General features: G+C 46.1%; 2 protein-coding genes across 3 annotated transcripts in view; both read left to right on the top strand.

The window, feature by feature from the left end:
- Positions 1-3,409: 3,409 nt before the first annotated feature.
- On the top strand, positions 3,410-45,100 carry LOC138371390 (tripartite motif-containing protein 5-like). 2 transcript variants are annotated; one of them, XM_069336174.1, is made up of 4 exons: positions 3,410-3,669; positions 17,236-17,305; positions 41,709-42,410; positions 43,064-45,100. In XM_069336174.1, exons 2-4 carry the CDS (start codon positions 17,300-17,302, stop codon positions 43,220-43,222), a joined length of 867 nt encoding a protein of 288 aa, XP_069192275.1. In that variant the 5' UTR covers positions 3,410-3,669; positions 17,236-17,299; the 3' UTR covers positions 43,223-45,100. The 2 variants fall into 2 exon arrangements, with proteins under 2 accessions (XP_069192275.1, XP_069192276.1); XM_069336175.1 differs by lacking the exon at positions 43,064-45,100 and adding an exon at positions 42,826-42,993.
- Positions 45,101-60,065: 14,965 nt separating this feature from the next.
- LOC138371389 (uncharacterized) overlaps positions 60,066-62,599 on the top strand; it is a 7,379-nt gene continuing 4,845 nt past the window's right edge. The window contains exons 1-2 of the mRNA XM_069336172.1: positions 60,066-60,239; positions 60,356-62,599. The exon at positions 60,356-62,599 is cut by the window's right edge and continues 4,845 nt beyond it. Of these exons, the coding sequence (XP_069192273.1) occupies positions 60,078-60,239; positions 60,356-60,607 (414 nt within the window). The 5' untranslated portion in view covers positions 60,066-60,077 and the 3' untranslated portion in view covers positions 60,608-62,599. The remainder of the gene's footprint in view (positions 60,240-60,355) is intronic.

The raw sequence follows: 62,599 nt of genomic DNA, 5'->3' as shown, positions 1-62,599 counted from the left end.
TTCTGGGTCCCTTGATTTGTAGAGCATTTCTAGTTTGATTAAGTCGTACTCTAGGAATATCAAAACTGTATTTATTTCTGGTGTGGTGCTCATGGGTTCTGTTACAACCTTCAATGAAGCTTTTGAGGTCAGGATTGGCATTACAGTTCAGCGTTTTATATATGTATAATACACAAGAGAGAATGTGCAGTGACTTAATATCTAACATATTCAGAGATTTGAGTAAGGGTACCGAGTGATGTCTGGGGCCAGAGTTGGTTATTGTCCTAATAGCAGCTTTGTGTTGGGTAATGAGAGGACGTAAATGATTTTGGGTAGTAGAACCCCAAGCACAAATACCATAGTTGAGGTATGGATAGATGAGGGAGTAATAGAGAGTAACCAGGGCAGGGCGGGGTACATAATATCTGATCTTAGAAAGAATGCCAACAGTTTTTGAAACTTTTTTTGATATATTTAGAATGTGACCCTGGAAATTCAGCTTGTGGTCGATGAGAACGCCAAGGAATTTGCCATCTAATTTGTTACAAATTTGGGTATTGTTTATTTTGAGATTTATCTGATTAGAGGATTTATTGCCAAACAGAATATAAAACGTTTTGTCAATGTTAAGGGTGAGTTTGTTGGCAGTTAGCCAAAGATGGACTTTCTCTAGCTCAGTATTTACTGTGGCATTTAGAGCAAGGGGGTCGGGACTGGAGTAAATGAAGGTTGTGTCGTCAGCAAATAGAATTGGTTTGAGGTGTTGGGAGGCATTTGGAAGGTCATTAATGTAGATGAGAAAGAGGAGAGGGCCAAGTATGCTGCCCTGAGGAACACCAATGTTGATGGGTAGGGTGGGAGAAATTGTATTATTCACAGAAACATACTGGAGCCTGTCAGTAAGATAAGATTTGAGGTATTGCAGGGAGTGTCCTCTGACTCCATAATGATGTAATTTAAGAAGAAGGTTTTGATGGTTGACAGTGTCAAAAGCCTTACGCAGGTCCACAAATAACCCAACAGGAAACTCCTTTTTTTCAAGAGCTGCGTGAATTACGTTAATCATACTAATAAGTGCATCGTTAGTGCTTTTTTTGGGTCTGAAGCCATATTGACAAGAGCTAAGTATATTGTGTTTAGCTAGAAAAGAGTAAAGCTGCTTGTAGATTAGCTTTTCGAATATTTTTGACAAGTTAGGCAGGATTGATATAGGTCTATAGTTGTTAACATCAGTGAGATCACCACATTTGTAGACAGGGGTTACTCTTGCTTTTTTTAGAATGTCAGGAAAGGTTTGGAGTTCAAGTGACTTGTTGAAGAGCAATGCAATAGCAGGGGCTAGAGATCTGGAGGCTTTTTTGTAAATTAAAGTTGGTATCTCCTCGAGGGCACTAGCCTTGGTTTTAAGGGAAAGGATTATTTCATTGACATCAGTGGAACTAGTAGGCTTTAGGTACAGAGACTGTGGATAGTTACCTGTAAGATAGTCCTTAACATCAGTACAGGAAGATGGAATATCATTTGCAAGGGATGACCCAATGGAAGAGAAGAACCTATTGAACTCAATAGCAGAATCAGAGGCTGAAAGCTGACCAACGTTATTGGAAAGGAGTGTTGGTTTGTTATTTAAAATCTTCTTTGATCCCAATATTTGTGAAATTGTGCTCCAAGTTTTTTTAATGTTGCTCTTTATTTGGGTAAATTTATCTTCATAGTATTTAGTTTTGGCTCGTCTAATTATTTTAGATAGCAATAACGAGTAATTCTTTGAGAATTCTTTGGAGACTGTTCCAAGCCTATACTTCTTCTCAAGGTCGTGTTTTTTGTTAATGGATTTAAGTATTCCCTTTGTAAGCCAAGGATTGTTAAGTCTTTTGCTTGTGACTTGTTTTGTAAGCATAGGACAGTGGGTGTTATAAAGGCTAAGAGTTGTTTGTAGAAAAGATTTCACTGCTAGGTTGATGTCCCCTATGTTACCTAACTCGGACTCCCAGTTGACATTATCAGCAGCAGTTATAAAATTGTTTATAGCAGTTTCATTGTGCAGCCTAAAGCTTAACTCCCTTGTCTCTAGAGGTGGTTTGCTAATGTTAGTTAAGAGAAATGTGGGGTAATGGTCTGTAGTGCTATCGGTGATTATACCTGAAGTAAGCGGAGAGGTTATGTTGGTCCAGATGTGATCTAGAGTCGTAGCAGTACTATCAGTGATTCTAGTTGGTCTAGTGATTAAGGGTATGAGGAAGCAGGAATTCATACAGTTGAGGAAGCTAACAGCAGTAGGGTGTTCAGGCTCGCAGAGGTCAATATTAAAGTCCCCTGCGATAATTAGATGGTTTTTGTTCAATCTGTTATCTAGTATTAGATTTCTAAGGTTTGAGTTGAATTCAGACACATCAGTGTTAGGAATTCTATAGACTGCACCCACAGATAGGACAGACTCGGCACCCTTGACTCTGAAACTGGCGAAGATATACTCCCCACAGCAGTCTCTAGTTCTAATTATTTTTAAGCATGTTAGTTCTTGGTGGTAGTAAAGAGCAGTACCACCACCTCTCTGCATTTGACGACAGTTGTGAATTGCCGAGTAGTTAGGCATGTTAAAGAGTTGAGTATTATCCTCTTTCAACCACGTTTCAGTAAGTATAATAAAAGAGAATTTGTTGTCAATAGTTTCAATCAAGGCACTAACATCATCGAAGTGTTTACCTAGGGATCTAACGTTCAAGTTGATTACAGAGATATTGAGATTATCTGTTAATACATTGTTTACATCATGTGCTGTAAAATATCTGCAATTTTGATCATTGAAGTGATGATTGTCATAGATAGTGGATAAGAGGTTTAGTTCTGGGTCTATACTTGTACTATACTCTGGTTCCTGTATATAGTTTTACTTAGTAACGACCAGCATTTAACCAGGAAAGTGAGGGTTAAAGGCTAGCCCCCCTTACACCAGTAGAACAGTCCAGGGTCCCGGTAGTACAGTCCAGGGTCCCGGTAGTACAGTCCAGGGTCCTGATAGTACAGTCCAGGGTCCCGGTAGTAGAGTCCATCACAAGTCAACAATTTGGACGATGTCAATCCGGACACTTTCTTCAAAAGGTCAGATGTAACATGAACGAGGAGCAAAGGGTTCAAGCTCAACAAGCCACAATGTAGGACAGAAAACAGGAGAGGCTTCTTCACCCGTATGGTTGTAAACCCGTGGAACAGCCTACCCGCCAAGGAGTAGGTAAGGTAAACACCAAAACTCTACTGGGTTTTAAAATACAGATAGAAAAGATCATCCAGGCAAATGGGTAGGACCTTTGACAAGCCGCCAACTTCCTGTCCTCGTTGAGGCCACCAGTATTAGTGGCTCTCAGGTTAAACGTCAGCAAAGATCAGTAACCAAAGAAAATGGGAAGAGCACCGTGGCGGGTAAGCGAGCGAGCAAGTGACGTCATCACAACAAAGGTTGCTATAGACGTCTCCACGACTCGTGAAGTTCGCCTGTCTTAAAGACCTGTGTCCACAATACCCGCCAAATTGTCCCTCTCACAGTACTCTCAGGACACTTGTGACAGTGTAAGTGTGTGGTGAGGCCACACCATTGAGGATATACCACGAGGGAGAGACAAAACTGTTGAAGGAAGGAGTCACTGGCTCCACCTGACCACCTTGTTCCTCGCACTCTCATCATCCTCCGTAAGTTCTTGAGTACTTTCTGCTCCACCATTGTCTTACACCTCAACATGCAATTGTTGGGGTGTGGAAATAGGCCTATGGCAGTGTTGGGGTGTGGACATTGGCCTATCGAATATGATAATTTTTATAATAATAATAATAATAGAGAAAATCTACTGGGACTGTGTGGTGTTGCAAACCCATGACCAAGGCATTGCCAACTGCATACTCTACCACTGTACCACCACTGACTTCCTAAAAGTCTTACAATCAGATTTCTACTGATATCACAGGAAGTCCTGAAGCCAGGCCAAGTTTTACGTAAGGCCCCTAAGCACTCAGGTGAAGGGGTTAAGTATTGTAGTTGAACACCGTATGCCCATCTTCAGATACACAGAAAATCGCACTAAGGAGATATACATCAATGAACGATCCACTGGGGCTGTGAGGTGACACAAACATTGCAGGTTCACATCGCCTCACAGCCCGAGTGAATTTTCTCATTGATGTATATCACGTTAGTGTGATTTTATGTGTAAATAATAATATTAAAAATATTATTATTATTCAAAAGATTGTGTACAAAGAACATAAGAGTAATAAATGAATAATGGCTTTACCATTGTGATCATTGCTGTCTTCTTATATGTGCTATCAATCTGCTGTATGGTGTCTGTTAATCTTGTTTAAATTAACAATCAAGTTGACAATGTAATCAACCAGAGCTTTAATAAACCAATGTGCTTTAATATACTTACTATTCTCTCTCATCTCATTTTTTTTTCTTGCAATGTATGTTATCATTTTATTAATTCTGCTAGAATTTACCTACTTAAAATTAGCTGTTAGGTAATAGTTAGATAATGACCTGCCCGAAACACTGCGCGTACTAGTGGCTTTACAAGATTGTAAATACTATGCTATGTATTCTCTAACACAATGTACCTTCTTGTATATAAATTAAATAAATAAATCAATCCATAAGGGCCGTGAAGAGGGTTCGAACCTACATCAGAGAAGATCCCAGACGCTCCTTAACCACTTAACTGCGCCAACCGAGAATACGCGGTTTGCCAACCGAGAAAGCTCATTTTGATTTTTTCGTACCCATTCTAAATGTGTGCGAGGTTGGTTGTATACGAAATGGACTCTTAGGACCTCCAGTGAGAGGTAGCCATCTAGGAAAAAATTCCCCTTATGCCCTAGGGCTGCTGGCTGGGTTAGTACCGAGTGACACACGCGCCTCTGGCTCCCAAACACCTGTCCGACGCAAGTTGAAAGATCGTGCTTTGTCGGTGAAATTCAAACCTTAATGTTTAAAGAATATAAGGGTCATAATATTGGTGAAGCTAGACGCAATAGGACCTAACACAAAGATCAGATGCAAGTGATACAGCACCTATGAGGACGATACAGCGAGCGTATCCAGTTGTAGCTCTGAGCGCCACCCTTGCCCATCTATGCTATCTCCAATTTATTTAGATGATACATAGATGAATCGTTTTCTGCATTCATTGATGATGCATCTGATACAAGTAGCATAGATGAGCAGTGTTAGCGGCTTCCATGGTGGTGTTTTCCATAGATATTTTCAAGAATAGCTGAATCTCTTCTTTACTGACGGACACTCTTTGAGGCTGGCTGAATCTCTTCTTGTGTGGGACCTTACAAGGGGATCTTTTCATGACTACCTTACAAATTGATCTTTCCCTGTAATCTTTTCAAGACTACCTTACATTTTACAAGCTTGGCTACATACTACCTACAGGTACTAATGCCAAGGGTGTACATGAGTGCGTTATTTGCAAGCACACAGAACAAAGAAACAGGAAGCGAAAATCTATCTGTACCTGGTGCAACGAGAGCGAAGTCGCACTGTGTACCCTGGACTACTTTGTTGATTATTACTCACTTCCGAAGTACTGAGTGTGTAATACAGTGTGTTACTGTGTAGTGTGTGAAACTGTACATATTGTAATTTTAGTGAATTTTTAACAAGTAATATTGCGACAATAAACATTTATTTTGGACACATTGCTGACACATGTATCACAGTTCCACGGAACATTATGAACTTTCTACTGTATACATATGGTAAAGAATACAAATATGCATCATATATGATAAAAAAAGCAAATAAATCCGCATTGGAAATACATAAAACAGATAATTGAAAATATATTTGTGCCAACATCTGGTGCTTGAATGGCCCGCGCGACCGTGTCTGGGCGTGTCACGCACGGGCGACCAGCCCCTGATGACATCACAACGCACCTTGTCCACGTCCCCAGAGGCAAAGTAAGAGGAATTTGGTACTTATTTTTACATAGACATGTTCAGGGAAGGGAATTTATCATTTTACGAAGAAAAAAGAATTTTTGGGGAACACTTTATTTCATGCGCACAGGGGGGGAATTTCACAATAAACTTGGCGCAGTATGGTGGTTAATCGACTGAGCTACGACATGGATAAGAATTACAACCAAGAAATCAACTTGACCTACCACGGATCCTGCAGTCTCTCCGAGACACAAACTAGGTTTTTACACAATTCCCCCATGCACCTGAGCTCTATCAATAAGCTTGTTCTACCTCTTCACCCTTATTTCATTATACACTCTCGGACGTAGATTTGAACCCTTGTCATGGCTCTTGTGGATTTGTTTTGTTCATTTCAAACTTGAAATGAAACAAACAAACAAACAAACAAACTCATTTCAAATTTGTTCATATCAAACCTACCCGTAGTATCAAAAATATTTGAAAAAATTATCTACAAACAGCTGTACTCCTACCTCGTAAAACTCGACATACTCGGCCCCTGTCAGTTTGGCTTCCGCTCCCAAGAGAGTACTAACGACGCAATTATTAGTCTCCTTGATATAATTTACTCAGCCCCTGACAAAAATGAGTTTCCGATTGGACTCTTCATTGACCTGAGAAAGGCCTTTGATACTGTTAATCACAACTACCTCTTATGTAAACTGCATCATTATGGAATCCGAGGCCATGCCCTGGATTATATACAATCCTATCCTAGTGATAGACACCAATGTGTAGCCATCAATAATATAACCTCTCCCACTCTACCAATAACCATTGGGGTGCCACTGGGCAGCATCTTGGGATCTCTCCTATTTCTTATATACATCAATGGTCTGCCTGATGTCACCAACATTCTGAATCCTATATTGTTTGCTGATGATACTACCCTCATCTATTCTAACCCCAAAACACATACACTAAATAATGCTGTTAATAATGAACTAAAAAAAAAGTCCACTTATGGATGTCAACCAACAAACTAACACTTAACATAGAAAAGACCTACTACATCTTATTTGGAAGCAAATCAACAAATGCAATTCAGCTTCAGATAGACAATGTTAACATTAATAATAAAAATGATGGAAAGTAACTAAAAGTCTAAAGTCTAAAGTCACATAACTAAGAAAGTCTCTAAACAGTTGGTATACTCTCCAAAATCAAATACTATGTATCTAACTCTGCTCTCATCTCACTATATTATACACCAATCTATCCCTATCTTAATTATGGTATCTGTGCATGGGGTTCAACCACTACAAACCACCTCAGGTCCATCATCCCCCAGCAAAATCTGCTTTCAGAATAATAACAAATTCTGTTTTCAGACAACACTCAGCCCCCTTGTTTAACTCCCTAAACATGCTAAACATAATCTCACTCCACACATTCTCTTGTGTCAACTACATTTACAAACCCTGTTCTTAAATGCAAATCATGTTCTGAAACTCTCCCTGGACAGATGTAATAGGATCCATTATCACCACACCAGAAATAAATATATCTTTGATATTCCCAGAGTCAAACTTAATCTGTGCAAACAATCTTTGCAAATAAACTGACTTAGTCTATGGAACTCACTCCCTAATGAATTGGAAAGCTGTCCAACTTTTGTGTCATTCAAAAACAAAACTAAAATTACCTAATTTCATCTTCATAGTTTTTTACCTTGTTGCTTTAAAATTGCACTGTATCTAGTGCTACCCAATCTCCCAATCTTCATGTACCCAATCCAAACAACTTTACCATTGTGATCATTGCTGTCTTCTTATATGTGCTTTCAATTTGCTGTATGGTGCCTATTAATCTTCGTTTTAATTACCAATCAAGCTGTCAATGCAATCAAACTGAACTTTAATATACCAATGTGCTTTAATATTCCTACTAATCTCTCTCATCTCATTTTTTTTTCTTTCTTGCAATGTATCTGTTATCATTTTATTAATTCCGCTAGAATTTTCCTACTTAAAATTATCTGTTAGATTAAGGACCTGCCCGAAATGTTGCGCGTACTAGTGGCTTTACAAGATTGTAAATACCATGCTATGTATTCTCACAAACCCAATGTACCTTCTTGTATATAAATAACTAAATAACTAAATAAATAAATAAATTTGATGCATCACACTATTGTGATTTCTATGTGTAATAAGAGTATTGTTCAATTGAAGGGACAGCAGTTACACATACTGTACTAATGAAGCCACTATTACGAAAAGTGTTTCGGGCAAAATTAATAGTAATATAGAAATTTTTTAATTAATGTTGTGACGGGGTAAAACACTTAATATTATAAGAGAAGTAAGTTAACAAAATGAGAATGTTCAAGGAAAATAAAAAATTAATACAAAGGTGATACATAAGGATGGCAAGCATTTATTTATTTATTTATATACAAGAAGGTACATTGGGGGTTAAGAGAGAACATAGAAATGAAGTTGATTTTACATTCTTGTAAAGCCATTAGCACGCATAGAGTTTCGGGGAAGTCCTTAAACTAACTGATAATTTTAAGTAGATAATTTACAGTAAAATTGACAAAAAATGTGTACAGGCACTTTACAGCCTTACTTTACAGGTACAGAGTATAGTCAGAGTACTGGCATAGATTATTACATTACGGAGTCAGTAGTTCTAGCAACAGTACAGTAGTTTATTTACATTAATTACTGAATGGAAATACAAGGTGTATTTTAGAACTGCTCCTCATGACATTTTCTCGGAACATATCAGAACATAGAGTAACATAAACATACTATAATTTAAGGTTAATGAGGCCAGCACTTACAAATAACCAAGATCATAAAGGACACGAGTAAACATTTTATCAAAGAAATGCATGAAATTAAATGACATTAAATGTAGACAGTAAATGTAGAAATTATATGAGTAATACAGTGTGCCCTCGCTTGAACGAACTATATGGGGGCGTAGCCGATTCATTTCAGCGTGGAATTCATTCCATCAATCCGGCCCCAGCATCCCCCTCCCCCCCCCCCAAAAAAAAACAAAAAAAATTAATAATACATATGCCAGTACACATTTGCCTTTTGAAAAATTTAAATAACCAAGAATTTGAATTGCAATGAAATAAATTGATATTGCACGTTACAGTACTGTACTTACCCTACCAGTTGAGTTTTGTAGTGCAAACTTTGTTAGCCTTAATATCCTGAGAGTGCCACACGTATGAATATAAATTGTTTAAAGAACAGTAACTTTTCTAACAAATGTACATTATACACTACAGTCTGTACATAAAGTACAGACCACTAGAATCACACTACTGCAGTACACTTATATCATAAACTACACTTTGTACATTTAATGTCATTAGAACTGTGCTGTACAGCTCAATTGGTACTCCCAGGTAAGTTATGGCTAGTGCTGGGTGCTGGTCTAGTGGCCTGGGTATCCTCAGCAGGTAATTACCTAAGTGTAGTTACAGGATGAGAGCTACGCTCGTGGTGTCCCGTCTTCCCAGCACTCTTTGTCATATAACGCTTTGAAACTACTGACGGTCTTGGCCTCCACCACCTTCTCCCCTAACTTGTTCCAACCGTCTACCACTCTGTTTGCGAAAGTGAATTTTCTTATATTTCTTCGGCATCTGTGTTTAGCTAGTTTATATCTATGACCTCTTGTTCTTAACGTTCCAGGTCTCAAGAAATCTTCCCTATCGATTTTATCAATTCCTGTTACTATTTTGTATGTAGTGATCATATCACCTCTTTTTCTTCTGTCTTCTAGTTTTGGCATATTTAATGCCTCTATCCTCTCCTCGTAGCTCTTGCCCTTCAGTTCTGGCAGCCACTTAGTAGCATGTCTTTGCACCTTTTCCAGTTTGTTGATGTGCTTCTTAAGATATGGGCACCACACAACTGCTGCATATTCTAGCTTTGGCCTAACAAAAGTCGTGAACAATTTCTTTAGTATATCGCCATCCATGTATTTAACAGCAATTCTGAAGTTAGAAAGCGTAGCATAGACTCCTCGCACAATATTCTTTGTGGTCCTCAGGTGATAGTTTTCTATCTAGAACCACTCCTAGATCTCTTTCTTTATCAGAATTCTTTAAAGATTTCTCACATAATATATAGGTTGTGTGGGATCTATGTTCTCCTATTCCACATTCCATAACATGGCATTTATTAACATTAAATTCCATTTGCCAAGTGGCACTCCATGTACTTTTGTCCAGGTCTTCTTGAAGGGCATGACAATCATCTAAGTTTCTTATCCTTCCTATTATCTTAGCATCATCAGCAAACATGTTCATATAATTCTGTATACCAACTGGTAGATCATTTATGTAGACAATAAACATCACTGGTGCAAGAACTGAACCCTGTGGTACTCCACTTGTGACATTTCTCCAGTCCGATACATTGCCTCTGATCACAGCCCTCATTTTTCTATGTCAGAAAATTTTTCATCCATGTTAGAAGCATACCTGTCACTCCTCCAATATTTTCCAGTTTCCAGAACAACCTCTTATGTGGAACTCTGTCGAAAGCCTTTTTTAGGTCCAGATAGATGCAGTCAACCCAACCATCTCTTTCCTGTAATATCTCTGTTGCTCGATCATAGAAACTGAGTAAATTCGATACACAGGATCTTCCAGATCGAAAACCATACTGTCTGTCTGATATTATATCATTTCTCTCCAGGTGTTCTACCCATTTAGTTTTAGTTATTTTTTTCCAATATTTTGACTATTACACTTGTCAATGATACCGGTCTATAATTAAGGGGGTCTTCTCTGCTTCCACTTTTGTCGATTGGAACTATGTTAGCCTTTTTCCACACATCAGCTACAACTCCTGTATACAGGGATGCCTGAAAAATCAGTTGAAGAGGAATGCTGAGCTCAGGTGCACATTCTCTCAGAACCCATTGTGAAACTCCATCTGGACCAACTGCTTTGTTCTTATTTAGCTCCTTGAGCATTTTTTCCACTTCTTCTCTGGACATCTCTATGTGCTCTATGTTGTTCTCTGGAATTCTTATTGTATCTGGTTCCCTGAAGATTTCATTTTGTACAAACACACTTTGGAACTTTTTGTTTAATGTTTCACACATTTCCTTTTCATTTTCCGTGAATCTATTTCCCATTTTCAACCTCTGAATATTATCCTTTACCTGCAATTTGTTGTTTATGAATTTATAGAACAGACCTGGTTCTGTTTTGCATTTGTCTGCAATCCCTTTTTCAAAATTTCTTTCTGCCTCTCTCCTCACTGCCGTGTAGTTGTTTCTCGCATCTTTGTATTGCTGGTATGTTTGGGGGTTCGGCCTCTTCCTGTATTGATTCCATTTTTGTGTCTTTTGGTCTCTGGCCCTCACGCACGCAAGGTGAGTCCTTGCTAGTGCTGGGTGCTGGTCCAGTTGCCTGGGCATCCTCGGAAGGTGAGTCCTTGCTTGTGCTGGGTGATGGTCCAGTTGCCTGGGCATCCTCGGAAGGTGAGTCCTTGCTAGTGCTGGGTGCTGGTCTAGTTGCCTGGGCATCCTCGGAAGGTGAGTCCTTGCTTGTGATGGGTGCTGGTCCAGTTGCCTGTGAGTCCTTGCTAGTGCTGGGTGCTGGTCCAGTTGCCTGGGTATCCTCGGAAGGTGAGTCCTTGCTAGTGCTGGGTGCTGGTCCAGTGGCCTGGACATCCTTAGAAGGTGTGTCCTTGCTAGTGCTGGTCCAGTGGCCTGTACATCCTTAGAAGGTGTGTTCTTGCTAGTGCTGGGTGCTGGTCCAGTTGCCTGGGCATCCTCAGCAGGTGAGTCCTTGCTAGTGCTGGGTGCTGGTCCAGTTGCCTGGACATTCTCAGGAGGCGAGTCCTTGCTAGTGCTGGTCCAATTGCCTGGGCATCCTCGGATCGTGAGTCCTTGCTAGTGCAGGGTGCTGGTCCTGTAGGCCTACTGTGAAACCGTACCAAAAACTTTTGAATCTTAGTTTGTTTCTTTGTTGTGAGTTTCATTATAATATCTTTCATGTCCTTTAGGTGCTGGTAATAATCTGTCAGTTCTTCATTATCAGTTACAACAACCAAATCAAGCAGATCATTAACCTTTTGCAATGATGCAGCATATGGAATAGGTAACACACTATCATCTTCCTCTTCCACATCCTCATCATTATTACCAGTAACACACTGGATAATCTCAGTATCAGTTAATTCAATATAACCTGGATCATCAGCATCATTATCTAACCACTCAGTCACATCAGAAAGTTGCAAATCTTCCTCACCTTCATCTCTGAATGTCTCAAAAATCGCATTATCAAAGCACTCAAAATCATAGTCATCTTCGTCTTTATTCTAACCAGATACCGGACTCAGAATTTTATTCCATGCATTCTTTTATGTGGTGACCTTCAACTCGCTCCATTCCTTGGCCTAGTTGTAAATTGCATCTTTAATTGAATATTTCTTGAAATTTTCTAGTGTTCTACTAACCTTCGTATCCTTATTAGGCATCTCAGTCTTCCTCAGAGAGCAGAACTTCCAAAATATCTGAATTCATAGCTCTTTTATAAAGCCTTTGAGAGCATAGATAACCCCTAATCCATGGGCTGTATTACAGATGTAGTGTTTGGTGGTAAAGCCATACATGTTATTTTGCCATCAGGCGATGTTAATTTAGCAATGGGGTGAGCTGGGGCATTGTCAGTCAACAACATTGCCTTTACCTCAGCAGGATGAATTCTACACATATTGATCTGCTGCTTTTTTACTTCTTTACAAAAATGATTCTGGAACCAATCCTCAAAAATAATCTGTGTGAACCAGGCATTTTTTGTGTTGTAGTAGATGACAGGTAATCTGTTCATGCAGTTTTTCAATGCTCTGAGGTTGGCAGATTTCCCAACAATTGCGCACTTTGTTCGGTGACTGCCATTTGCGTTACAGCACAATAATGCTGAAATTCTTTCCTTCTTTACCTTGCAACTAGGAATACTCTTCTCAAGCCTGAAGGTCAAAGTGTTTCTTTGAAGGCATTTCCAGTTAAAGCCTGTTACATCTGCATTGTACACTTAAAACCAGCTTAGATTATTAGATATAATGTGCTGAGAAAGTTTATGCTTATATGCATTAGCACTTCCAACATCTGCACTTAATGCCTCGCCACAAATTTTCTTGTTAATGATGCCATACCTTTCTTTAAATTGACATACCCATTCAGTGCTAGCCTTGAAATTGTTAATGTTTAACTTTACAGCAAGTCTTTCAGCTGCATTTCTAATAGAATCAACTGAAACAGCAATTCCTTTCACACCATGCTGTGTAAACCATTTAAATACAGACGAGTCCAAATCCGTATACTTAGCAGGCCTCAATTTTTCCTGTTGCCTATTGCATCAGTTTGAGCAAAGAATTTCTTAATATTATCCTTCTGCTTTTTTATATCACAAATTGTAGCTTTACCAATGTTGAATTCTTGGGCGAGTCGAGTGACAGAGTATCCACGCTCTGCTTTCTCTGTTAAGTCAACTGTCTGATCAATTGACAAATGTTTTCTCTTTTATTTTATACCTTCAATACCATGAATGCTGCTCTGAGACATCTTGATAGATTAAATGAGTTCAAACAGTAAAAATTGTTCAAATTTATCACAAAATCCTTCACGCGCGAGCCCGACATTTTTACCCCAGGAAGAGGAGAAGCACATGGTGCCAGCCATCTCATCCAGGCCCAATGCGTTGACATGACCTGTGCTTATTTTATAGGCATACTCAAAATTTAATGTACATATTGACTGTTACAAGTTGTTTTATTTAAAATATTATTATTGTTATAATTAGAGAAATATTGTTAGTTTGAAGTTTTATGCATTTTATACAGTACAGTTCTGTATTAACCCTTAAGCTGTGCATGGCATACATATACAACAGGACCTGATGGCAAAGTTCAATTTCTCAAATTTGCTCTAATGCTTTCCAAGTTTTTGTGCATACTAGCAAATCCTGCAACTTTGTCTAAATGATCATAAACGTAACTTGTAAAGTAAGAAAATAAAAAATAATTATAAAATTGAATATTGAAAACTTCAGATATTGAGATAAGCTGCAAAAATATAAACTATCACTAATTGTTCATTTGGTGTTATTATGCTCTCAGAATAGTATATGATCTTCATTTTCATAGATTTAGAATATATGTTTTCAGTTTAGTTTACTGTAAAAAATATCATCAATGTGGCATTTGAATTATGCGCCAAATTTAGAAAAAAAATTGATAACTACAAATGTTCAGGGTTTGTGAAAAATCCATTCTAATAGGATTGTAGAACAGACAACTGTGCACAATATTTGTAAAAATCGTGAGAATCGGTCAGAAACTGAATTTTTTGAAGCTGACTCAAAGTTTTAGAGATAATTGAAGTTAAATTTATCGATAATGAATAAGGTAGTTCTAATTCATTAATTTACTTATATGTTTTAATAAACGTTGTTTGGCATTCGTACTCAAATATGTGAAAGTTGTAGGTCAATATGTGTTGGAATGATGTCAAGAAAAAATACCCCCCCCCCCAAAAAAAAAAAAAAAAACTAAATACTGTATAGGAAAAATTATAATGATTTAGGGGATAAAAATATATATAGTGGCACCTCGATTAACGAGTTTAATCCTTTCTGGCACCGAGCTCGTTATGTGGAAAACTCGTCTTTAGAAACAAATTTCCCCATATAAAATAAAGGAAATAAATTTAATCCGTTCCACTCACAAAAATATCCATACTTGTATGACATTTTATAATGTAAATATAATACTGCACATGTATTTATGAATGTTTTGTTGTACTATTTTCATGTTTACCTTATGAAGAGTCGTTGCTTGCTTGAATGAGACGATGGGGAGGTGGGAAGGAGGAGAGGGGTTATGGTGTGGCAGGAGAATCCACCTCTGAATCAGGGGGGCTCTCTCGGAAATTTCTCCCCACTGGGACCGGATTGTGGTTCACTATCACTGGCTCTTCTTTTCTCTACTTTTCCAAAGAACGTATCTATTGACAATTGCTTTTGTCTTTGTTTTAGGATGTTCCTAAAACGAGTCGGCAAATTGTCATTAAACATGTTCACACACAAGGTTGTCACTGCTTTATCAGGGCAGCTTTTCCAAGAATGCGGTCACCTTTTCAAACATTCCCAACACTTCCCTGATCTCACTGAAAGAGGCAGCATCCTCCCTTACCTCCTACCCCCTTACTAATGGTGCAAATTGTTGATGAGGATCTGCCATACTCCATTGTGAGATCAGTCACACAGACACCACGCTCATGCTTTGCTATAATTTCCTTCTTCAAATCCATAGTAATTGTGTGTTTCTTCCTCTTGACAAGACTATCTTTAACAAGCAGCTTCTTTGGCGACATCTTGCGTTACAAATTGTTTTCACAAAACCACAAAATACTGAAAGAAAAGCACAAATAAATGCAGAGGGATGCTTGTCATGCGCGATACAACAACAACACTGGCGTCGGAGGCGTCCGAGAATTTGTGAGAACCCGCGAGACGCTAGGAAGCACCATGTGGTTTTGCTCGTTAATAGAGGTGAAGCTCGTCAATAGAGACAAATTTGCTGTGAGTGGCTCACTCGTTACTCGAAATGATCTTAGATACAGCCGCTCGTTAATCGAGGTGCCACTGTACTTTATAAAAGTGATAAAGCCCTGATCATCAAAAACCGCCTAAAGAGACAAAGAAAATAGAATTTGAAATCTGTGAAAAACTCAGTCAAAAGAAATTCAAAGTCCCAAGTTCTGCCAGTTGTGACTGATTTATTGGGTGACCAATTTCATTCTATCTTGACATAGTTAGGGATGGGTATGCACTCTCCAGGATGTAGAGGTTACATCAAAATGAGATAATAAACAAGGGAGATAAAAAATATATATATTTTTTGGATATTGGTGACAGTAACAGATATTAACATTAGGCAATACATTTTTATGATATTTAACAAAATAGAGCATGATAACATACTCATTATTATTGGTATTATGATGCATCACTCAGCAATGCTATACAGGCACCAGCTGCATATCCACTTTGTGGACACTTCTTGCTACTATTCTTCTTCTTTGTACATTGTACAAGTGCTTGCATCTCTTTATTACTGCATTATCCCTCAGTTCCAGTTAATAGGAGCTGTTCTCCTTATCAACAAAATGTTCTCCTTTTAAAAAAAAATTGTCTAAAATACATTTTTGAAAATATTAGGATGAAACTTGCATGACGCTTATGCCAATAAGTTGGAGATTTGTCTAACATTTAATATTAATTTTCACATAATTCAAATATTTTTTGCCCAGCCCCAGCTTTTACAGCCCAGGCTGTAGCAGCTTTAGGGTTAATGCATGTGGTTTGTATTACGTAGGCTGTTAGAGAGGGAGGGGAGGCAACCGAGAACCCGCCCATACCCCCTTCCCCTTTCCTGCCCCACCCTCCTTACTCCTGCCCACCCTCCATACTCCTGTCCACCCTCCTTACTCCTGCCCACCCTCCTTACTCCTGCCCTCCCTCCATACTCCTGCCCATCCTCCTTACTCCTGCCCACCCTCCTTACTCCTGCCCACCCTCCTTACTCCTGCCCATCCTCCATACTCCTGCCCACCCTCCTTACTCCTGCCCACCCTCCTTACTCCTGCCCACCCTCCTTACTCCTGCCCACCCTCCTTACTCCTGCCCACCCTCCATACTCCTGTCCACCCTTCTTACTCCTACCCACCCTCCATACTCCTGCCCACCCTCCTTACTCCTGCCCACCCGCCTTATTCCTGCCCACCTTTCTTACTTCTGCCCACCCTCCATACTCCTGTCCACCCTCCATACTCCTGCCCACCCTCCATACTCCTGCCCACCCTCCTTACTCCTGCCCACCCTCCTTACTCCTGCCCACCCTCCATACTCCTGCCCACCCTCCTTACTCCTGCCCACCCTCCTTACTCCTGCCCACCCTCCATACTCCTGCCCACCCTCCTTACTCCTGCCCACCCTCCTTACTCCTGCCCACCCTCCATACTCCTGCCCACCCTCCTTACTCCTGCCCACCCTCCATACTCCTGCCCACCCTCCTTACTCCTGCCCACCCTCCTTACTCCTGCCCACCCTCCATACTCCTGCCCACCCTCCTTACTCCTGCCCACCCTCCTTACTTTTGCTCAAAGTACAATACCTAAAAAATATTATTAAATTTTTCTAAAAATGTACTATGTTTTGGTGGGAAAAATTTAGTCATAGAAACCTTAAATTTGTTTTATTTTGCCTAATAGGTAATACTGCTTCCATCTCTGCTCGGCTACCCAGGACGATAGCAGACACAACTTCTGCCCATTAATGATGGTAAGTACAGTTTTATTCTTACTGTACTACCAGTGTGTGTATCATATTGTTATTAACTAGTGATGGTAAGTATATTTATTATGTTGCCATTAACTAGTGATGCTGAGCGTATTAACCCTTTAAGTGCGCAACACATCATATGATGGGTTAAGTGACTTGCAGTAACTTGTGCTCCACATCATATGATGCATTGGAGTACCGCGCAAGATTTGAAAGGCCCGCGGGTAGAGGGGACTCCCATACGCTGCTTAGGGGTTATAGTAAACAGACACCATTTTGTAAAAAAAAATCCAGCTCACGCTACCATCGCGTGGGAGGCATCAGTTACCCAGCAGCCACCATGTCGAGCGCACGGCCGAACGCTTATCGGGCGCGCACCACGCAATCACTCGTCCAAGAGCAAATAACCAGTGAATTATTTTCTGATGGTGAGGAAAGTAATTTTGATAACTGATATTGATAAAGACTACACACAATTGACCGATGATAGTAGCACTGACAGTGAAAATGAGATACAGCCGCCTCCCATGGCGAGGCCTATACTGTATGCTCACCCATACCACTTAGCCCAGTGTCTACTCCAATTCACCCTCGACCACACAGTTCATGTGATTATTTAGAGTCTGAGGATATTTTCGGTAACAAGTCAGAGGAAGGTGACTCTTTTTCTGGTTTTAGTGAAGTGGAATCAGAACATAGTGTTACCGAGCCTGGTGCCAGTACCAGTGGTGTTACTGGGCAAGAATTTGTTACGTCAGCAGTGTCTCGCCCAGCCAAGCGCCGCCGCATGGAACACGCCGCCGAGGCACCAAGAGTAGTGTAGTGATGGTGATGTTCTCGGGTAGTGTACTCACCTAGTTGTGCTTGCGGGGGATGAGCTCTGGCTCTTTGGTCCCGCCTCTCAACTGTCAATCAACAGGTGTACAGGTTCCTGAGCCTATTGGGCTCTATCATATCTACACTTGAAACTGTGTATGGAGTCAGCCTCCACCATATCACTTCCTAATGCATTCCATTTGTCAACCACTCTGACACTAAAAAAGTTCTTTCTAATATATCTGTGGCTCATTTGGGCACTCAGTTTCCACCTGTGTCCCCTAGTGCGTGTGCCCCTTGTGTTAAACAGCCTGTCTTTATCAACCCTGTCGATTCCCTTGAGAATCTTGAATGTGGTGACCATGTCCCCCCTAACTCTTCTGTCTTCCAACGAAGTGAGGTTTAATTCCCGTAGTCTCTCCTCGTAGCTAATACCTCTCAGCTCGGGTACTAGTCTGGTGGCAAACCTTTGAACCTTTTCCATTTTAGTCTTATGCTTGACTAGATATGGACTCCATGCTGGAGCCGCATACTCCAGGATTGGTCTGACATATGCGGTATATAATGTTCTGAAAGATTCCTTACACAAGTTTCTAAAGGCCGTTCTTATGTTAGCCAACCTGGCATATGCTGCTGATGTTATCCTCTTGATATGAGCTTCAGGGGACAGGTCTGGCGTGATATCAACCCCAGGTCTTTCTCTCTGACTCTTGAAGTATTTCATCTCCCAAATGGTACCTTGTATCTGGTTTCCTGCTTCCTACCCCTATCTTCATTACATTACATTTGCTTGGGTTAAACTCTAACAGCCATTTGTTCGACCATTCCTGCAGCTTGTCCAGGTCTTCTTGAAGCCTCAAACTGTCCTCCTCTGTCTTAATCCTTCTCATAATTTTGGCGTCGTCAGCAAACATTGAGAGGAATGAGTCTATACCCTCTGGGAGATCATTTACGTATATCAGAAACAGGATAGGTCCAAGTACAGAGCCCTGTGGGACTCCACTGGTGACTTCACGCCAGTCTGAGGTCTCACCCCTCACTGTAACTCTCTGCTTTCTATTGTTTAGGTACTCCCTTATCCACTGGAGCGCGCTACCAGTTACTCCTGCCTGTTTCTCCAGCTTATGCATCAACCTTTTATGGGGTACTGTGTAGTGTGGTGGATGTTCACGTGCTTCCACCTTATGTGCACGTAGCGGCCGTACTGTGCGTAAACGGGCTTCAGCTCCTGGTCCGCTGTGTACATCACTTCCTCGCCGTCGTGCCCCTGTTGCGTCTCGCAGGACACCAGGTGTACTAGTGTGGAGTGATGGTGCTGGTTTTATTCCTCGAATTCCTGCCTTTGACAATAAAGATGGGATTACCGAGCTTTTTCCTGATAATGGAGAGGATATGAGTGAATTTTACACTCATATCCTATTTTATTTTACAGCATTCTATGATGAGCCGCTCATGGAATATATTGTACACCAAACGAACCTTCATGCGGCTCATCTCATTAGAAGAGAGATAACAGAATTTTCATGATTGCAACATTGGAAAACCACCAATGTAGGTGAAATGTATGTGTTTTTAGCAATATGTATGTTGATGAAGCACTGTGTCAAACACGCTATCACAGATTACTGGAGCAAAGATCTGACTATTTCAACACCTTTCTTAGGGAAATATATATCCCGAGATAGGTTTCAGATACTCCTCAGGTGTCTGCATTTTGCAATGTAATGAGGACCGGACAGAGGATGATAGACTTTGGCGAGTGATGACACTATATGAATGAAGTGATTGATAAGTTCAGAGATTTTTACGTACCAGCACAGAAGCTGGTGATTGACGAATCCTTTGTGCTTTTCAAAGGATATGTTTCATTCAAGCAGTATATTCCCTCCAAACAAAACAGATTTGGATTGAAATTCTTTGTACTGTGTGACTGTGAAACAGGATATGTGTTACACATGATTCTGTATTCAGCTAGTGATGTAGACATTCCCGGTAACGACGAACATGGTTTCTCGGGTAGTGTGGTGAAGTCACTGATGGCACCATGGATGAACAAGGGCCACATCTTATACACAGATAATTACTATACAAGTCCATTGCTAACTAAGTTTTTGGTTGAAAATAGAACTGGATTGGTTGGCACAGTAAAGGCACGAAGGAGGGAAATGCCAGTGTTTGACGGTAGACTCTCAGTTGGTGAGTGCCAGTTACGGAAATGTGATCAAATACTCTCGGTTCGGTGGAAAGACAAGAGAGAAGTGAACATGCTGACAACCATTCATGAGGGTACAATGTTGAACAGTGGCAAGGTGAACTGTGTAACGAAAGAACCAGTATATAAGCCAGATTGTGTTCTTGACTATACTGTAATATCAACATGCGTTTGATTAATAAGGCTAACATGATGGTTGGCACTATCGAGTGTGTGCGGAAAACATTGAAATGGACGAAAAAAGATTTTTTCCATCATGTTGACATGAGCATGTTGAACTGCTATAATATGTATCTGGTGAAAACTGGACGTAAACCTAGTTTCCGTGCGTTTGCTTTTACACTTGCAACACAGTTATTAGCAAAGCTTGGTAAAGATGTCCCTGGCATGCAAAGACCAATCATGAACCCAGTGTTGCAGCATGCTGTAACACCCACGCTTGCTCACATGGAGGCCTTTCAGCAACACAGACTAAAACATTTGCCACCAGCTGGAAAGCGTGCAATAGGCCAACATGAATGCCTAGTATGTAAAACAACAAAAAGGAGAGTACAGAAACGTAAAGTGGTGCAAACATGGTGTGAAGCGTGTGCAGTTCCATTGTGTGCTGTCGACTGCTTCAACGACTACCACTCTCTCTAAGAATTCTAAATGTGCAATAATAGTGCAAAAGCCTGTACATAGTGCATGCTTGTGTGTACATATAATAATGAACATTGTGATACATAATATAATGGCATAATGGAAAACATTTGTGTGCACATGTGTATACTCGATGTATGTAACATTTATTGACAATGACTGTGATGTAACATTATGTGCAACACAATTGTGACTAATATTGCTAATAAAATAGGCCTAAACACTGTAAATAATGCCGCGAAAATAAATTCGTGGCAACTCTGGCTGCTTGAAGACCGCGCGCGACGCCTCTGGGACACACCGTGCATGAGCGATCATGCATGGTGTGACGTCATCTCCCATCTTGTCGGCTCAATTACGTCGTCGGTAAGTTCAATTGAATTTTTTGTTCTCATGGTCAGGGAACACGACTTAACAGGTTGGGAAGAAAAATTTTTTTTTTTTTTTTTTGGTATGCGCCTGTGGGTGACAAATGCTAAATAGCCCGGAGCCACACAAGGGTTATTCTTGGTGTTTTCATTACCCAGTGATGGTGAGTGTATTCATCATATTGGCATTACCCAGTGATGTTGATTGTATTAGTCATGGTATTATTCACCAGTTTTGTTGAGTGTATTAACCCTCTGAAATGCATTAGCGCCTAATTTCGCTCGATCAAGGGGTGCGCATAACACCTTAACCACTGCTCTGTGCCAAACGACAAATGCTTTTCGCCAATAACTGTCCCCACCGACAAAAGTTTTTTTTTTGTACACGGTCAAAACACGCTCGCGGTAGGTTGGATACAAAATGAACTCTTGGGAGGGGAGGACCAGTGAGAGGCAGCTTTCTTTGAAAAAAATTCCCAGAATGTCCTAGGGCTGCTCGCTGGGTTAGTATTGAGTGAGTAACCATGGGGTGGTGCACACGCCTCTGGCTCCCAAACACCTGTCCGACGCAGTGTTGAAAGATCGCTCTCTGTCGGTGAAATTCAGACCTTATAGCTTAAAGAACATAAAGGTCATGATATTGATGAAGCTAGGCGCAATAAGGACCTAACACAAAGGTCGGATGCAAGTTATACCACACCTATTAGGATGATACAGCGAGCGTATCCAGTTGTAGCTGTGAACGCCACCCATGCCCACCTATGCCATCTCCAATTTATATAAGGGATACATAGATGAATCGTTTTCTGGGTTCAGTGATGATGCATCTGATACAAGTAGCATAGATGAACAGTGTTAGCGGTTTCCATGGTGGTGTTTTCCATAGATATTTTCAAGATTAGCTGAATCTCTTCCAGAATGGCTGAATCTCTTCTAGATTGACTGACACTTGCTGTAAATGACTGAATCTTCCAGTCAGGGACCTTACAAAGCAATATTTTCAAGACTACCTTATGCATTACGAGCTCGGCTACATACCACTTTGTAACACGGATTTGGGTTTCTCTCTCTCTACTTCTCTTCCTTCTTTGCCCTCTACCCGTATTTTTACTTTTTATTCTCTACCAAGGGACTCCAAAACTTTTACCAAAGCCAACTCCACGCCACGTGGTCCTAAGACGATTGACCGACTTAGGATTCTACACCCAGTATGACGTGACCTAGGCTCTGAGCAAAACCCTAGAGTCGCCTCTACGCTGCCACCACCAGACCAGTAACACAAGAGCAATGATCGAGGTCTGGATCGATCACGCTAATTAATCAACCTAGGGGCTTGATCCCCACTATATACGATGACCTTGAGTGTGGAATAAATTACACGGTAATGATAATTCCGATTCGATGTTAGAATCGGCGCCCAATCCAACTTTACCTCGTGTGGACCACGTGACCAGGACAAGTTTACACATAAAACACATGGAAATAATGAAATGCAAAATATTAACAAATTTAATTTATTAAAAGAAAACTAAAACAAAATCTAAATATGTTCACTCCCTGTCACTTTAACACTCCCTACTTGACCTGAGTGGCAAATGAGAAGACTATCCCTATAATTAACAATAGCAACTATACCTTGGGCGACCACAGCTCTAGATGTTTGGCTGGTCTTGGGGAGAGGTAAGATGGTTGGCCTCTTATCCCAGCTGCTCCCGTTTCCACACTGATCTCTCCCTTGTCTGGTCTACCCCAGACAGACCATTGTAACCTTCCGCCTAGTCAAAGTTTCACAAAGTTACTAGCAAGGTTTAAGTTATAACAATTAACCTCTGTTGTACTTAATTGATCCAGACTGGTTGAATTATTTTACTGAAATTAAATTACACAAGCCTCTAACGGCAGAGCTGTTCCCGATCACAAAGATGGTTATTAAAACTTTGAGAAATAGTAGACCTGTCAACCCCTGATGACCTATGACCGCCGGTCACTCCGCCTTACAAGTTAGATCTGATTCGTGACGTCACTGATGGTGACTTAAACTCAATAATTAGAATACTCTTGATATTGTACCCAGTACTATTATACAATACAATTTTAATGCAAAATGAATAAAGGCTAATTTCTCTAAATTACTGAATACTATAGGATGGTTCATTATACAAAATTATGAACAAAGATGCCCGCCATTTGTGACTCAGACCTGCTAATTCCCAGGGGACTGGGCGTTGTTGAGAGGTCAGGTCCCTACTCGAACTTCTGGAACCTTCTGGAATAATTCTTACAACAGCCTAGTTTGTTACAACTTACAAGTACTAAAGCCAAGGGTGTACGTGAGTGCGTTATTTGCAAGCACACAGAAGAAAGAAACAGCGAAAATCTATCAGTACCTGGTGCAACGAGAGCGAAGTCGCGCTTTGTACCATGGACTACTTCATTGATTATTACTCACTTCCAAAGTACTGATTGTGTAATACAGTGTGTTAGTGTGTAAATAGTGTGTGAAACTATACATATTGTAATCTTAGTGAATTTTTAGCAAGTAATATTGCAACAATAAACATTGTGGATACATTACTGACACACAGTATCACAGTTCCATGGAACATTATGAACGTTCTGTTGTATACATATTGTAAATAACAAAAATATGCATCATATACAATAAAAAAACTAATAAAACAGCATTGGAAATACATAGAACAAATAATTGAAAATATATTTGTGGCAACTCACAATGCTTGAATGGCCTGCACGCTTGTTTCTGGGAGTTTCTGGTACGGGCGACCAGCCATGATGACGTCACAGCGCACCTTGTCCACGTCCCCACTGCCAAAGTAAGTGGAATTTTGTATTTATTTTTACATAGACATGTTCAGGGTTAAAAAAGCATTTTTTGGGGAACACTTGATTTCATGCGCATGGGGAATGTCACAATAAACTCGGCGCATCACAGTGGTTAAGGCACTCGTAGATATATTGTAGGGTTCAAAACTTGGGTACAAGATGGATTCCTGAGGTGTTTGCCAGCTTGAAAAAAATTCCCAGCATTCCCCATGGTTGTGGGCAAGCTCATATTCAAGGTAGCAACCATTTTGTATGTATCTGTTTGTATATTGAGCTCCCAGTCTCTAGTTGGTCATGTTTTTGAGAAAACACTCTCTGATGTTGAAATACAGGGCATATTGCTTGAAGATGAGCATGCCAATGATTTTGATAACTCAAATCTGGAAAAAGACCTAAGACAGGTGTCTGATACTAGTGATACAGATATTGAAGTGAACGCTGTGGAGAGTATGTACAGTACACAGCTCTCACAGCCCTGCCATGCCGGCCTAGGTCATCACCATCAGTGGAACAACACAAATGAATTTTTGTATGTTCTCCTGAACATTTAGCGCCAAATGCAATTTGTTCGGATTATCCGGGAATGCTTTAGAGTAGGGTTCGTTAGAGTGAGGATGCACTGTAATTGAATCACTAATATGCTCACAATACTTTTTGAGTATAGCGATGGATCACATTTTATTATATAAATATATCACACTACACACTATTGAATAATATTACTCGAAAAAAAAACAGAAAAAAAAATCAAAGACATTGAAATAATTAAGTAATAATATTTTTGTGGCAACTCCCGCCTGACAGCTCGGGTGGAGCTGACTGCCTCCGATGATTACTCTGTCAACGCCTCACTTTTGCCAGACTTCCTCGCCCTATTGTGGTCAAAATATGTCACAAATTATTTTCTATTTTTCCCATGATCAGGAAACACACATGAACACTTTTATAACTTTTTCTTCAACACGTGTTGCAGGCTAAAATCGCAAGAGAGCAGCTCAAGGGTTAACAAAAACCAACTAATAATATCAGGGGTTTCGCGGCCTGATGAGGGTATCGACATCATAAAACCAAAACACGCCGAGTCCCTGATGAAGGTAATGCCATCATCAATTAACCCCTTAACTGCGTTGCCTCCAAATGTGACACCCCCGCAGTGCGCAGGAAATAAATTCTCTGGAAAAAATTCTTTTTTCTTTTTAAAGTGTCAAAAACCCTTCCCTCAGTAGGGGTATGTAAAAAAAAAGTCGAAATTGTACTTACTTTGGCTGCTATGGGGTCCGGAAGTTGGGGCGTGACGTCATCATTCCCCGTGCGCTCGTGCCGTAAGCTCTCGGGGGCGGTGGGGCGCTCGGGGCGGGGCGCGTGAGTTGCCGCGAATATATTTTCGTTCATTTTTTGCGCACCTTTCCAAATACATTTTCATTGTTTTTATGTGCCAATCCAATGTATAATGAACACGTATACTATAATATCGCAGTACAACATCCGTACTGTCCGTAGACACTGTGTTACGTGCATGAAACTTGTGTACACATATGCAGCACATATTTACTATGTATCATGCTAATTTGTGTATATATACAATCTATTTACACACTATACACTGTCACACACTATATACATTCACTATCAACACATTCAGAACACCATGTAGCAGCTGCTTCGTATGGGCCAATAGCAGCTGCCTCATATGGGCCAATAGCAGCTGCCTCGTATGGGCTAATAGCAGCTACCTCGTATGGGCCAATAGCAGCTGCCTCGTATGGGCCAATAGCAGCTGTCTCGTATGGGCCAATAGCAGCTGCCTCGTATGGGCCAACAGCAGCTGCCTCGTATGGGCCAACAGCAGCTGCCTCGTATGGGCCAACAGCAGCTGCCTCGTATGGGCCAACAGCAGCTGCCTCGTATGGGCCAACAGCAGCTGCCTCGTATGGGCCAACAGCAGCTGCCTCGTATGGGCCAACAGCAGCTGCCTCGTATGGGCCAACAGCAGCTGCCTCGTATGGGCCAACAGCAGCTGCCTCGTATGGGCCAACAGCAGCTGCCTCGTATGGGCAACAGCAGCTGCCTCGTATGGGCCAATAGCAGCTGCCTCGTATGGGCCAATAGCAGCTGCCTCGTATGGGCCAATAGCAGCTGCCTCGTATGGGCCAATAGCAGCTGCCTCGTATGGGCCAATAGGAGCATTTGGCCATGAACACATTCAGAACACCTCGAGTGAGAGCAGCCACACCCAGCCTGTCTCCCTCACTCCAACATCTTACTCGCCAACATTGCTCCTCCCACCATATTGTTATAGTTCTTATTACACATGTTCTATATACCTATCTACATGTTTTATTTACCAGAACTATGCAAGTAAGCCGGTATTGTGTCCAAACAGTACAGTGGCCACCATACACTGCATGAAAAATCACACAGCAGACGACGCTACGATTACGTCACCTCCCTCACCAAAATAGCTCCTCTCAACATTCTTCTGTTGCTGTTCTTACACTATATACACACACTATATATACCCATGTACATATGTGTTGCCCATAGCGAACCACTAAGCTAGTATGGTGAGCAAAACATTGTGTGTGTGGCAGCCACACACACAATGAGGCTACCTCAATTCTCGCCCTCCCTCCCTCATCAAAATTCCTCCTTCCACAATACTACGCACAACGCTAATTATAAACACATTCCTGCTATTATCACAATCCTGGTCACTAATTCCTGTAAATGAATAATTGACCACACGTTTATTTTGAAAAGGAACCTAAGAAATCATTTGAAGATTCCTAGATGAACGAAATAATGCTGTGGTGCTGTGGCTAGCGCTGTGAACATCGTGAACAGCATTGAATTACTGATATTTGAACATTGTACCCAGTCATTATCACACTCAGGCTCTAATATAACACTATCATAGCTAAATAATACAAGTTATATATATATTTTGACATTATTAGGCGATGCTGTGGTCACATGCTGAACAGCAGTGCTGTGCGCTCATGCTGCGAGCGCCAGCCTTGGTTGCTCACACACTACTGAGGCCCCCACACCCGGGAATGTGGACCACGATTTTTTTTAAAGATGGCGTCTGTTTACAAGAGCCCTGAGGAAGCTGATGTGAACCCCATGTAGCCGCGGGAGTTTTGAATGGAACGTGAAAAATACAAATACCCGGAGGCGCGTTGCGCAAACCAGACGTGAGCCTGCAGGCGCGTTGCGCAGTTTAAGGGTTAATGCATTTTTAAAAATCCCATTTATTGTCCGAATATTATGGGACTGGTTTTAAATGTGCCCCTTTATATTGTGAACAGTTTGATAGCAAAATGAATGACGTAGCATGAAAATTGAGGTTAGAAAGCTGAAAAGAGTACAGTTCATCCTCACTAACGAACCCCGTTCTAGCGAATTCCCAGAAGATCCGAACAAATTGAATTAGGTACTAAATGTTCAGTGGAACATACAAATGTTTGATTAAGCGAAGATTGTTCATCCAAGCAGTCACCGAGACCGAGCGTCGGAGGTGGCTGTCATCATCTATGATTCGCCAAAGTGTAAACAGTTATACAGTGTTTTATTATGCTTGCCCATTGTTTCTAGGGATAAATGGTTGAAGGATGATAAAATGGTATCAAGGGTCATTGGTGAGAGTTGTTGTCAGGGGGGGCAAGTGGTGTCAGTAGTTAGGATTTATTGTTAGGGGGGGCAGGTGGTGTAAGTTATTCTCATGGAAGGCAGGTTGTCAGTGGTGTAAGTTGTCAGGGAAGCTGGAGTAATAGTGGTGTCAGGGGAGGCAGGTTGTGTCAGTGGAGAGCTCTGGCTCGAGTTATCATGTAAATGGCAACACGTGGCTGGCGCCTCCATGCTCCACCTTGATAGTTCACTCACTGTCTGCTTTTCACCAAATTAGCTGAGAAAATGTTACCATTTCAGTTGTTTGCAACACAAAGCTCTATCATATTCCATAGTCAAAATTAACAATTTATAATAAATTGTGGTGTCAGTGGTGAGAGGATGTATTAGGGGGTGGAAAGGCGTCAGAGAAGGAGGGTGAGTAGAGACACCAGCTGACTGCTACAGCACGTGCCTGCCTCGATACTAAGCTCACTTGCTGCTTTTGACAAAATTAGGAGAGAAAATTTTACCATTTCAGTGGTTTGTAATGCATCGCTCTACCATATTCCGTAGTCAAAATGAAGAATTCATAATAATGTGTGGGGTCAGTGGTGAGGGGATGTATTGGGGGGGGGAGGGAGGGGTAAGGAGGCGGCTAGCCTCTATGCAGTCAACATTGGGTCGAGTTTCGTCGAGGTCTGGGTTCAAGGTCTGGCCTGAGGCCTGGTCTGGCCCAAGGCCTGTCAGTCTGGCTGCCACCCTCCCCCCCTCACTCCTATACCGCCAACATGCTACAACCCCTCCCCCCTCCCCTCCCGCACCTGACTACCAGCGGCCGGCCCTGACCCTCCTTCCCCTACCACCGGGGGCCGCCAACCACCCCTCCTCCTCTCTTCAGTTTGTTGAGAAAATTATATGATTTTGCTTTTTTGGATTCAATAATGCTCATATATGTAGAATTTTTAATCCAAATTGTTTGTAAGTGATTGTTCTATCAAATGCCATAGTGAAAATGAAGACTTCATAATAAATGAATTGTTTATGAATATTTATGTAGACTGATACAGTTGGCTTATGGAAATCCTGGCCATTACATCATATTTGCAGCCACCAATAACAGTCACATAGTTTTGATTTTAATATGGAATTGTTTACAATTGATTGTTCTATCATGTGCCATGTTCAAAATGATAAATACATAATAAATAGATTTTCTGTGATTTTTTGTTTTGTTGATAGTGGATGTAGGACCTTTGTTATTTTCACATGAAGGGGAGGGACAGCCTGGGGCTGACGGGTAGAACGAATTCCGCAGTGAAACGAATCGGCCTCGCCTCGTTCGAGTGAGGTCACACTGTATAAATATTTAAGTGTGGTTTGTGCGCTCACGGCCAATGCTCAGCCTTCGTTGCAGTGTGTGCCAGGTCGCTTGCCAGGCCAGCAAAAGAGTTAATCTTCCTTGGAGATTTCAATTTACCGAGTCTAAGATGGAGAATGGCAAACACAATTAGCATAGCAAGGAATGACCCGGGAAATAACCAACCACAGGTTAGAGAACTTTTGAGATTCTGTGACAAATTCTCGCTCAATCAACAGATTACAGAACCAACTAGGAACGAAAACACACTAGACTTGTTTTCTAGTGTGTTTTTGTTGTTTTCTAGTTTTCTAGACTTGTTTTCTAGTTCATCATTAGTTCACAAACAATGATGAACTAATCAGAGACATCACAATCTCAGATACTTCATACTCAGGCCATAAGCTCATTGAAGTGCGAACTAGCATAAATAATGGTAGTAGGTCTAAGAGACCCAACAAGCGAGAAGGAATATTCAATCAATTCAATTTTAACAATAAGAGGATCGACTGGGAAAAAATAAATGTAGACCTTGCAACCATTCAATGGGAGACAGTCATAAACGACAAAACTCCCACACAGGGAATAGCTCAACTGACAGCTGAAGCTTACAAGGTCTGCTTGAAGCACGTGCCTGTGAGGAGGGGCAGAAAGAGGACCACTCTAGAAAGAGAACGCAGACAACTCTACAGGAGAAGGAAAAAAATAACGGAAATGCTTCGGCAGACACAACTATCACAAGCAAAAAAAATAAGCCTAAGCAGGGAGATCGAAGAAATAGAACAAACGTTGAAGCGATCATATGAGTCTGAGGAAATGGAATTGGAACAGAAAGCTATACAAGAGATAAGGAAAAATCCGAAATATTTTTTCACATACGCAAAACCAAAATCAAAAACCTCTACCAGTATTGGACCGTTAATTACAAATGAAGGTACGTACACAGAGGACAACAAAGAGATTAGTGAAATTCTAAGACGCCAGTATGAGGCTATGTTTAGCACACCAATAAACAACATGAAAGTTGATGACCCAGACAGCTTCTTTATGAATGACATTCAAGCTGCAGATAATATAACGGATATTACCACAAACTCGAAAGACTTTGAAAGAGAAATTGACAATATGCCTATGCACTCAGCTCCTGGGCCTGACTCATGGAATTCAATATTCATAAAGAAATGTAAAGTACCAGTAGCGAGAGCACTCAGCGTAATTTGGAGAAAGAGCCTGGATACAGGGGACATACCAGCAGCACTTAAATCTGCAGATATAGCTCCGTTGCACAAGGTGGGGGGGAGTAAAGCCTTGGCAAAAAATTATAGGCCAGTTGCACTAACATCACACATAATAAAAGTGTTTAAAACGTTTGTATATAGGGTAATAACACCACAAACAGTATTGTTGGGGTGAAACTTTAGTGCGTCTGACCTTGAATGTGTGAAGGAAGCAGCCGCCACCTGACTGTGTGTAGTGACGTCTCTTAGTGCCTGAACTAACTATATCAACTTAGTTGTACAGTTGTGGTGAACAAAACATGTAGATACTTACATATAACATCTGTATATAGTGAATAAAATCAAAAACAGTATTGTGGGAGGAGAATGTGGGTGAGGGAGGGAGGAAGTAGCAGCCAGAGGCGGGCTGCCACTGGTTGCCACTGCCACTCAGCATGCCAACTTAGTGGTTCGTTATGGTGAACACGAATGTAGATACTTATATGTAACGTCTGTATATAGTGAATAAAAGCAAAAACAGTATGGTGGGAGGAGAATGTGGGCGAGTGAGTGGCTGGCTGGTGTGTGGCGGTCACTCCTCGTTGCTTTTTGACTCATATTAGCGACTTAATGGTACGTTATGGTGAACAAAACATGCAGATATTTATATATAACCTGTGTATATAGTGTAATAATCGACAAAGTATTTGTTCACTGTTTGATGAACATAATAATTGAATCAACAATATGCACACTATATTTTTGAGTACAGCGATGATTCACTCATTTTATTATATAAATATATCACACTACACACTATTGAATAATATTACAGCAAAAATACTATGAAAAATCAATCAGAGACATTGAAATAATTAGGTAATTATCTCTTTGTGGCCACTCCTGCCTGACAGCTGGCGAGCAACAGACCGCTTGGGACGCACGCTGAGTCAGCGCCTGTTTTTTGCCAGACTTCCCGCCCTATAGCGGGCAATATATGCCACTTACGATATTTTTATTATTTTTCCCATGATCAGAGAACACAAATTAACAGGTTTAAAAGAAAAAATAATTATTTTTTTGTATGCGCCTGTGGGTGACAAATGCTAAATAACTTTGAGCCACACAAGGGGTTAACCCCTTAACTGCGTTGCCTCCAAATGTGACACCCCCGCAGTGCGCAGGAAATAAATTCTCTGGAAAAAATTCTTTTTTCTTTTTAAAGTGTCAAAAACCCTTCCCTCAGTATGGGTATGTAAAAAAAAAGTCGAAATTGTACTTACTTTGGCTGCTATGGGGTCCAGAAGTTGGGGCGTGACGTCATCAATCCCCGTGCGCCCGTGCCGTAAGCTCTCGGGGGCGGTGGGGCGCTTGGGGCGGGGCGCGCGAGTTGCCGCGAATATATTTTCGTTCATTTTTTGCGCACCTTTCCAAATACATTTTCATTGTTTTTATGTGCCAATCCAATGTATAATGAATACGTACACTATAATATCGCAGTACAACATCCGTACTGTCCGTAGACACTGTGTTACGTGCATGAAACTTGCGTACACATATGCAGCACATATTTACTATGTATCATGCTAATTTGTGTATATATACAATCTATTTACACACTATATACATTCACCATCAACACATTCAGAACACCGCGTAGCAGCTGCTTTGTATGGGCCAATAGCAGCTGCCTCGTATGGGCCAATATCAGCTGCCTCGTATGGGCCAATAGCAGCTGCCCTGTATGGGCCAATAGCAGCTGCCCCGTATGGGCCAATAGCAGCTGCCTCATATGGGCCAATAGCAGCTGCCTCGTATGGGCCAATAGCAGCTGCCTCGTATGGGCCAACAGCAGCTGCCTCATATGGGCCAATAGCAGCTGCCTCGTATGGGCCAATAGCAGCTGCTTCGTATGGGCCAACAGCAGCTGCCTCGTTAGGGCCAACAGCAGCTGCCTCGTATGGGCCAATAGCAGCTGCCTCGTATGGGCCAATAGCAGCTGCCTCGTATGGGCCAATAGGAGCTGCCTCGTATGTCCAATAGGAGCTGCCTCGTATGGGCCAATAGGAGCTGCCTCGTATGGGCCAATAGGAGCATTTGGCCATGAAAACATTCAGAACACCTCAAGTGAGAGCAGCCACACCCAGCCAGTCTCCCTCACTCCAACATCTTACTCGCCAACATTGCTCCTCCCACCATATTGCTATAGTTCTTATTACACATGTTCTATATACCTATCTACATGTTTTATTTACCAGAACTATGCAAGTAAGCTGGTATTGTGTCCAAACAGTACAGTGGCCACCATACACTGCATGAAAAATCACACAGCAGACGACGCTACGATTACGTCACCTCCCTCACCAAAATAGCTCCTCTCAACATTCTCCTGTTGCTGTTCTTACACTATATACACACACTATATATACCCATGTACATATGTGTTGCCCATAGCGAACCACTAAGCTAGTATGGTGAGGAAAACAAGAGTGGCAGTCACACACACACAATGAGGCTACCTCAATTCTCGCCCTCCCTCCCTCATCAAAATTCCTCCTTCCACAATACTACGCACAACGCTAATTATAACCACAATCCTGCTATTATCACAATCCTGGTCCCTAATTCCTGTAAATGAATAATTGACCACACGTTTATTTTAAAAAGGAACCTAAGAAATCATTTGAAGATACCTAGATGAACGAAATAATGCTGTGGTGCTGTGGCTAGCGCTGTGAACATCGTGAACAGCATTGAATCACTGATATTTGAACATTGTACCCAGTCATTATCACACTCAGGCTCTAATATAACACTATCATAGCTAAATAATACAAGTTATATATATATTTTGACATTAGGTGATGCTGTGGTCACATGCTGAACAGCAGTGCTGTGCGCTCATGCTGCGAGCGCCAGCCTTGGTTGCTCACACACTACTGAGGCTCCCACACCCGGGAATGTGGACCACGATTTTTTTTAAAGATGGCGTCTGTTTACAAGAGCCCTGAGGAAGCTGATGTGAACCCCATGTAGCCGCGGGAGTTTTGAATGGAACGTGAAAAATACAAATACCCGGAGGCGCGTTGCGCAAACCAGACATGAGCCTGCAGGCGCGTTGCGCAGTTTAAGGGTTAAACATAATACAGGGTACATAACACAATCAAATTTGCCCATAGTAGGTAAGCACCATGTAAAGAATTTGGGAATAATGATGTCTAACGACCTAATGTTTAGGGAGCATAACCAAGCAAATATTGCGTCAGCCAGAAAAATGATGGATTACGAGAACTTTCAAATCCAGGGATCCCATCACAATGGTTGTGCTCTTCAAATAACTTGTGTTGTCGCATCATGAGTACTGCTCAGTACTCACTTTACCCTTCAGAGCAGGAGAGATTGCAGAAATAGAGGGAGTACAGAGAACATATACGGCATACATAGACCCGATAAAGCACCTAAATTATTGGGATCGTCTCAAAGCCCCCCAAATGTACTCGCTAGAAAGTCGACGAGAGAGATATCAAATAATATACATATGGAAAATACTAGAGGGCCAGGTTCCAAATCTACACTGTAAAATAATAACATACTGGAGTGAATGATACGAAAGAAAAAGCTCAATAAAACCAGTGAAGAGCAGGGGTGCCATAGGCACAGAGAACACTGTATAAACGTCAGTGGTCCGCGGTTGTTCAACATTCTCCCGGCAAGCATAAGAAATATTGCTGGGACAACCGTGGACATCTTCAAGATAAAACTAGATAGGTTTCTCCAAGGAGTGCTGGACCAACCTGGCTATGGTGGGTATGTGGGCCGCTCCAAGCAACAGCCTGGTGGACCAAACTCTCACAAGTCAGAGTTTGAGGAGTAGAGAGTACTCCTCAAGTACTTCCAGTAGAGTAGAAGTAGAACAACTCCCAGAACCCCATCAAGCAGGTAAACTGCCTCTAGATACAATGAAGATAAGCCTTAGGCTACACAATGAAACTTGTAAAAGCAACTGTATTGCTGCTGCCTCTAATATCAATTGGGAGTTTGAAATAGGTGACATAGTGATTATCAACCTTGTAGTGCAAACATTTCTTCACAAAACTTTTAGCCTTGCCTTAAGGCTACCTTGAGGTGTTTTCTGGGCTTAGCGTCCCCGCTGCCCGGTCGTCGACCAGGCCTCCTCGTTGCTGGATTGGTCAACCAGGCTGTTGAATGCGGCTACTCGCAGCCTGACGTATGAATCACAGCCTGGTTAATCAGGTATCATTTGGAGGTGCTTATTGAGTTCTCTCTTGAACATTGTGAGGGGTCGGCCAGTTATGCCTCTTATATTTAGTGGAAGCGTGTTGAACAGTATCAGGCCTCTGATGTTGACAGAGTTCTCTCAGAGTACCTATTGAACCTCTGCTCTTCAATGGGGGTATTCTGCACATGCTGCCATACCTTCCGGTCTCAAATGATATTATTTCTGTGTGCAGATTTGGGACCAGCCCCTCTACTATTTTCCACGAGTAAATTACAGTAGTTGCATGTCTCTGCACCTTTTCCAGTTTGTTGATGTGCTGCTTAAGATATGGGCACCATACAACCACTGCATATTCCAGTTTTGGTCTGACAATAGTTGTGAATAATTTCTTTAGTATTTTGCCATCCATGTATTTAAAAGCAATTCTGAAGTTAGAAAGTGTAGCATTGGCTCTTCACACAATGTTCTTTATGTGGTCCTCAGGTGATAGCTTTTTATCTAGAACCACTTCTAGATCTCTTTCTTTATCCAAATTCTTTAAAGATTTCTCACATTTCATAGAGGTGTCTGAATATAAAGTGAAAAAAATGCCAAAGGAGCTAAGTAAGAACAAAGCATTTGGTCCAGATGGAGTTTCACCATGGGTTTTGAGAGAATGTGCACTTGAGCTCAGCATTCCACTTAACAGATTTTTTCAGGCATCCCCGTGAACAGGAGTCCTAGCAGATGTGTGGAAAAAGGCTAACACAGAACAAATGTTTGCACTACAAGGTTGATATTCACTCTACTACCTATTTCAGATTCCCTGTTGATATTAGAGGCAGCAGCAATCTACAACAGTGGCAGCAGGGAAGATCCCATCAAATATAGACCTGTATCATTGACAAGTGTTACAGTATAGTGAAAATTTTGGAAAAAACCAGCGTTGAATGTAATGAAACGCCATTTTCTGGGTGAGACCCGGAGGCTCCCCGGAGCTTTACCAGGCTGATATGCTAATGTCAGACTTTGGCATCAGTCATGTGTATGGAGTTCAAGGGCCTACCGGGGACCACGGCCAGAACCTGGCCCCCTCAGAGAGGCAAGGGGAGCAATGGCCTATAGAATGGCTTATGCATCGTTAACGATGCATAAGCAACAGGGCTCCATTAAGGAACATATAATCTCTTCCCACAACCAGACCATCACCAGAGAAGTCTTATCAAAAAACACATAAATCATCGATAGATACAGCGATAGCAGGCGGCTTGATATCTGCGAGGCACTACACATTAAGAAGTCGATACCAGCAATCAACAGCCAATTAATGCACAACTATATTCTACCCACTTCAAGACTCCGCACCAATATAGGCCCATTGCAGGGTCTTACATTCTTCCTTTTAACTTACAAAATATTATACCCATTGTTTCGTGTTTTGTCTTGTGTTGAAAATTTGTTTTCACCTCATCCAAAACTGTTGTAACATATCACCTCACCCAAATGCAGGTATAAAATCAAAGCTGTTTAACCCTTACACTGCTCAGGGGTCCTGGGGACATTTACACCCCTGTGCGCAAGAAAAAAAAAAATTCAACATTTTTTTTTCGTCTTCTAGACATGTTAATTTGTGTCCCCTGAGCACGGGAAAAATAAAAAAAATCGTAGGTGACATATTTTGGGCGCAATTGACCGAGAAAGTCTGGCAAAAAGTGGGCGTTGACAGAGCGGTCGTCAGACCCGGTCAGCGTCACCCGCGCTGACAGGTGGGAGTTGCCACAAAGATATTATTACCTAATTGTTTCAATGTCTTCGATTGATTTTTTCTTAGTTTTTTTGCAGTAATATTATTCAGTAGTGTGTATTGTAATATATTTATATAATAAAAGTGGTGAATAATCACTATACTCAAAAGTATGATGTGCATATTAGTGATTCAATTATTATGTTTATAAAACCATAAACAAATAGTTTTGCTGCTTTTACACTCTATACACAGGTTATATATAAGTATCTGCATGTTTTGGTCACCATAACGAACCACTAAGTTGGTATTGAGAGTCGAAAAGCAACGAAGAGTTACCACCACACACCAGCCAGCCACTCGCTGCCACTCCCTCAACACACGCACTAAACTTTCTTCCCCCAACAATACCATTTGTGGTGTTATTACACTATATACAGACGTTATATATAAGTATGTATATATTTTGTTCACCACAACTGTACAGCTAAGCTGAAATAGTTAGTTCAGGCACTAAGAGTCGTCGCTATACACAGATGGCGGCTGGCGGCTCCCTCACTCATTCAAGGTCACACGCACTAAACTTTCTCCCCCAACAATACTGTTTGCAGTGTTATTACCCTATATACACATGTTATATATAAGTATCTACATGTTTTATGCACCGTAACTATACACCTAAGCTTGTAGTGCGCCCAAAGAGCATAGTGGCCACCCTCTAAACAGCTAGACAAATCGTGCAGACGACGTCACCTCCGTCACCCATATGGCTCCTCCCAGCATAATCCTTTTGCTGTTAATACACTAATACACACATTATATATAAGTATCTACATTTGTGTTCACCATAGAGAACCACTGACCTGGTATGGTGAATGCAAACAATAACAGGTGGCCACACAGTCAGTAAACGATGCTGTCTCTCTCCGTCTCTCAGCATCACTCCTCCCACAGCGCTAATTATTACAACATTCCTGCTATTATCACAACCCTGGTTATTTATATCAGTCAGGGGTCATCTGTAATATTGTCATCGCTAAATAATAACAATTATATATTTATTTTGACATTTTTCGGCGATGCTGTGGTCACAAGCTGAACAGCAAAGCTGTTCGCTCATGCTGCGTGCGCCAGCCTTGGTTGCTCCAACAGTACTGTGCCTCTTACACCTGAGAATATTGCCCACGATTTGTTTAAAAAATGGCGTCTGTTTACAAGAGCCCTGAGGAAGCTTCTGTGAACCCCGTGTAGCCGCGGGCCATTTGAATCGGGCCTGGCACCCTATGGCGTATATATACTCCATGCACATCGTGGGACATGTTACTCAGGGCGTATATATACACCATGCGCAGTTTAAGGGTTAAACTCTGTTTAGTGTTTGTAAGTTATAGTTGTGTGTGTGTAAACTAAAGTCTTTGAAAATGTAATAAGTTATTACGAAACGCATTCAAGTGTCGCGTCAAACTAGAAATAAAAATGAATTTTGGAGAATTGATTTTTCAATTACCATCGACAGTGAAAACAAACATAAGAAATATGGAGAAAATTCGTGTTAGAATTATTAATCTTACTTTTTAGGTCATATTTAATAATATATGTCTACAGGAAAGACTGCTACCAAAATATACTAATATATATATATATACAGTGTATGTATATATATATATATATATATATATATATATATATATATATATATATATATATATATATATATATATATATATATATATGTCGTACCTAGTAGCCAGAACGCACTTCTCTGCCTACTATGCAAGGCCCGATTTGCCTATTAAGCCAAGTTTTCATGAATTAATTGGTTTTCGGCTACCTAACCTAACCTAACCTATAAAGATAGGTTAGGTTAGGTTAGGTAGAGTTGGTTAGGTTCGGTCATATATCTATGTTAATTTTAACTCCAATAACAAAAAATTGACCTCATACGTAATGAAATGGGTAGCTCTATCATTTCATAAGAAAAAAATTAGAGAAAATATATTAATTCAGGAAAACTTGGCTTATTAGGCAAATCGGGACTTGAATAGTAGGCCGAGAAGTGCATTCTGGCTACTAGGTACGACATATATATATATATATATATATATATATATATATATATATATATATATATATATATATATATATATATATATATATATACATACACTGTATATATATATATATATTAGTATATTTTGGTAGCATTCTTTCCTGTAGACATATATTATTAAATATGACCTAAAAAGTAAGATTAATAATTCTAACACAAATTTTCTCAATATTTCTTATGTTTCTTTTCACTGTCGATGGTAATTGAAAAATCAGTTCTCCAAAATTCATTTTTATTTCTAGTCTGACGCCACATTTGAACGCGTTTCGTAATAACTTATTACATTTTCAAAGACTTTAGTTTACACACACACAACTATAACCTGCAAACACTAAACAGATTTCTTACTATGCTATAATTCAAATGTTTTTCATTTTATATACCTGCATTTGGGTGAGGTGATATGTTACAACAGTTTTGGATGAGGTGAAAACAAACTTTCAACACAAGATAGAACACGAAATATTGGGTAAAGTTAAAGGGGAAGAATGGAAGTAAATGCAAAGGGCCTATTGGCCCATATTTCTTGATGCTTCTACAGTATATTGGTGCGGAGTCTTGAAGTGGGTAGAATATAGTTGTGCATTAATTGGCTGTTGATTGCTGGTGTAGACTTCTTAATGTGTAGTGCCTCGCAGATATCAAGCCGCCTGCTATCGGTGTATCTATCGATGATTTCCGTGTTTTTTGTTAAGACTTCTCTGGTGATAGTATGGTTGTGGGAAGAGATTATATGTTCCTTAATGGAGCCCTGTTGCTTATGTATCGTTAATCGCTTGGAAAGTGATGTTGTTGTCTTGCCTATATACTGAGTTCTTTGAGGCTTACAGTCCCCAAGTGGGCATTTGAAGGCATAGACGACATTGGTCTCTTTCAAAACGTTCTGCTTTGTGTCTGGAGAGTTTCTCATGAGTAGGATGGCAGTTTTCTTGGTTTTATAGTAAATCGTCAATTGTATCTTCTGATTTTTGTCTGTAGGGATAACGTTTCTATTAACAATATCTTTCAGGACCCTTTCCTGCATTTTATGAGCTGTGGAAAAGAAGTTCCTGTAAAATAGTCTAATAGGGGGTACAGGTGTTGTGTTAGTTGTCTCTTCAGAGGTTGCATGGCGTTTCACCTTCCTTCTTATGATGTCTTCAACGAAACCATTGGAGAAGCCGTTGTTGACTAGGACCTGCCTTACCCTACAAAGTTCTTCATCGACTTGCTTCCATCCTGAGCTGTGGCTGAGAGCACGGTCGACATAAGCGTTAAGAACACTCCTCTTGTACCTGTCTGGGCAGTCACTATTGGCATTGAGGCACATTCCTATGTTTGTTTCTCTAGTGTAGACTGCAGTGTAGAAACCTCCGCTCCTTTCCATGACTGTTACATCTAGAAAGGGCAGCTTCCCATCCTTTTCCATCTCGTAGGTGAAACGCAACACAGAATTTCGCTCAAATGCCTCCTTCAGCTCCTGCAGATGTCTGACCTCAGGTACCTGAGTAAAAATGTCGTCAACATACCTGCAGTATATGGCCGGTTTCAACTTCATGTCGACTAAGACTTTTTGCTCGATGGTACCCATGTAGAAGTTTGCAAACAGGACACCTAGGGGAGAACCCATGGCATCATAAGAAGGAAAGTGAAACGCCATGCAACCTCTGAAGAGACAACTAACACAACACCTATACCCCCTATTAGACTATTTTACAGGAACTTCTTTTCCACAGCTCATAAAACAGAGGAAAGGGTCCTGAAAGATATTGTTAATAGAAACGTTATCCCTACAGACAAAAATCAGAGGATACAACTGACGATTTACTATAAAACCAGAAAAACGGCCAGCCTACTCATGAGAAACTCTCCAGACACAAAGCAGAACGCTTTAAAAGAGACCAACGTCGTCTATGCCTTCAAATGCCCACTTGGGGACTGTAAGCTCCAAAAAACCCAGTATATAGGCAAGACAACAACATCTCTTTCTAGGCGTTTAACGATGCATAAACAACAGGGCTCCATTAAGGAACATATAATCTCTTCCCACAACCAAACCATCGCCAGAGAAATCCTAGTAAACAACACAGAAATCATCGATAGATACAGCAATAGCAGGCGGCTTGACGTTTGCGAGGCACTACACATTAAGAAGTCAACACCAGCAATCAACAGCCAATTAATGCACAACTATATTCTACCCACCTCAAGACTCCGCTCCAATATAGAAGCATCAAGAAATATGGACCAATAGGCTTTCTACAATCACTTCCATTTCAATACCCATTGTTTCGTGTTCTGTCTTGTGTTGTTGAAATTAATACCCTATTAATGCCACCTCTTGTTCTGTCTTGTGTTGATGAAATTAATACCCTATTAATGCCACCTCACCCCATCCACCTCACTCAAATGTAGATATAAACAAAATCGGAGATGCGTAAGTTCTATTCAGTTGTGTATTTGTAAACTAAAGTCTTTGAAAATGTAATAAGTTTTACGAAACGCGCTCGTGTCGCGTCAGACTAGAAATAAAAATGAATTTGGAGAATTGATTTTTGAATTACCTCCAACAGTGAAAAGAAATGTACGAAAGATTGAGAAAATTCGTGTTAGAATTATTAATCTTACTTTTTCGGTCATATTTAATAATATATATATTTATATATATATATACTGTACTTTATAAATCAAATAGATAAGATTTGGTGGTCTTATCACCACCAAATCAACTAAGCCCAGATTTGTGTGAGACCAATAGTCAATTTATCCATCATGGTTATGTTTGGTGAAGAGTATCACTCAATCTCAACAGTCCTGTAACGTAATTGTGTGTTCCCATAGTAAGTGTAAAATAATCCAGAGTTGTTCAATAAAACCCATGTGTTAAGATGTAACCCACAGTGTACTTATTGTCCAACTTAGACTAAGAATACTTGATCCTTCCCCCATTATCACATACGATACATACATTTCCTTCCATTATTCTTAATAAAGTAAGGACGGGTTTTGTTAGTCTGTACTCTTGGGTACGGCTTATAAACTTATATACGGCCCTGCTGCTGCAATGTGTTACCAAAATATATTATCCCATACTCCGGGATATGTTTATAAAAAATATTGGCCTTGCTGTGAATGTGTTAATCTGTCAGTAATATTAACCCTGCTTTGAAATAGCTAATGCAAAGAATGTATAAAAATATGTAATTTGTATTAGTAAATAAAGTACTGTAATATTAGTTTTAGTTGTAAATACATCTAGCAAACTAAATATTCTTTTCCACAGGATAACAAGCCAGAGGAATGTTCAGTGTGTTTTAACGATTATGCCGAAAATCGGCTACGACCTCGCACACTGCCATGTGGCCACACATTCTGCTCCCAGTGTATTGACAATGCTATCAAGAATGGTCAGCTGACCTGCCCCAGCTGCCGTGCCGAGCACGCTGCCACAGCCTCTACTCAGTTCCCAATTAACTATGCTGTGGAGGCTTTAGTTAGGAAACTCAAAAATATCCAGCTAACAACTGAGGAAGTAGTGCCAGCAAAACCTTATGAAGGTTCTGCCAAAGGCATCAGTAAGACATTACGTTCCATGGTGCAGGAGCAGATGAGCAGCATCAGCCGCCTCATTACTAGCTGTGAAGAGGTACTGTCCCAGCTGGGGGAGTACCGGGGGCAGTTGGGGGACTGGAAGACTCATCACCTCCAGCTCCAGGACAGACTCTATGCTCTGGTAGAGCAGAATAAGTCAGCAATGAAACTCTTGGAACTGGAGGATACCAGTGTGGTGGATATGACAACACAAGGAGAGGAAGGGAAGACTCAGCTGCAGGCCATGTTGGGGAGCCTCAACACAGTCAACACAGCACAGGAAGTATTCATGACCATCAATGAAGTTGACCAATGCAACATGGAGGTAGAAAATTGGCTCCGGAAGTGCCAGGAACTCTTCCCAGATGTCAAGACTGTCCACACCTCAGTGAAGGTACGCTGCTGAAGGTCACATTGTTCTCACCCAACTGAGTGTAGTATTGCCTCTATATAAACACTTTTGACATGGACACACATCAAGATGAGAGTAGACTTTATATATAGGAAACTTTTTGTTCTAACACCTGAAACATTTTTATTAATAAAGTCAACTGTCATCTTGGTGTTTCTCTACACTGTGGTCAGTGTAGAAAAACATTACTTATATTGTCAAATTACTTTACTCAGAGGCTGATGCTTCATTTACTCAGAGCCAGGTTCCGCCATTAATGTTTGTGTTGGCAATGACAGGTGCAGGAGACCATGAGGGAGGCCCTGGAGATGATGTCCACAGAGACAAGTGCCACAGCTGACCCCGTACACCTGGGAGACTCAGCCTCCACTATTAATGTTTGTGTTGGTAATGACAGGTGCAGGAGACCATCAAGGAGGCCCTGGAGATGATGACCACAGAGACAGGTGCCACAGCTGACCCCATACACCTGGGAGACTCAGCCTCCACCATTAATGTTTGTGTTGGTAATGACAGGTGCAGGAGACCATCAGGGAGGCCCTGGAGATGATGACCACAGAGACAGGTGCCACAGCTGACCCCGTACACCTGGGAGACTCAGCCTCCACCATTAATGTTTGTGTTGGTAATGACAGGTGCAGGAGACCATCAGGGAGGCCCTGGAGATGATGACCACAGAGACAGGTGCCACAGCTGACACCGTACACCTGGGAGACTCAGCCTCCAGCATCATGAATAAAGTTCAGGAAATCACTGGAGAGATCCACCAGAAGCAATTAACAGTAAGTTTCTGATTTCCTCTCATAGGTCATATCACAAGATATTGAGTTGCGTTTTGAGGAGAGGAAGCCTGTTCTTAGGTTTATCGAGGTTCCCCAAGGTCAACTACTGACTTTCCTTAACATACAATGCACAATAGTTGCCTAACTCCTGGATAAATATTTACTGGTAGGTGAACAGACCTATCAGGTGAAAGGAAGCATGTGAACCATTTCTGTCCTGCATGGTGATTGAACCTGTGATCCTCTATTGAACCCGGGATCCTGGCTCCCCTCACAGAGGCACAGAGAGCGGGTGACACTCCACCAACCAACCGGGAAAGCATTCAGGAAGACAGTGAACCAAAACAGACCACTGCTGGGTTCGAAGAGACTGAAGCCTTAGAACTGCCAACAAACTCCCAGACAATGCCAGCATAAACCTCCCTGCCAGAAGAGGAGGCTGGAATTTCAGGTCCAACACCAACCCCCTGCCAGTAGAGGGGGAGTGGAGCTACGGGTCCAGCACCAACCCCCTGCCAGTACAGGGAGGCTGGAGCTACAGGTCCAGCACCAACCCCCTGCCAGTACAGGGAGGCTGGAGCTACAGGTCCAGTACCAACCCCCTGCCAGTACAGGGAGGCTGGAGCTACAGGTCCAGCACCAACCCCCTGCCAGTAGAGTGAGGCTGGAGCTACAGGTCCAGCGGTCCAGCACCAACCCCCTGCCAGTACCTGGTTGATACCTAGTTGATGGGGTTCTGGGAGTTCTACTCCCCAAGCCCAGCCCGAGGCCAGGCTCGACTTGTGAGATTTTGGTCCACCAGGCTGTTGCTTGGAGCGGCCCGCAGGGCCACATACCCACCACAGCCCGGCTGATCCGGAACTTCTCTTAGAAAACCGTCCAGTTTTCTCTTGAAGATGTCCACGGTTGTTCCGGCAATATTTCTTATAGTCCCTGGGAGGACGTTGAACAAGCGCTGACCTCTGATGTTTATACAGTGCTCTCTGATTGTGCCTATGGCACCCCTGCTCTTCACTGGTCCAATCATGCATTTTCTTCCATATTGTTCACTCCAGTACGTTGTTATTTTACTGTGTACATTTTGGACCTGACCCTTCAGTATTTTCAGTGTGTATATTATTTGGTAACTCTCTCGTCTCCTTTCTAGAGAGTACATTTGGAGAGTTTTGAGACGATCCCAATAATTTAGGTGTTTTATCTCGTCTATGCGTGCCGTATATGTTCTCTGTATTCCCTCTAATTCAGCAATCTCTCCTGCTCTAAAGGGGGGACTGAGTACTGAACAGTACTCGAGACGGAACAACACAAGTGACTTGAAGAGTACAACCATTGTGATGGGATCCCTGGATTTGAAAGTTCTCGCGATCATTTTTCTGGCTGATGCGATATTTGCTTGGTTATGCTCCCTAAATGTTACATCGTCGGACATCATTATTCCCAAATCCTTGACATGCAGTAGAGGTGGGCTAAAGCTACAGATCCAGAACCAACCCCCTGCCAGTAGAGAGGGGCTGGAGCTTTAGGTCCAGCACCAGCCCCCTGCCAGTAGAGGTGGGCTGGAGCTACAGGTCCAGAACCAACCCCCTGCCAGTAGAGGGGGGCTGAAGGTACAGGTCTAGCACCAACCCCCTGCCAGTAGAGGGGGGGCTGGAGCTACATTTCCCACACCAACCCCCTGCCAGTATAGTGGTTGGCTGGAGCTACAGGTCCAGAATCAACCCCCTGCCAGTAGAGGGGGGGGGGCTAGAGCTACAGGTCCAGGACCAAGCCCCTGCCATTAGAGGGGGCTGGGGCTACAGATCCAGCACCATCCCCCCCTGCCAGTAGAGGGGAGGCTGGACCTACAGGTCCAGCACCAACCCCCTGCCAGTAGAAAGGGGCTGGGGCTACAGATCCAGCACCATCCCCCCTGCCAGTAGATGGGGGGGGGGGGCTGGAGCTACAGGTCCAGCACCAACCCCCTGTCAGTAGAGGGGGACTGGAACTACAGGTCCAGCACCAACCCCCTGCCAGTAGAGGGAGGGCTGTAGCTACAGGTCCAGCACCAACTCCCTGCCAGTAGAAGGGGGCTGGGGCTACAGGTCCAGCACCATCCCTCCCCCTGCCAGTAGAGTGAGGCTGGAGCTACAGGTCCAGCACCAACCCCCTGCCAGTAGAGGGGAGGGGCTGGAGCTACAGGTCCAGCTTCAACCCCCCTGCCACTAGAGGGGTGGGGCTAGAGCTAAAGTTCCAGAATCAAACACATGCCAGTAGAGGGGGGCTGGAGCTACAGGTCCACCACCAGTCCCCTGCCAGTTGGGAGAGAGGGGGGGGGGGGTTGGAGCTACAGGTCCAGCACAGACCCCCTGCCAGCAGAGGGGGGCTGGAGCTACAGGTCCAGCACCAAACCCCTGCCAGTAGAGGTGGGCTGGAGCTACAGGTCCAGAACCAACCCTCTGCCAGTAGAGGGTGGCTGGAGCTTCAGGTCCAACACCAACCCCCTGCCAGTAGAGGGGGGCTTAAGATAGAGGTCCAGCACCAACCCCTTTCCAGTAGAGGGGGGGGGGGCTGGAGCTACGGGTCCAGCACCAACCCCCTGCCAGTAGAGGGGGGGCTGTAGCAACATCTCCAACACCAGCCCTTGCCAGAAGAGTGGGGCTGGAGTTACAGGTCCAGCTCCATCCCCCTGCCAATAGAGGGAGGTTATCTTGAGGTTATCTTGAGATGATTTCGGGGCTTTAGTGTCCCCGCGGCCCGGTCCTCGACCAGGCCTCCACCCCCAAGAAGCAGCCCGTGACAGCTGACTAACTCCCAGGTACCTATTTACTGCTAGGTAACAGGGGCATTCAGGGTGAAAGAAACTTTTGCCCATTTGTTTCTGCCTCGTGCGGGAATCGAACCCGCGCCACAGAATTACGAGTCCTGCGCGCTATCCACCAGGCTACGAGGCCCCCTCGTAGGAGGCTGGAGGCTGGAGCTACTGCTCCAGCACCAACCCCCTGCCAGTAGAGTGGGGCTGGAGCTACAGGTCCAGCACCAACCCCCTGCTATTAGAGGGGGGCTGGAGCTACAGGTCCAGCACTAACCCCCTGCCAGTAGAAGGGGGCTGGAGTTACAGGTCTAGCACCAACCCCCTGCCAGTAGAAGGGGGCTGGAGCTACAGGTCCAGCATCAACCCCCTGCCAGTAGAGCGGCGCTGGAGCTACAGGTCCAGCATCAACCCCCTGCCAGTAGAGTGGGGCTGGAGCTACAGGTCCAGCACCAACCCCCTGCCAGTAGAGGGGGGGCTGGAGCTACAGGTCAAGCACCAACCCCCTGCCAGTGGAAGGGGGCTGGAGTTACAGGTCTAGCACCAACCCCCTGGCAGTAGAGGGGTGGGTTGGAGCTTCTGGTTCGGCACCAACCACTTCCCAGTAGAGGGGGGCTGGAGATACATGTCCAGCACCAACCCCCTGCCAGTAGAGGGGGGTGCTGGAGCTACAGGTCCAGCACCAGCCCCCTGCCAGTAGAGGGGGGGGCAGGAGATATAGGTCCAGCTCCAACCCGCTGCCAGTAGAGGGGGGCTGGAGCTACTGGTCCATCCGTAACCCCCTGCCAGTAGAGGGAGGGGCTGGAGCTGTAGGTCCAGCACCAACCCCCTGCCCGTAGAGGGGGCTGGAGCTGTGGATCCAGCACCAACCCCATGCCAGTAGAGGGGAGGGTTGGAGCTTCAGGTTTAGCACCAGCTTCTTGACAATAGAGGAGGGCAGGAGCTACAGGTCCAGCACCAACCCCCTGCCAGTAGAGAGAGACTGGAGCTACAGGTCTAGCACCAACCCCCTGGCAGTAGAGGGGGGAGGGGGCTGGAGCTACTGGTCCAGCACCAACCCCCTGGCAGTAGAGGGGGGCTGGAGCTACTGGTCCAGCACCAACCCCCTGGCAGTAGAGGGGGCTGGAGCTACTGGCCCAGCACCAACCCCCTGGCAGTAGAGGGGGGCTGGAGCTACAGGTCCAGCACCCCCTCCCCGCTCAGCTCGTTGTCGCCGTCTGGGGGCTTAGTGGGCGGCTGCCGGAGTGTGATGCTCCTTGGGACAGTCCTCTGTCCTTTTCTAGCCTTGTGCTCCTGCTGCCGTCCTCTCCAATTCTGCTGGGCATCTTTTCCTTTTCCTTCTGTTTCGTTTTTCTCCCCCCTCTTCTCCTATCTGCTTGCCGTTTCCTGCCGACCTTTTGCTCGTTCTGGTTCTTCCCTTGGACTTCTTCTACTTTGACGCCCGGGTGCTTGAGGAGGCATACTCTTGCACCCGTAGAACTGCAGTACCCGACGTCGAGAGCGAGGGGAACCTTTTATTGTCAATCCCCACTTCGTCACTGAACCCGATCTCGACGGACTGTCGGTTTCTTAAGGTGGCGTTTGTGGGGCGTATACTCACGACGCACCCCTAGGAGGCCCCGACAAGATCGGCGATAGCTTCTTGTTGGGTGTCCTGCCTCTAATTGTGGCTCCATGGTGGGTGTGGGGGCACATTCGTGAGTGAATTCGTAATTTCGTCAAGATGATAACCCCTGTTTCGGCTGCTTCTGGCTTACCTTTTCAGGCTCGTGGGGTGGGCGACCAAGCCCCCGAGTCGGTCCGTCTTGGAAGACCGGGCTCTGTAGCCTCTGCTGCATTGGGCCCCGACCTTGCTCCTCCTTTGGCCTCTCTGACTCCTTCCCCTGGCTCCCCTCCCTCCTCTGTGGTTGGGTCGAGCCCCAAGCCCCCAGTGGTGACTACCTCGTCCCCTGGCGCGGCTCCTTCTCTAGTTGTTACTACTGCGCCTTTTAACCCCTCTCTCTCTGGGGGTTCTCACCGCCGTTCTCGTCACGGCCGCCCTCGCTCGATTCCTTCCAGTTCTGCTACCTATCAAGCCTTGTTTGGTCCCGCTTCGTGGGCCAAATATTTTGATCTCCTCCCTCTTGATTCTGCGCCTCCTGATGATTTCTCCCTTCATCGACATCTCATTGATTCCGTGGATGCCTCCATTACTTTTAACCCCACTCGTCTCGGTACGCGTGTCGTTGCTGCTCCTTCTCAGGATGCTGCTTCCCGCTTGGCTGCCTTATCCTGCCTTGGCGAGACCCCCGTTCGGGTCTCGAAGAACGTCCAGTTGAATGCCAGTGTTGGCACTATTTTGCTCCCGCCCCATGTTGCGACCGGTGTTCGGGACCTACGCGACTGCCACGACGATATTCGACATATCCTCGCTGCCCAGGGCCATTCTATTCTCCAGGTGGACACGTTTACTCGTCCCCCTCGTGGTAGTCGCCGTCAACCCCTCCGGGTTGTGAAGATTACCTTTGATGGTAGGACCCTTCCACCCTCTGTCATTCTTGCTGGTGCCAGGTGCTCTGTCCAGGAGTACATTCCTTCTCCTCGGCTCTGCAACAAGTGCTGGAGGTTTGGGCATGGTGCCCTCCGCTGCTCCGGGACTGTCTCTCTCTGTCCTTTGTGTGGTGGCGAAGGTCACTCTAAGTCGGAGTGCGCTTCTCCCCAGGCTCGTTGCCTCAACTGCGGTGAGGCCCATCCTACCTTCTCCCGTGCGTGTGTCCATTACAAGCTTGAGGCAGCCGTCCTCAACTTGAAGCACCGGGAGCGTTTATCTTTTCCTGAGGCGAGGCGCCAGGTTCGCCGGCTCCCGCCTTACGCTAATATCTCTTATGCTCGCGTGTTGCGCTCTTCCTCTCCTCGTCCTTCCCGCCTTCCTCAGACTCACAACCGTTTCCAGGCCTTGGACCCTGATGCGCCCACTGCCCCCTCCTCTGTCCCTTTGGGTTCTCTCCCGAAGGATCCTCCTCCTGGTCCTCTGTCTGGGGTTCCCCTTCCTTCTACCCGGTCTGTCGTGTCTTGTGTGTCTCCTTCCTCGTCCCCCTCCGATCCTCCTTCCCATCCTCTTCCTCCATCTATCGGCTCTCCCCGCCGCCTGTCGGTGCGGGCGGATGTCCATCGCTCTCCTAATGGCCGTCGTGTGTGCTCTCGTTCGGCTTCTCCTGTTGAGACACTGGAATCCGTTGCCCGGTACGTAGTTGCTGGGACACCGGTCTCTTTAAGTCAGAAGCGTAAGCCTGGCTCCTCTCCTTCCTCTTCCCCGGCGGGTAAGAAGGCTTCGCTTTCTTCCTCAGCTCCTCCTTCTGGCTCTGTTGCTCCTTCCACTCCCGTTTCAGTGCTTGCGCCCCCTGTTCCTGCTATGGAGGTTTCTTTGGCCCCTGCTTCCCTTTCGGTTGCTGCTCTTGCTGGGGTGCGCTCCTCTCTTTCTACTCCCCCTCTTCCTGCTGCTGTCCTTGACTGCTCCTCTCCGTTGTCTCCTCCTCCTCCTCCTCCTCCTCCTCCTCCTCCTCCTCCGGACCCTGCCCGCCCACCTCTGATCTGTTCTCCCGTTTCCTTCCCTCCGTCTTTGCTCAGTTTACCCATGCCCCCTAACCCTGACTTTGCTGACCCTGATCCCGACCCTGATATTCTTTAACGTGCTCTGTTGGTCTTTCGCCTTTGTTTCTTCCTTGTTCTCTGTTTTTGTCCTTTCTCTTCTCGTCGTTGTCCATTCTTCAATGGAACGTTCGAGGTTATTACGCCAATTTCCTCGAACTCCAACTTCTGGTTTCGCGGTTTTCGCCCCTTTGTGTCTGTCTCCAGGAGCCGATGCTTGGTGCTCGTCCTGGTCGTTTTCGTGGCTATTCCTTTCTCTCCCCCCCCCCAGCCATTGCTGGGGCTTCTAATTCTTCTGCTCTCTTGATTCGGGCTGATGTTCCCTTTGTTCCTTTACTTTTTCCTTCGCCTCTCCATTGTTCTGCTGCTCGTATCTTTGTGGGGAAATGGTACACAGTTTGTTCCATTTATCTCCCCCCGAGTGTCCCGCTCTCTCTTCCTGATTTGAAACACCTCCTAGACTCCTTGCCGGAGCCTGTGCTCCTGCTGGGTGACTTCAATTGTCGTCATTCTCTTTGGGGTGACGTTCTGACGAATACCCGGGGTCGCCTCCTTGAGCCGTTTCTCCTCTCTTCTTCCCTGTCTCTTCTGAATTCTGGTGAGCCCACTCATTTGGACTCTCGAACTCGCACCCTTTCTTGTCTTGATCTTTCTCTCTGCTCTTCTTCTCTTTACTTAGATTTCACATGGCAGGTTCTTGATGACCTCCATGGAAGTGATCATTTCCCCATCCTTGTTTCCTTTTTCTCTTTTCGCCCTTCCCTCTCTTTCCCTAGGTGGCAGTTTGCTAAGGCGGACTGGACCCTGTTTTCCCTCAGTGCTACTCTCTCTGACCTCTCCCTTCTGCCCCTCTCTCGCGCTCTCCTCCTTTTTCATGACACTGTCTTCGACGCTGCCCTCCGCTCTATTCCTCGCTCTTCCTCTCGGGGTCCACGGAAGTGCGTTCCCTGGTGGAATGCGGACTGTGCTCGGGCTGTCCGCTGTAAGCGTGCAGCCTGGAAGAAGCACCGCCGTAGGCAGACGGCCGATTCTTTTCTTTTCTTTCGGAGAGCGAGTGCGGTGGCCCGTAGGGCCATCCGTACGGCTAAACGTGAATGTTGGGCATCTTATGTCTCGACAATTACGTCCGAAACCCCTCTGGCCCAGATCTGGAAGCGTATCCGCAAGATAGCGGGTAAGTTCGTTCCCGATGTTTCACCGGTCCTTCACCTCCATGATACTCTTGTGGCGGACCCGTTGCAGGTCGCTTCCGAACTGGGTTCCCACTTTTCTTCTGTTAGCTCTGGTCTTCATCTTCCCCAATCTTTCCTTCTTCGTAAACCTGTCCTTGAGTCTCGTCCTTTAGATTTCTGCACTCATCTTCAGCTTCCCTATAATGATCCCTTCTCTCTCTCTGAACTTCGTTCTGCCCTGGCCCTCTGCGGTTCTACGGCGGCGGGCTCCGATGGTATTCATTATGAGATGCTTCGCCATCTCCCTCCGAGCACGTCTCAGTATTTACTGAGTCTGTATAATCGGATCTGGGAGTCGTCGTCAGTCCCTGAGGACTGGCTCGATGCCGTTGTCCTCCCTGTTCGCAAACCAGGGTCTCTGGGTACTTCCCCTAAGGACTTTCGCCCTATTGCTCTCACAAGTTGTGTCTGCAAACTCTTTGAACGTATGGTTAACGTTCGTCTGATGTGGTTCCTGGAACACCATCACCACCTCTCCCCTTCTCAATTTGGTTTCCGCAAGTGCCGCAGCACGACAGATGTCCTGGTGAACTTGGAGGTCTATATACGTACTGCTTTTGCTGCGAAGACCTCCGTTGTTGCCGTCCTTTTTGACCTAGAAAAGGCTTACGACACCACTTGGCGTTATCATATCCTATCTCAACTTCATTCTTTTGGCCTTCGTGGTCATCTCCCTCTCTTTCTCCGCAGCTTCCTCTCTCGTCGTTCCTTTCGGGTGCGCCTTGGTACCGCTCTCTCTCCCCCTTTTCAGCAATACGAAGGTGTGCCCCAGGGTAGTGTTCTGAGCACTACTCTTTTTCTGGTTGCCCTCAATGGTCTTCTTTCCTCTCTTCCTTCTGGTGTCTTCTCCGCTCTCTATGTCGATGATCTTACCCTTTGTTGTCAGGGTGATGATTCGCCTCTCCTTCAACGCCGGCTTCAACTTGCGATTGATGCCGTGTCGTCTTGGGCCACAGGTCATGGCTTCAAGTTCTCTACTTCTAAGACTTGTGCCATGACTTTTACGCGGAAACGGGTTGTTCTTCGTCCCTCTTTGTCACTTTATGGTCATCCCCTTGAATACAAAGATTCCGCGAAGCTTTTGGGGTTATTCCTTGACACTCGTTTGTCTTGGTCTCCCCATATCTCTTACCTCCGTGTTGAGTGCTCTAAGTCCCTTACCCTCCTTCGGGTCTTGTCCCATACTTCTTGGGGGGCTGATAGGCGCACTCTCCTTGCTTTACATTCCTCTCTCGTCCTGTCTAAGCTCGATTATGGTTGCCCTGCTTACTCGTCTGCTTCTCCTTCTACTCTTCGCCGTCTTGATGCTTTGCACCATACTGGGTTGCGCCTCAGTTCTGGTGCCTTTCGTTCGACTCCCGTCCTTAGCTTGTATGTTGACACTGGCTTCCTGTCTCTCCAGGACCGCCGTGATCGCTACTGTCTTCGCTATCTTGCGCGGTCCTTGCAACATCCTTCCTCTCGCCTCTGTCGTGCTTTGACTTTTACCCCTCCTGCGGTTCCTGTTCCTCTTCACCACCTCCCTCTTTCTGTCCGGTTATCTCGCCTCCAGGATTCTCTTTCCATTCGTATTTCTGATGTTTCTCCTCGTGTTGTTCCTTCTTTGCCCCCGTGGAGGGTCCCTCTTCCGCGGTTTTGTACATCCTTGACTCGTATCACTAAAGCTTTTACCCCTCCTACAGTTCTAAAACGCCTTTTCCTCGAGCACTTTTCTTCTCACTCCCGCTCCGTTTCTGTCTTCACCGATGGGTCTAAGTCAGCGGACGGTGTTGGCTACTCTGTTGTTTTTCCTGATCGCACTTATATGTGTCGCTTGCCTCCGGAGACTAGCATCTTTACAGCAGAACTTTATGCTATTCTCTATGCTCTTCGTCTCCTGCTTTCTCGTTGTCAGTCTTCCTTTGTGGTTGTTGTTGACTCTCGTAGTGCCCTCATGGCTCTCGGGTGCTTTAATCCAGTTCATCCGGTAGTTGTCGAGATCCAGCATTGGCTGTTTCTCGTTCACAGTAAATTTAAGTCGGTTGAGTTTTGTTGGGTTCCCAGCCATATTGGCGTGTCTTTAAATGAGCGTGCGGATGCTGCCGCTAAGGAAGCTGTCCGCTCTTGTCCCATCTCTCGTAAAGGCATTCCGTATTCCGACTTTTACCCGGTTATCCATTCCTCAGTCCTTACCCGTTGGCAGGCTTCTTGGTTGTCTGTTACTGGTAACAAGCTACGTACTCTTAAATGTTGTGTTTCCTCGTGGCCGTCCTCCTTCCACCGTAACCGGCGGTGGGAAACAGCTCTGGCGAGGTTGCGTATTGGCCATACTCGCTTAACCCATGGTCACTTGATGGAGCGCCGCCCTGCTCCTTATTGTCCTAGTTGCATTGTCCCTCTTACGGTCGTGCATGTCCTTCTTGAATGTCCTGACTTCCAGGACGAGCGTGTGTCTTGCTTTCCGACCGCCCCTCGCGGTCACCTGTCCCTCGATAGAATTCTTGGTGACTCGGATACTTTTGATATCGTTCGCCTTATGCGTTTTTGTTCTCGTATTGGCATCCTTGGTGATATTTAGCGCCCTCTGATTATTCTGCGTATTTGATGGTGCTACATAGCCTTCCCGGTTTGGTGCCTTCTTTTGATAATTACTTACTTACTTACAGGTCCAGCACCAACCCCCTGCCAGTTGAGGGGGGCTGGAGCTACTGGTCCAGCCCTAACCCCCTGCCAGTAGAGGGAGGCGCTGGAGCTGTAGGTCCAGAACCAACCCCCTGCCACTAGAGGGGAGGGTTGGAGCTTCAGGTTCAGCACCAGCCCCTTGTCAGTAGAGGGGGCAGGAGATACAGGTCTAGCATCAACCCCCCATGCCAGTAGAGGGGGGGCTGGAGTTACAGGCCCAGCACCAACCCCTTGCCAATAGAGGGGGGGATGGAGCTACAGGTCCAGCACCAACCCCCCTGCCAATTGAGAGGGGGCTGGAGCTACAGGTCCAGCACCAACTCTCTGCAAGTAGAGGGGGGCTGGAGCTACAGGTCCAGCACCAACCCCCTGCCAGTAGAGGGGGGCTGGAGCTACAGGTCTAGCACCAACCCCATGGCAGTAGAGGGGGGGCTAAAGCTACAGGTCCAGCACCAACGCCCTTCCAGTAGAGGGAGGCTGGAGCGACTGGTCCTGAAAGAACCCCCTGCCAGTAAAGGGGGGCTGGAGATACAGATCCAACCCCCTGCCAGTAGAGGGGAGGGTTGGAGCTTCAGGTTCAGCACCAACACCTTGACAGTAGAGGGGGGGCTGGAGCTACAGGTCCAGCACCAACCCCCTGCCAGTAGAGGGGGGGCAGGAGCTACAGGTCTAGCACCAACCCCCTGACAGTAGAGGGGGGCTGGAGTTACAGGTCCAGCCCCAACCCCCTGCTAGTAGAGGGGGGCTGGAGCTACAGGTCCAGCACCAACCCCCTTCCAGTAAAGGAAGGCTGGAGCTACTGGTCTAGCACCAACCCTCTGCCAGTAGAGGGGGGCTGGAGCTACAGGTCCAGCACCAACCCCCTGCCAGTAGAGGGAGGGCTGGAGCTACAGGTCCAGCACCAACCCCCTGCCAGTAGAGGGAGGCTGGAGTTACAGGTCCAGCACCAACCCCCTGCCAGTAGAGGAGGGCTGGAGCTACAGGTCCAGCATCAACCACCTGCCAGTAGAGGGGGTTGGAGCTACAGGCCCAGCACCAACCCCTTGCCAATAGAGGGGGGGGGGCTGGAGCTACAGGTCCAGCACCAACCCCTCTGCCAGTTGAGGGGGGGGGGGGGTTTGGAGGTACAGGTCCAGCACCAACCCCCGGTCAGCAGAGGGGGGGGGCTGAAGCTATAGGGCTAACACCAACCCCCTGCCAGTAGAGGGGGGCTGGAGCTACTGGTCCAGCACCAACCCCCTGCCAGTAGAGGGGGGGCTGGAGCTACAGGTCCAGCACCAATCACCTGCCAGTAGAGGGGGGCTGGAGCTACAGGTCTAGCACCAACCCCATGCCAGTAGAGGGGGGCTGGAGCTACAGGCCCAGCACCAACCCTTCGGCCAGTAGAAGGGGGCTGGAGCTACAGGTCCAGCATCAACCCCCTTCCAGTAGAGGGGGGCTAGAGCTACAGGTCCAGCACCAACCCCCTGCCAGTAGAGGGGGGGCTGAAGCTACAGGTCCAGCACCATTCCCCTGCCAGTAGAGGGGGGCTGGAGCTACAGGTCTAGCACCAACCCCCCATGCCAGTAGAGGGGGGCTGGAGCTACAGGCCCAGCACCAACCCCTTGCCAATAGAGGGGGGGGAATGGAGCTACAGGTCCAGCACCAACCCCCCTGCCAGTTGAGGGGGAGCTGGAGCTACAGGTCCAGCACCAACTCCCTGCAAGTAGAAGGGGGCTGGAGCTACAGGTCCAGCACCAACCCCCTGCCAGTAGAGGGGGGCTGGAGCTACTGGTCCAGACTCATCCCCCTGCCAGTAGAGGGGGCCTGGAGCTACAGGTTCAGCACTAATCCCCTGACAGTAGAGGGGGGCAGGAGCTACAGGTCCAGCACCAACCCCTCTGCCATTAGAGGAGGGGCTGGAGCTAAAGGTCCAGCACCAACCCCTTTCCAGTAGCGGGGGGGGGGGGGGCTGGAGCTACAGGTCCAGCACCAACCCCCTGCCAGTAGAGGGGGCTGGAGCTACAGGTCCAGCACCAACCCCCGGTCAGCAGAGGGGGGGCTGAAGCTATAGGGCTAACACCAACCCCCTGTCAGCAGAGGGGGGGGGGGCTGGAGCTATAGGGCTAACACCAACCCCCGGCCAGTTCAGGGGAGGGTTGGTGCTTCAGGTTCAGGACCAACCCCTTGACAGTAGAGGGTGTTGGGCTGGAGCTACAGGTCCAGCACCAACCCCCTGCCAGTAGAGGGGGGGGGGCTGCAGCTACAGGTCCAGCACCAACCCCCTGCCAGTAGAGGGGGGGGGGGGCTGGAGATACAGATCCAGCACCAACCCCATGCCAGTAGAGGGGAGGGTTGGAGCTTCAGGTTCAGCACCAACCCCCTTCCAGTAAAGGAAGGCTGGAGCTACCGGTCTAGCACCAACCCTCTGCCAGTAGAGGGGGGCTGGAGCTACTGGTCCAGCCCCATCCCCCTGCCAGTAGAGGGGGCCTGGAGCTACAAGGTTCAGCACTAATCTCCTGACAGTAGAGGGGGGCAGGAGCTACAGGTCTAGCACCAACCCCTCTGCCAGTAGAAGGGGGCTGAAGCTACAGGTCCAGCACCAAACCCCTGCCAGTAGAGGGGGGGCTGGAGCTACAGGTCCAGCACCATCCCCCTGCCAGTAGAGGGGGGCTGAAGCTATAGGGCTAACACCAACCCCCGGTCAGCAGAGGGGGGCTGAAGCTATAGGGCTAACACCAACCCCCTGTCAGCAGAGGGGGGGGGGGCTGGAGATATAGGGCTAACACCAACCCCCTGCCAGTAGAGGGGGGCTGGAGCTACTGGTCCAGCACCAACCCCCTGCCAGTAGAGGGGGGCTAGAGCTACAGGTCCAGCACCAACCCCCTGCCAGTAGAGGGGGGCTGAAGCTACAGGTCCAGCACCAACCCCCTGCCAGTAGAGGGGGGCTGGAGCTACAAGTCTAGCCCCAACCCCCCATGCCAGTAGAGGGGGGCTGGAGCTACAGGCCCAGCACCAACCCTTCGGCCAGTAGAGGGGGGGCTGGAGCTATAGGTCAAGTATCAACCCCCTGCCAGTAGAGGGGGGCTAGAGCTACAGGTCCAGCACCAACCCCCTGCCAGTAGAAGGGGGCTGAAGCTACAGGTCCAGCACCATCCCCCTGCCAGTAGAGGGGGGCTGGAGCTACAGGTCTAGCACCAACCCCCCATGCCAGTAGAGGGGGGGCTAGAGCTACAGGTCCAGAACCAACCCCCTGCCAGTAGAGGGGGGGCTAGAGCTACAGGTCCAGCATCAACCCCCTGCCAGGAGAGGCGGCCTGGAGCTACAGGTCCAGCACCAACCCCCTGTCAGCAGAGGGGGGGGGGGGCCTGGAGATATAGGGCTAACACCAACCCCCTGCCAGTAGAGGGGGGCTGGAGCTACTGGTCCAGCACCAACCCCCTGCCAGTAGAGGGGGGGGCTGCAGCTACAGGTCCAGCACCAATCACCTGCCAGTAGAGGGGGGCTGAAGCTACAGGTCTAGCACCAACCCCCCATGCCAGTAGAGGGGGGGCTGGAGCTACAGGCCCAGCACCAACCCCCTGTCAGCAGAGGGGGGGGGGGGCCTGGAGATATAGGGCTAACACCAACCCCCTGCCAGTAGAGGGGGGCTGGAGCTATAGGTCCAGCATCAACCCCCTGCCAGTAGAGGGGGGCTAGAGCTACAGGTCCAGCACCAACCCCCTGCCAGTAGAGGGGGGCTGAAGCTATAGGTCCAGCACCATCCCCCTGCCAGTAGAGGGGGGCTGGAGCTACAGGTCCAGCACCAACCCCCCATGCCAGTAGAGGGGGGGCTGGAGCTACAGGCCCAGCACCAACCCCTTGCCAATAGAGGTGGGGGGGATGGAGCTACAGGTCCAGCACCAACCCCCCTGCCAGTTGAGGGGGGGCTGGAGCTACAGGTCCAGCACCAACTCCCTGCAAGTAAAAGGGGGCTGGAGCTACAGGTCCAGCACCAACCCCCTGCCAGTAGAGGAGGGCTGGAGCTACTGGTCCAGCCTCAACCCCCTGCCAGAAGAGGGGGCCAAAAGCTACAGGTTCAGCACTAATCCCCTGACAGTAGAAGGGGGCAGGAGCTACAGGTCCAGCACCAACCCCTCTGCCATTAGAGGAGGGGCTGGAGCTAAAGGTCCAGCACCAACCCCTTTCCAGTAGAGGGGGGGGGGGGCTGGAGCTACAGGTCTAGCACCAACCCCCTGGCAGTAGAGGGGTGCAGGAGCTACATATCCAGCACCAACCCCCCATGCCAGTAGAGGGGGGGGGGCAGGAGCTACAGGTCTAGCACCAACCCCCAGCCAGTAGAGGGGGTGCTGGAGCTACAGGTCCAGAACCAACCCCCTGCCAGTAGAGGGGGGCTGGAGCTACAGGTCCAGCACCAACCCCCTGCCAGTAGAGGGGGGCTGGAGCTACTGGTCCAGCACCAACCCTCTGCCAGTAGAGGGGGGCTGGAGCTACTGGTCCAGCACCAACCCCCTGCCAGTAGATGGAGGCTGGAGCTACAGGTCCAGCACCAACCCCCTGCCAGCAGAGGGGGGATGGAGCTACAGGTCCAGCACCAACCCCCTGCCAGTAGAGGGGAGGGTTGGAGCTACATATCCAGCACCAACCCCCAATGCCAGTAGAGGGGGGGGGGGCAGGAGCTACAGGTCTAGCACCAACCCCCAGCCAGTAGAGGGGGGCTGGAGCTACAGGTCCAGCATCAACCCCCTGCCAGTAGAGGCGGCCTGGAGCTACAGGTCCAGCACCAACCCCCTGCCAGTAGAGGGGGGGCTGGAGATACAGGTCCAGCACCAACCCCCTGCCAGTAGAGGGGGGCTGGAGCTACTGGTCCAGCACCAACCCCCTGCCATTAGAGGCGGCCTGGAGCTACAGGTCCAGCACCAACCCCCTGCCAGTAGAGGGGGGGCTGGAGATACAGGTCCAGCACCAACCCCCTGCCAGTAGAGGGGGGGCTGGAGATACAGGTCCAGCACCATCCCCCTGCCAGTAGAAGGGGGCTGGAGATACAGGTCCAGCACCAACCCCCTGCCAGTAGAAGGGGGCTGGAGATACAGGTCCAGCACCAACTCCCATGCCTGTAGAGGGGGCTGGAGCTACAGGTCCAGCACCAACTCTCCTGCCAGTAGAGGGGGGCTGGAGCTACATTTCCAGCAGCAACCCCCTGCCAGTAGAGGGGGGGCTGGAGCTACAGGTCCAGCACCAACCCCATGCCAGTAGAAGGGGGCTGGAGCTACAGGTCCAGCACCAACCCCCTTCCAGTAGAGGGAGGCTGGAGCGACTGGTCCTGAAAGAACCCCCTGCCAGTAGAGGGGGGCTGGAGCTACAGGTCCAGCACCAACTCCCTGCCACTAGTGGGGGGCTGGAGCTAAAGGTCCAGCACCAACCCCCTGCCAGTAGAGGGAGGCTAGAGCTACAGGTCCAGCACCAACCCCCTGCCAGTAGAGAGGGGGCTGGAGCTACAGGTCTAGCACCAACCCCTGCCAGTAGAGGAAACCTGGAGCTACAGGTCTAGCACCAACCCCCTGCCAGTAGAGGGCGCTGGAGCTACAGGTCCAGCACCAACCCCCTGCCAGTAGAGGTGGGCTGGAGCTACAGGTCCAGCACCAACCCCCTGCCAGTAGAGGGAGGCTGGAGCTACAGATCCAGCACCAACCCCCTGCCAGTAGATTGGGGCTGGAGCTACAGGTCCAGCACCAACCCGCTGCCTGTAGAGGGGGGGGGGGCTGGAGTTATAGGTCCAGCACCAACCACCTGCCAGTAGAGGTGGGCTGGAGCTACAGGTCCATCACCATCCCCCTGCCAGTAGAGGGGGGCTGAAGCTACCGGTCCAGCACGAACCCTTCGGCCAGTAGTGTGGGGCTGGAGCTATAGGTCCAGCACCAACCCCCTGCCAGTAGAGGGGGGGCTGGAGCTACAGGTCCAGCACCAACCCCCTGCCAGAAGAGGGGGGCTGGAGCTACAGGTCCAACACCAACCCCTGCCAGTAGAGTGGAACTGGAGCTGCAGGTCCAACACCAACCCCCTGCCAGTAGAGGGGGCTGGAGCTACAGGTCCAACACCAACCCCCTGCCAGTAGAGTGGGGCTGGAGCTACAGGTCCAACACCAACCCCCTGCCAGTAAAGGGGGCTGGAGCTACAGGTCCAACACCAACCCCCTGCCAGTAGAGTGGGGCTGGAGCTACAGGTCCAACACCAACCCCCTGCCAGTAGAGGGGGCTGGAGCTACAGGTCCAACACCAACCCCCTGCCAGTAGAGGGGGCTGGAGCTACAGGTCCAACACCAACCCCCTGCCATTAGAGTGGGGCTGGAGCTACAGGTCCAACACCAACCCCCTGCCAGTAGAGGGGGCTCGAGCTTCAGGTCCAGCACCAACCCGCTTCCAGTAGAGGGGGGGCTGGAGCTACAGGTCTAAAATAACGGGACTGACACTGACCACAGGTTATAATGGGTCTGACACTGACCACAGGTGATAATGGGGCTGACACTGACCACAGGTGATAATGGGGCTGATACTGTCCACAGGTTGAGGACCTCCACAGGATGAGGGAGCCCGTCAAGAGGCTGGTGGAGGCTGGCCGGGTGTTGGCCGTCCAGGAAGACCAAGATGGCCGCCGCTCCGCCAGGATAACTCTACAAGACGGACAGCTGTACCTCCACCCACTCCTGCGTCAGCCCACGCCCACCCACGCCCACACCCTCCAGGTTACTTTATTACACTCACTAGTCTTACTGACATTACTGACTTACTGAGTTTTGATAACTAATATGATAACATTTTGTTATACAGTTATCAGCATGATTTATTTCATTTCCTGCAGGAGAGTGAGGTTGTGGGCGTGCTGGAGCCCTCCTGCACCCTGGCGTTCCTTGACCTCGGGTGGGCGGGGTCAACAAGAGGGCGGGTCACCATCCGGCTGACCCCTGACACTCCGCTGGCCAGACAGTTTGTGTTGTTGTGTACGGGCCAGCGGGGCCACACCTACCGCAACACTAAACTGTTGGAGGTGTGGGACCAGGGTCAGCCGTGGGAGTGGGTGGAGGGCGGAGACTACGAGAGTAATGATCGGTGAGGGAGGAGCCCCACTGCTGCCTGACCTCCAGGGGCAGTACCGGGAGTCAGGCCAGGCAGGAGCTGTGTGGGCCAGGTGGAGGCCGGGGGATCCCAGGAGTGCCCAGTTCACCATCACCACCAGGGACCGCCAGGATGGTTACCTGTGGTCACATGTCTTCGGTGATGTGGTGAGCGGCCTGGATGTGGTGAGGGCAGCAGTCAACCACAGTGACATTAGGGAGGTGACTGTAGTGGACTGTGGTGTTGTGCTGCCACTCTAGTTCACTGTACCATCACTACTGTGGTGTTGTGCTGCCACTCTAGTTCACTGTACCACCACCATCACTACTGTGGTGTTATGCTGCCACTCTAGTTCACTGCACCACCACCACCACTAGTGTGGTATTGTGATACCACTCTAGTGCACTGTACCCCCACCATCACTACTGTGGTGTTGTGCTGCCACTCTAGTTCACTGTACCATCACTACTGTGGTGTTGTGCTGCCACTCTAGTTCACTGTACCATCACTACTGTGGTGTTGTGCTGTCACTCTAGTTCACTGTATCACAACCATCACTACTGTGTTGTTGTGCTGCCTCTCTAGTTCACTGTACCACCACCATCACTTCTGTGGTGTTGTGCTGTCACTCTAGTTCACTGTATCACTACCATCACTACTGTGGTGTTGTGCTGCCACTCTAGTTCACTGTACCATCACCATCACTACTGTGGTGTTGTGCTGCCACTCTAGTTCACTGTACCATCACTATCACTACTGTAGTGTAATGCTGCCACTCTAGTTCACTGTACCACCATCATCACTACTGTGGTGTTGTGCTGCCACTCTAGTTCACTGTACCATCACCATCACTACTGTGGTGTTGTGCTGCCACTCTAGTTCACTGTACCACCACCATCACTACTGTGGTGTTGTGCTGCCACTCTAGTTCACTGTACCACCACCATCACTACTGTGGTGTTGTGCTACCTCTCTAGTTCACTGTACCACCACCATCACTACTGTGGTGTTGTGCTGCCACTCTAGTTCACTGTACCATCACTACTGTGGTGTTGTGCTGCCACTCTAGTTCACTGTACCATCACTACTGTGGTGTTTTCCTGCCACTCTAATTCACTGTACCATCACCATCACTACTGTGGTGGTGTGCTGCCACTCTAGTTCACTGTACCATCACTACTGTGGTGTTGTGCTGCCATTCTAGTTCACTGTACCACCACCATCACTTCTGTGGTGTTGTGCTGCCACTCTAGTTCACTGTACCATCACCATCACTACTGTGGTGTTGTGCTGCCACTCTAGTTCACTGTACCATCACTACTGTGGTGTTGTGCTGTCACTCTAGTTCACTGTACCATCACCATCACTACTGTGGTGTTTTGCTGCCTCTCTAGTTCACTGTACCTTCACCATCACTACTGTGGTGTTGTGCTGCCACTCTAGTTCACTTTATCATCACTACTGTGGTGTTGTGCTGCCACTCTAGTTCACTGTACCACCACCATCACTACTGTGGTGTTGTGCTGCCACTCTAGTTCACTGTAGCACCATCATCACTACTGTGGTGTTGTGCTGCCACTCTAGTTCACTGTACCACCAAAATCACTACTGTGGTGTTGTGCTGCCACTCTAGTTCACTGTACCACCACCATCACTACTGTGGTGTTGTGCTGCCACTCTTGTTCACTGTACCATCACTACTGTGGTGTTGTGCTGCCACTCTAGTTCACTGTACCATCACCATCACTACTGTGGTGTTGTGCTGCCACTCTAGTTCACTGTACCACCACCATCACTACTGTGGTGTTGTGCTGCCACTCTTGTTCACTGTACCATCACTACTGTGGTGTTGTGCTGACACTCTAGTTCACTGTACCATCACTACTGTGGTGTTGTGCTGCCACTCTAGTTCACTGTACCACCACCATCACTACTGTGGTGCTGCGCTGCCACTCTAGTTCACTGTACCATCACCATCACTACTGTGGTG

Source organism: Procambarus clarkii, chromosome 35, assembly GCF_040958095.1.
Source record: "Procambarus clarkii isolate CNS0578487 chromosome 35, FALCON_Pclarkii_2.0, whole genome shotgun sequence".
Lineage (NCBI taxonomy): Eukaryota > Metazoa > Arthropoda > Malacostraca > Decapoda > Cambaridae > Procambarus > Procambarus clarkii.
The sequence above is the reverse complement of the archived record's forward strand: the minus strand, read 5'-3'. Positions and strand labels throughout refer to the sequence as shown.

Excerpts from the sequence above, each read along its gene's own strand:
- LOC138371390 (XM_069336174.1), top strand. Across the intron at positions 42,411-43,063 it reads CTGTCCACACCTCAGTGAAG|GTGCAGGAGACCATCAGGGA; the intron begins GTACGCTGCTGA and ends TGGTAATGACAG.